Below are 72089 nucleotides of genomic sequence, written 5' to 3'. Positions count from 1 at the left end.
AAATAGAATAAAATGCATAGGAATACAGCTAACCAGGGAGATGAAAGAGCTCCACAACGATAATTACAAAACACTGCTCAAAGAAATCAGAGATGACACAAATGAAAAAACTTTCCATGCTCATGGATAGGAAGAATCATTATTGTTAAAATCCAAAGCAATGTACAGATTCAATGCTATTCTTATCAAACTACCAATGATGCTTTTCACATAATTAGAAAAAAAATTCTAAAATTCATGTGGAACCAAAAAATAGCCCAAATAGCTAAAGCATGCCTAAGCAAAAAGGACAAAGCTGGAGGCATCAATCACATCACCCAACTTCAAACTACACTACAAGGTTATAGTAACCAAAACACCATGGTACTGGCACAAAAACAAAACACATAAGCCAATAGAACAGAATAGAGAACTCTGAAATAAAGCCACACACCTAACCCATCTGATCTTTGACAAAGCCAACAATAACAAACAATGAGGAAAAGACTCCCTATTCAATAAATGGTGCTGGGATAACAGGCCAGTCATATGCAGAAGATTGAAACTGGACCCCTTCCTTACACCATATACAAAAATCAACTCAAGATGGACTAAAGACTTCAATGTAAAACCAAAACCTACAAAAACTCTGGAAGAAAACCTAGGAACCTAGGAAATACTATAGCCTAGATATCGGCCCTGGCAAAGATTTCATGACAAAGACTCCAAAGCAATTGCAACAAGACCAAAAATTGACAAGGGGGAGGTAATTAAACAAAAGAGCTTCTACACAGCAAAAGAAACTATCAACAGAGTAAATGGACAACCTACATAATGGCAGAAACATATTTGCAACTATGCATGTGACAAAGGTCTAATATCCAGAATCCGTAAGGAACTTAAATCAACAAGCAAAAAACAAAACAAAACAAAATAAAAACCATTAAAAAATGGGCAAATGACATAAACAGGTACTTCTCAAAAGAAAACACATAGGTGGCCAACAAGCATATGAAAAAATGCGTAATACCACTAATCATTAGAGAAATGCAAATAAAAACCATAATGAGATACCGTCTCACACACAGATTTTCCCAATAACTCAGGGCTGTCATTGACCACACTTTCACCCTCTCAAGAATATATGTTATCAACAGCTATCATTTATTGAGTGCTTACTGTATCCATGCTTTTAAAATGTATTATCTCCTGTGAGTTGAATGTTATCAGCTCCATTTTACAGACAAGGACACTGAAGCTCAGAAGTCACACTTTTAGTAAATTGTACATTTGAAATTTAAGCCCATGTCTGACTTTGAGACTGAACCACATCAGAGCCCTATCAGCAATGCCATCTGCCTCTTTTCTTACATTCAGTCAGTGGCCAAATCCTAGAGGCTCTTTATCGAGAATGCATCTGCATTCTTTTACTCCTATTGTCACGGCAAGGTCCTCATTATGGTTCATGATGACTATTTGAGTATTGGGTTCCCCTGTTCACTGCAGCTCTTCCCCTTACTTTCCATCGTTCACCTCACGGCTCTAATTACATGGCTCTCCTGCTCACACATCCTCAGGAGCTCCCCCTTCCTCTCCCTCCTGAAATGAGGCCACATGCTTCAGCTGGTATCCAGGGACCTCTGTGCTCTGATCCCACCAGGCTTACCTCCCACGTTTTTCTACAAAACCTTAAATGAGACAGTGTAAATACCTGTCCAATGCCTGGCACATCCACAAGAGACCCTCAGGGGGCTGTTGGTTCCATATGTTGTTCTTTTGCACACTGAAGGCCCAGTTAAAATAACCGCTTTCTCCATTCTTTGTTCCTCCAGGTTGAACATTTTCCTTCTGAACCCTTCTGAGGGTATTTCGTGTTTATCTTACTTTAGACAATTAAAGTCCTCTTTGGCTAGAGTTGCTTCAGTTTTTCCTATGAGTTGTAAATTCTATAAAGACAAAGACCTTCCTTGTTTTGTATTCATATTCTACATAGTACTTGGCATAGCTTCCTGTGCATAGTAGGGAGCTCAACAAATATGCCTGTTGAGTTATATTAATATTTGTGTAAAGACACTCAGGAGCTTTCTTACAGCAGATGGTTCCAAATGACTTGACATTTCCGTATTGTCTTTCTTTTTTTCCTTCACCTCCCAGTTAATTGAGTTACAATGTATTTGTATAAGCAAAAATATCTGCCAGACCTTGAATTCAGTGATAACATTCCTGTAAACAAGTCTACATGTAAGAATGGCAAAGAATGCAAACTTCCCTCCAGCTGGTATACAAAGTTTAGGATATTCAAGGTTGCCCGTGGGCTGTCAAGGAGCCAGGTTCAAGCCTAGCTGAAATAGCAAACAATGATAGAAACCCACTGTATAGAGAAGGGGTAGTGTCGTGGGTGGTTTATGGGAGGTGAGTAGAATTGATGGGGGCTGCTACAAAGGCTGTTGTCATTTGGAAGTTTATAAAATCTTTGTGAAAACCTCTCTCTGAATCAGGGCTAGCCTAGGACAAGGTGTTGGCAAACCACAGTCTGCTGGCCAAATTTTGTCCTCTGTCTGTTTTTGTAAACAGTTTTATTGGACCAGACATACACCCTTTGTTTACATATGGGACCGTGGTGGTTTCTCTGACACTACAATAGCAGAGTTGAGTCGTTGCAACACAGGCCATATGGCCTGCAAAGTCAAAAAGCCTAAAATATGTACTATCTGGCCTGTTTCCGAAAATGTTTGCTTACCCATGGCCTAGGACTTTGCTTGATTGCCACGGCCTAAAGATTTCCCTGTCTTAATTTATTATCCTCACATGAGTCCTAGTGACACAAGAATGAGGAGAGTGGGTTCATGAATAAATGATACCTTGCCATCACTTTTATTCTCGTTTTTTAATTCAGTGGATGGTAGACATTGTCTGATCTTTTTATTTGTTTGTAAGGTAATTTGAAAATCCTTATTATTAATCTGGATTATTAAGAAGTCCCAAACTATTTCACTTTTCTATAAGCAGGAACATCAGAATAAATCTGGCTGGGATAAACACTTATGGGTAAATAAAAACCATTATGAATACCTGAATGGACAAGCCTTGTCCTCAAGTGTTGTTATCTTGTTCATGAAGTGTCCTAAAACAGTTTAGCGTATACTATGTGACACGTGCATGTTAACTTAGTTTTAATTTATGCCCTAAGTGTGGATGGATGACATCTGAAGTGCCTTATTCAGGAATATGCTATCCAGGGGTCTTTAGTAAGCCCTTAAAAATCTGTAATGAGGTGTCCACCTCTTTTTAGAGGGTTCAACTACCGTCTTCTCTGATGGGCACCCCAGGGTATGCTAATTAACATAAAGGATATGAGAAATAATTTTTCACCGGTGACATGAAAGATGCCTCAGATATTGTGGATTGGCAAGAAATAGCGTATAGGTGCCTTCTCTGCTTCTACAGCCAAGATATGAGATTGCACTGAATCCAGCAGCTGGAGCTGGGCCTCTAGCTGAATGCAGGACTCCAAAGCCTGAAGGTGACTAGAAGCTTAGCTGAGTCCTGCCTCTAGAACACAGGCCTAAAAGGACAGTGAGCTAGGATTTCCTTGAGCTTATAAGAACAGACTGGTTAACTAAGCCTGTTTGCTAATACATGTGTGGGTTTATGGCAGAATTCCATCAGTGAACTTGGATTCCTGGTAATTTAGCTCTTGGTAGGGAAGTTGCAGAGGAGGAAATCTATAGCCCTTACCTATCTCTGATGGCCAAATTGCCTTAGGTGAGTTTATCCCAAATGTAGAAAAAGTGCTGCAATAAAACTCTTCTCTGTGGCTGCTCTCCATTCAACCAACACAAACCATCCTTTCAGAAACACCGCAGAAACTCATCTGTAAGATGTTAAACAGGCATTGTTAAAAAATATTTATGGATTCTTTAAAATATTTATGGATTATTGTTTAAAATATTTATGGATAATTTATAAATTTTAGAAATTCTAGATCTTTACATCTGTTAAATTTAAAAATGGTCATCGGTCAGGCACAGTGGCTCACATCCCAGCACTTTGGGAGGCCAAGGCAAGCGGATCACTTGAGGCCAGAGCTCCAGACCAGCCTGGCCAGCAGAGTGAAATTCTGTCTCTATTAAAAATACAAAAAAATTAGCTGGGCTTGGTGCCATGTGCCTATAATCCCAGCTACTCTGCAGGCTGAGGCATAAGAATTGCTTGAACCTGGGGGGCAGGAGCTGCAGTGAGCCAAGATCATGCCACTGTACTCCAGCCTGGGTGACACAGTAAGACCCTGACTCAAAAAAAAAAAAAAAAAAAAAGCCCTGATTCAATTTCTAATTGTAAAAAAAAAAAAAAAGGGGTCATGCAAGATCAGCCCTATTTCAATTTCTAATTGTGTGTATCTCTAATCTATATTTATCTCTCCTTGTTACAGGTCTAATTTTCCCCAAATCAAAACAAAAACAAATTTATTTTTTGTTTGGTTGTTCTGGTAGACCTTTATCGACTGTGGATGCTATCATGATGGGGGAAATGTAATCATTTTTCAGACTGTACCCTTTTGTGTGAAACCACTAGAAACTGTGTGTTTGAAACACACAACTGTTTCTGAGCAGGGGCTGCTGGAGTCCACCAGGATTACAGTCGTGACAAGCACTGTGTTTCCTGGGACACCTTCCATCTCCATCTGGGTGTTCCATAAGCCAGACTTAGAAACCTTTCCTGATTTATGGTTAGGAAGATTGATCACTGTAGCCATGTCTCGTGGTCTGGAGGCTAAGGAGACTCAACCCACAGCAACAAGGAGGCTGCTTCAGGAAACTCTAAGGAGAGGAAGGGTGGCATATAAAGAAGCCTTTGTGGGCTGGGAATAAGTTAGTTTTTCATGAGTAAATTCATTCATCACTGAAAATGCTCCCAGTACTATGCGAGGTATTGAAGCAGCAACATCCCAGCTCCAAAAATAAGTATAAAAAAAAGTATGGTCACTATCCTTCAGAAATGAATCATCTGTTTGAGGAGCTAACACAAAACAGTTAAAAAGTGATGCAAAACAGCACAGCAAATCAAGGACAGATGTGCCTGAACTCGACTGACCCTGTGCAAAGGAGAACCTTGAAAGTGTCTTTGATGTGGGTAATTCAAGCCTGGTGGAATGAGAGCATGTGCAAATGTCCAAGCATCAGGGATGGACTCTAGCGATTCAGGACAGGTGTCTGAGAGGCCAGGACACGAGGCTGCATGGAGAATAATGAGAGGTGGGAGCAATGGTATTCAGAGGTGGAAAGAGTTGTGCCCTGTAGGCGTCAAGAGATGTGGCCTGTGGTCCCAGCATTCCTTTGTGGGCACACAACTTGCTCATCCTCACTGCGCTTACACCTGCTCCTCTGTAAAGCTAGGATGGACAAACTGATTTGGATGGTTTTTTTCCAAACCCCACCTGCAGGACTGGGGCAAGTCTGTGATGATAGAGAAAAATGAGGACAAGATCGCAAGTTTTTCATAAATCTAAATTTATTAAATGTAAAAGACTGCCTTCATCTTGCAAGTTTAGCCTTTGTGCTTTTTCTTGGTATTAAAATGCCTTTCATTTTATGAAATAGTGGTGACAGTAGATGGATTTTTTTAAAAAATGGCCTCAGTTGGCAGCATAAAAATTTGGTTAGCATGATATCCTGTGTGAGGTCATCTCCCCCAGTTTAAAAAAAAAAAAGTGTTGGTCAGCGAAGGACCAGGAATAAAATCTCTGTATGAGAGGCTCTTAATCAGGTTGTAACAGTTTGTGTGAGTTTGTATAAGGCTTGACAAGTCTATGTACCCAGGCTTCAGCCTATTCTCTGTGTGACTGCCAGGCATTTTTGGACCTACTTCCTCTCCTGTTTAAAAACAATTAGGTGTAAATATCTTCGCACTTCCCATCATAATCCAGCTCCAATCTCTCTCCACCTGTTGCAACTCTCAGTGCCCTCCACTCCTGCCTCACCAGTCTTTTCTCCATTCCCCATAACTCTTCACATCTCCCTGCCTTTGCTTACGTTGGTTCCTCTGCCCCGGTGCTGCCCTTTCTCCAGCTGCCTGGCAAACTCCTATTCCTCTAGATACCCAATGTCTAATGTTCTCTTTCATTGCAAATTTTTCCTTAATCTGCCCCACTCCTTCCAGTGAAATAACTGCTCCCTCTTCTACGTTTTTGGCACTTTGCACAGATTTCTATTGCATGTATTTATGGAGTATTTACTTCTGCCATTCTGTCCTCCAAGACTATGACCAACAGCACCTAGGTTCGTTTCTGTCCCTCAGATATTTACTGGATTGAAATATATTGTGTTTGATATTAATAAAAGAGAAACCAAGTTTGAGATAAGCCTGGTCAAATAAAGAAAGACAAGTTTACTTTTATGGTCTGAATTGCTCAGATTCAAGAAGGCCCCCTCCCACCCTCAAATTCCTTCTGCATTGGCTCACTTGTGCCTCAAATCCATCCCTAAAGTCTCATTCCTTCACTTAAAGGTTACAATGTAAGAAGTTTATCAGATTATTTCCCAAGCTCAGGCTTGATGGAAGAAAGGAGGGAGGGGACACAGGCATATGAGTGAGGTAGAGAAGGAGCCACTGGGCTGCAGAGAGGGCAAAAAGAGGCTCTGAGGATACAGCCTGTCTCATTCTCAGTTGTCACAGGTTGGCTGAGGTCACAGGGAGTTCAGAGGACACTGATTTAAAAAGCCACCTGCCTGTGTCCTTCAAGATGTTTAGGACGGGAACGGATGGGATCAGTAGGGCAAAGCTAATGCTCTCACAGCCCATAGAGCGATGTCTTCCTACTTAGGAAAAGGCAGTGACGTTCAGGCGCCTGGTCCGAGGTGCCTGGAAATACTCACCGGATGGCAGGGGCGAGGGCTAGCCGACTGGGTGGAGGGGGCCTGGGGAGCTGGGGTAGGGAGTGAGACTCATCCCGGGGGCTGCGAATGGAGGCGGTGCCTGCTTAGAGTGTTGACTGGACTGGAAGAGCAGGCAGGGCGTGGGTCGGCTGCTGGAGAAGGGGTAAGGCGAGGGAGCGGGGAGGTCAAGGCCTGAGCTCCCTGTGCCAAGGCCGAGGGCAGGCGCACCATGGGAAGAGGCCTCTGTCTTACAGGGACCTGCTCCCTCCGTGCCCGGGCTGGGGGACCCTGCAGCCCGCCTCTGACTTGGCCCCGAGCCACTGGGGCACTTTTCCAGACTTGCTTGGTGCCAGGACTGGATAGTTTGGGAGATCCTGGCAGGCTCCGCGGAGGTTCACGCCGGCCGAGGGAGCAGACCCTGAGTGTGGGCGTGTGGGTGTGTGCATGAGCGTGGACCCGGAGCGACACACACTCACACACACACACTCACACGCCCGCACCCACGCAGGGCCCTCGACCGCGCCACCCTGGACCCTCACCCCAGAGCCAGGTCCTCCCTGACCGCGGCTCCTCACTAACGCAGAGGGCAGGATTCGTGGGTCCCAGACGAGGTGCCACGGTATGGTGTTCCCACTACCCCGGGGCGGCCGCCCCCGCGCTCGCCCGCCCCCCGGGGAAGGGCATGGGGACAGGTTGCCCGGGGCTCTTACCGCTCAGGCGGCCGAGTACGCGCAGGAGTGCCCGGCGGGTCCCGCCCCGCCACGTCTGCAGGGCCGGCGGGGAGCGGGCAGGGGGCGGGCGGCTGGAGAGGGGGCCCCGCCCCGCCTGCGCCCCGCCCCACGGGGAGCGCCGCTGGGACGCCCGGCCACCCCCACGCTGCGAGGGGCAGGGCCCGCGCTGGGCGAGCCTCCTGGAAATTTGGTTTGTCCCACCCCTGTGCCAGCGCGGAGAGCCAGAGCGCGCCCCCTGTCCAACCGAGGGCAGGTGGGTCTCGGGGTTCGCCAGATCCCTTTCCTTTCCTTAAAAGCGCTTGGAAAACCGCCGCCGTGTCACTGGGAAGAGGTCGCCCAAGTTCAGCTAAAGTTTGAGCTCCTGATTCTGCGTTAAGCAGCACTCCCTTGCCCTGTCGGTGGGAGTGTGATAGATTTAAAACAAACAAGCAAACGAACCCCAAACAAACAGCGAAAACCCACTTTCCAGAAGGCCAGTTTGGAGCTGTGGGTCAAAGTTCCAATGTATTAGCTTTGGCCTAGGAATTCCACATTTGCTAATTTGTCCTAAGTAGGCAGTCAAATGGGCAAACATGTATGTACAAGGATGTTTGCTGTAGTTGCTTCTGCGGGGGGAAGCTGGAGACAATCTAAATGTCCCCCGGTAAGACTGGTGAAGTAAGCTACAGTAGCTTCAGACATGGAATATGTCGTAGCCCTTAAAAATGAGAATTCGTTGACATGGAAGGAAGGCCATATATTAAGGCCTTCCTCAAATATGGCTTAATATGAACTCAGATGCAGAGGAAGTGCAATGTTTACAGTATTAACTAGTTTTGTAAACAATTTTGTGTTTTATATAAAAGTCGGGGGAAATACAATTAAAAAACAGTGATTCTTTGTGAGCGGTGTGTTTAAGGCAGATTTTCTCTTCTTTCTCCCACTCCATACCCTCTTGTTTTTAAAAAATTATGAATTCAAAGTTAAAGAAAATATAGCCTCACCCTCTCCCCTTCAATATCACTACCATTTTTTATAGTGTGTGGATCCTACCATAGCTTTTCTAAGCGTATATAAATACAAGTGTGCATAAACAGCTTTTGTTTGCTTTTTTATAAAAATGGTGAGATGTTGACATATTTTGTAAATTTTCCCCATTACATTTTTTTTTTTTTTTTTTTTTTGAGACGGAGTCTCACTGTGTCGCCCAGGCTAGAGTGCAGTGGCGCGATCTCGGCTCACTGCAAGCTCCGCCTCCCGTGTTCCAGCCATTCTCCCGCCTCAGCCTCCGAGTAGCTGGGACTACAGGCGCCCGCCACCGCGCCCGGCTAGTTTTTTTTTTTTGTTTTTTTGTTTTTTTTTGTATTTTTAGTAGAGACGGGGTTTCACCGTGTTAGCCAGGATGGTCTCGATGTCCTGAACTCGTGATCCGCCCGCCTCGGCCTCCCAAAGTGCTGGGATTACAGGCTTAAGCCACCGCGCCCGGCAGCCACCGCGCCCGGCTATTACATATTATACACATTGTAATCATCTTTCTTGGTCAATACATATCAACCAAAACCACTCTTCTAAGACTTGTCTTACATATTGCTATAAGTTTGTAATTATATTTCATTCAATCATTCTCTTTTTGACAGACAATTAAGTTGTTACTTATATTCCAGTCTCTTCCATATATATTAATTAATTTATTAATTTATTTTTTTTGAGATGGAATCTTGCTCTGTCGTCCAGGCGGGAACGCAGTGGCATGATCTCAGTTCAGTGCAGCCTCTGCCTCCCGGGTTCAAGCAATTCTCCTGCCTCAGCCTCCCCAGTAGCTGGGATTACAGGTGTGTGCAACCACACCCGGCTAATTTTTGTATTTTTTAGTAGAAACGGGGTTTTACCATGTTGGCCAGGCTGGTCTCGAACTCCTAACCTCAGGTGATCCACCCACCTCAGCCTCCCAAAGTGCTGGGATTACAGGCATGAGCCATCGTGCCCAATTATATTTTTTCTTTAATTTTTTATTAAATATTTTCATATTAATAATTTTTTAAGCTACTGAATATTTATTTTGTTATGTTTTTTAGGGTGACAGAGTCTTGATTTGTGGCCTAGGCTGCAGTTCAGAGGCACCATCTCCATCTCTTCGGTTCAAGCGATTCTTCTGCCTCCCGAGTAGCTGGGATTACAGGCACCCGCTACCATGCCTGGCTAATGTTCATGTTTTTAGTAGAGACGGGGTTTTGCCATGTTGGCAAGGCTGGTCTCGAGCTCCTGACCTCAAGTGATCTGCCCACCTCGGCCTCCCAAAGTGTTGAGATTACAGGCATGAGCCACCACGCCCAGCCTGTTATTTTTAAATTCACAGAAAAACTGGAAAGTTGTCTTAATGTGAGAATGGGTGGAAACTGCTTTAATTGAGATCAATAGCCTTTTTGAATTGAGCAAGACTTTGAACGTTAACTAACACTTGGCTTCTGTAACTCAGTTTTTCCACCTCTAAAATCAATAGCATTGCTCTACACCATCCCTTCCAGTTCTGGCTTTGTGAGTGTTATCAAATTACGTTCCACTTGCAACAGGTGTGTTTTGGTGTAGCATATACACAAACGTCTGTGACTGGCACTTCTGCTCCTGCCCAGAGACAGCAAGCACCTTTGCTAACTTGCCTTCCCCGCCCTGCTGAGCTGTAACAGCCCAATCAGATGTTCTCCTTTTAGAGGGCTGAGTTCGTCTTCTCCTTTGACCCAAACCACACCTATCCAATGAAGAAAATAAACCAAACTATCCTGGCAACAAGTTTGTTTTTTGTTTTACCAACTGCAAATTTCGCCCTTTTACTCATGTAGCTGCTTCCAGGACTACCAGATTTTATTTCAGATATTTTATTTGTATTGTAAAACATTTTAAGTTCATTTAAAAATTTTCTGGACATATAGAAAAGAAAATAATAATATGACAGTGCAAAAAATGTAGGGAATACTATAACATCTAGATTTAACAAATTTTTTGCAGTATTTTAGAATTTTCTTTGCAAAGAAAAAAATGCTAGATATGTTTGAAACCCTATCCATTGCATCTCTGCAGGTAGCCATATACCTCTCCCACTCATATTTCTTTCTTTTTTAGGGATAAGTTCTTACTCTGTCACCCAGGCTGGAGTGCAGTGGTATGATCCCGGCTCAGTGTGGCCTCAAACTCCTGGACTCCAGCAATACTTCTGCCTCAGCCTCACGATGAGCTAAGGACCACAGGATGCCACTGCACCCTGCTAATTTATAAATTTTTTGCAGTGTCGTAGTCTTGCTGTATTGCCCCCACTGGTTTCAAACTCCTGACTTCAAGCAATCCTCCTGCCTCAAACCCAAAGGGCTAGGACTACACGTGTGAGCCACCATGCACAGATCCCCTTCCACTCATGTTTCTAAACATTTGCTGCATACGTCCTCGCCCTTAAATGCATATATAATTGTTTTTCAGTGTTTTAGAATATTAAGGACATCCTGTACACTTGTTAACTTGCATTACATTTTTGAGAATCACTCATATTCACACATGTAGCTCTAGCATATTTATTTCAAAGTCTTAACAGTGTGTCCAAAATTGGTTCCTTCTGGTGGGTTCTTAGTCTCACTGACTTCAAGAATGAAGCCGCAGACCCTTGCGATGAGTGTTACAGGTCTTAAAGATTGTGTGTCCAGAGTTTGTTCCTTCCAACGTTCAGATGTGTCCAGAGTTTCCTCCTTCCGGTGGGCTCATGGTCTCTCTGACTTCAGGAGTGATGATGCATACCTCCCAAGTGAGTGTTACACCTCTTAAAGGTGGTGCCTCAGGAGTTGTTTGCTCCTCTCAGTGGGGTTCCTGGTCTCAAACTCCAGGAATGCAGCCGCAGACCCTTGTGATGTCACAGCTTATAAAGGTAGTAGGGACTCAAACAGCCAGCAGCAGCAAAATTTATTGTGAACAGCAAAAGAACCAACGTTTCCATACCCTGGAAGGGCACCCTGGATGGTGGCTGTTGGCGGGTGGCCTGCTTTTATTTCCTTGTTTAGTCCCACCCACATCCTGCTGATTGGTCCATTTTACAGAGAGCTGATTGGTCCATTTTACAGAGAACCAATTGGTCCATTTTACAGAGTGCTAATTGGTCCGTTTTTACAGAGTGCTGATTGGTTCATTTACAAACCTTTAGCTAGACACAGAGCACTGATTGGTGCATTTACTATCCCTTAGGTAGAAAAGTTCTCCAAGTGCCCACCTGACCCAGAAGCCCAGCTAGCTTCACGTGTCAATAGGAGGGTATGAATATGCCACAATTTATTTCCCGATTGATCTACTTTAATGTGTTTCATATTTCACTCAATTACATATAATGCTACTATTGCCATTTTTGAATGTATTTTCTAGTATCCTAGGCAAGAAATGGAACAGCTGGTTCCCCTTTACCAGACATTGCTGAATTGCCCTTCATTATGGGTCAACCATTTATTCAACACAACTTTTCTGAAAGCATGCACTGTGTACCAAATACTGCTGTAGGTGCACGGAATACATAAGAAGCAAAGCAAACTCCTGGTATTCAAGAACTTAGACTCCACAGAAAGGGAAATAGATCCTAACTAGAGGGTCTATATGAGGTGGTGGAGTAAAGCAGGCTATAGAATCTACAGGGTTTAGGGAATGATGGGTAGGACCAACTGTGGTCAAGGAAGTCTTTACAGATAAAGTGACATTGCAATGTAGACTTTAAGGAAGTAAGGAAAGGAACAGTGGCCATATCTGTAGACAGTCTCAGGCAGAGGGGATTACATGAGCAGTTTGGGAGCATGGAGGATGCATTCACAGAAAGGTAAGGTGACCAGTGTGGCTGGAGCAGAGGGAGGATGGGGGAGAGTAGAAGAAAATGAGGCCATAGAGGTAGTGGAGCCTGAGAGATGGGCAGAGGGATTTTGATTTATACTTTGAGTGAGACGGGGGCATCCTTATGGCTTTGAGTATGATTCTAGTATCTGACTCTAGTCATATTGGGATCGGGTGAAGGTGGGAGGGGAGAGAAGGATGGAGGCTGGGATACTAGTTAGGAGGCCATTGCAGTTATCCGGGTGAGAGATGATGATGCCTTTGACCACCATGGGAGTAGTGGGGGACATGAGAGGTGTTTGCTTATGGACATATTTCAGAGAAAAATCCAACAAAATTTGCCTATGGATTGAATGTAGAGTTTGAGCAAAGGAGAAAGTAATCATTGATCACTCTAAGGATTTTAGTCTGCACTACTAGAAGAGTAGAAATATCATTTATTGATATGAGGAAGGATGCAAGAGGGAGCAGTTTGGGAGTTAGAGGCTGTAAAGATTCAGGCATTTGGCTTGCAACAATAATGGTTTAGCAAGCATTTATCAGGCTATTGAATGTGAAAGTCTGAAGTTCAGGGAAGTCTAGGCTGGAGATAGTAAGCGAGGAGATACCAGCAAACAGATGGTTTTGAAGGACCAGGATAAGAGTGCATGGAGTTAGAGAACTGGTCCAAGACTATCTTGGGTATTCCATGCCAGAGATATAAAGAGGACCCAGAAGGAGACTGGGAAGGAATGCCAGTGAGCTAGCAGGAAATTCAGGGAATGGAGACTGGGGAGTGGGAGTATGGGGTCTAAGAAGTCAGGCAAGAAAACATTTCAGGATCTTTCAACTATGTTAAATGCTGCTAATAGTTCAATCAAGCTAAAAATTGAGAATTGACCATGGATTTGGGAATGTGGTGATCATTGGTGACCTTGAAAAGAGCTATTTCTCCTGACTGGTGGGGAAGGAAACCTGATTGAAGTAGAATTGAGAGAATGAGAGGAGAACAATTAGAGACAGTCAGTAAACAGCTCTTGCAAGGAGTTCTGGTATATAGAGGAGCAAGGAGGGGAAGGTTGTGGATTCAAAGGGAGAGTTTTTGTTTTGTTTTGTTTTGTTTTTTTAGATGGGAGAAATTATTGCTTTAAAAGGTGATTGGGGGCTGGGTGCGGTGGCTCATGCCTGTAATCCTAGCACTTTGGGAGACCGAGAACGGCAGATCACGAGGTCAGGAAATCGAGACCATCCTGGTTAACAAGGTGAAATCCTGTCTCTACTAAAAATACAAAAAATTAACCAGGCATGGTGGCACGTGCCTGTAGTCACAGCTACTTGGGAGGCTGAGGCAGGAGAATCGCTTGAACCTGGGAGGCGGAGGTTGCAGTGAGCCGAGATTGCACCACTGCCTGAACTCCAGCCTGGGCGACAGAGCGAAATTCCGTCTCAAAAAAAAAAAAAAAGTGATTGGGGCCAGGCGTGGTGGCACAAGTCTGTAATCCTAGCACTTTGGGAGGCTAAGGCGCACAGATCACTTGAGGCCAGGAGTTCAAAACCAGCCTGGCCAACGTGGCAAAATCCCGTCTGTATTAAAATTACAAACATTAGCTGGGAGTGTGGCATACACCTGTAATCCAGGCTACTCAGAAGGCTGAGGCATGAGAATCCCTTGAACCTGGGAGGTGAAGGTTGCAGGTTGCAGTGAGCCAAAGATCGTGCCACTGCACTCCAGCCTGGGTGATGGAAGTGAAACCTTACCTAAAAGAAAAGAAAAAAAAGATGATTGGAATAATATATCAGAGCAGAAAAATGTTGATGCAATGGAGAGAAGATCATTGAAAGAGTTACTTCCTTGAGTAGATGAGCAGGAAGGGGACCCAGTGCTCAGTGGGAAGGGGATCTTGGCACAGAGTTCATTCCGAAGGCCAGGGAGAGTTCATGTAGAACTCGTGCAGGGGAGGCTTGTAGAATTTCAGGGGAAGATGTGGAAATGCTCCTCTGCTAACATCTATTTTCATTGTGAAAATGAAGAGTCATTGCATGAGAATGTTGGTTTTCAACAAGAATGTTTTAGCAACTATTTAGTAGGCTGTTGAATGTGAGAGTCTGGAGTTCAGGGAAGTCTGGGCCGGAGCTGGTAATTGAGGACACATCAGTAAGCAGATGGTTTTGAAGCCATGGACCCGGATGAGAATGCATGGATTTAGAAGAGAAGTGGTCCAAAACTGAGCCTTGGGTATTCCATACCAGGGAGATAAAGAGGACCTAGACACAAGAAGGAGATTTTGGAAGTGTAAGAGACAAGAGGAGGTGTGAAAGAGGAGAGTAGGAGAGTGAAGGGGCTAGGGAAGGGTAGTAAGGAGGGTAGGAGGATTGCTGCTCTCTCTTGAGGCTGAGACCTAGTCATAAATTTCAAGTAAGCCAGTCAGTATGGGTGTGTATATTCTCCAACTGTATTCAGCCACTCAAGCTCAGTGTAGTCCAATGGAGAGTTGGATTTAAACTGGGTTGAGGAAAGAGGAGTAGGTAGCTACAGAAGAATAATGAAGAGGATGGAGCATGATCTTTCAATCCAGTGCAGTGGGGCTGGGGAATCATTGGCATCAGAGGAAGAGTTGGAGGTGACAGATGGAAAGTGGGATTCAGGCAGCTGAGATTATGGAGGGGGTGCAGCCACTGCTAATGATGATATCTAGGATATCATAAGGGAATGCATGACTGAAGTAGGGTGCAGGACAAGATTATTAGAAGAGAGAATTTCCAAGAACTCAGAGGCCAGGTGAATGGAAGAGTCTCTATGTCGCTATGGAAATCACTAAAATTATGAAAAGGGTGGTATCGGACTGAAACAGTGAGTAGTGCTAGAATACTTGATGAAGCGATGGGGCTCAGTAGATGACTGCAACGAGAAGGGGTGGGTTTGGAGGAAGAAAAGTAATCTGGAAGTAGCAGTGAGGGCCTGCGCCACCTCCCAAGCCCTGGGATGTGAAGGGTGCGCCCGAGAAAATATAGACCACTAGAGGGCGTTGTGCTCAGGCCAGCGTGTAGGTCTCAGTCCCCTGATCTTCATGGGGTTAGAACGAAACCGACTCACCTAAAGAGCTTTCAAAATGAAACGTATGCCTGGCTCCTCCCAGACCACTTACATCAGAATCTCTGGACATGTACGTGTGCTCCTGTTTCTTCATGTTCTGGCCACCATTTGGTATTACGAGATGTTTTAAATTTTGTCCACTTAGGGGTGTGCAGTAGTGTCTCCTGGTTGTCTTAATTTGTATTTTCCCATGTTCTAATGAGGATGCATACCTTTCTATGTGTTTGAGCTACTTCTGTTTCCTTTTCTGTTATCCATCTGCTGATCTCCTTTGCTCATTTCCGCCCATTGGGGTCGTTAGTCATTTTAAAATTGATTTGTAGGAAATCTTTATATATTTTGTATATTAACCCTTTTGTGATTACACATGTTGCAGATACCTTCTCCCAGTCTGTGGTTTGTCTTTTTTTTTTTTTTTTAATTCAGCAGAGAAGTTTAGGTTTATTACCAATACTTAATATATAAATTATCAATTTTCTTTGTGTGTGTGTGTGGGGACGGAGTCTCGTTCTATTGCCCAGGCTGGAGTGCAGTGGCGTGATCTCAGCTTGCTGCAACCTCCCCCTCCTGGGTTCAAGTGATTCTCGTGCCTCAGGCTCCTGAGTAGCTGGAACTACAGGCGCCAGCCACCACATCCAGCTAATTTTTGTATTTTTAGTAGAGACAGGGTTTCATCGTGTTGACCAGGCTGGTTTTGAACTCTTGACCTCAGGTGATCTGCCTGCCTCGGTCTGCCAAAGTGCTGAGATTACAGGTGTGAGCCACTGCACCCAGCCAAAATTATCAATCTTATCTCTGTCATATGTGTATCTTCTGATATTGATAACTGTCACATAACTTACTTTAAAGCTGTTGGTAGACACTAATATTTATTTATTAATTATCTGGAGAAAGGCAAAGAACATTTTTTAAAAAGTAAAAATCATCAAAATAATGTTTTGCCTGTGTCTGTATTAGGACAGTATATTTGGTGGCCTTAGATTACATATTTATAATACTTATCCCAGTGTGACACTATTTTTTAAAAAATTAAGATATATATACATATATATAGTGAAGAATCCAAACAGGACAAAAAGCATAAAATGGTGAAGAGGCCAGGTGGGGTGGCTCAAGCCTGTAATTCCAGCACTTTAGGAGACTGAGGTGGGTGGATTGTTTGAGTCCAGGAATTCCAGACCAGCCTGAGCAGCATGGCAAAACCCTGTCTCTGCAAAAAAATATAAAAATTAGCCGTGCATGGTGGTGGATGCCTGTGGTCTCAAATCCTTGGGAGACTGAGGTGGGAAGATTACCTGAGCAGAGAAAGTCAAGGCTGCAATGAGCTGTGATCATACCACTCTATTCCACACCCTAGGCAATAGAGTGAGACCCTGTCTCAAAAAAAAAAAAAAAAAAAAGGCCAATAATCTATTTCTCTTAGTTCTTCTGCTCAAAGGTGAACATTTCTTATGTATCCTTTGAGAGAAAAATATTCATATGCCTCTATCAACATATGTATGTAGACCCTTGTATTAAGTTTCCTGTGGCGACCATGACAAATCACCACAGACTGTGTGGCTTAAAACAACAAAAATTTATTCTCTCAGCGTTCTGGAGGCCAGAAGTTCAAAATCAAGGTGTTCATAGGGTGATGCTCTCTCTGGCCTCTGGCGACTCCAGGCATCCCTTGCCTTGCGACTGCAATACCGCAGTCTCTGCCTCTGTTTGCAAATGCTCCGCTTCTCTGTGTCTCTCTTCTCTGTGTGTCTTATGAAGACACAGGGTGTCTTATAAGGCAGTGTGCATGGTGTGATGCTGAAGTGCATAGGCACTGGGGCCAAACTGCTTGGGTTCGAACCCCAGTCCCACCACCGACCAGCAGTGCAAGCTGGAACCATTACCCAGCTGCTCCTGCCCAGGTGCTAAGTGGAGATGATGTAACAGTACTTATCTCACAGCACCTTAATACGTTCATACTTGGAAAGTAGTCACAGCAATGCCTGGCAAGAAGATAACCTGTGTAAATGTATAATAGGCTAGATTTTGTATAATTGATGTCATACTCTTCTTACAGTTCTGCACCTTGATTTTCTTTCTTTCTTTTTTTTTCTTTTGAGCCAGAGTCTCACTCTTTTGCCCAGGCTGGAGTGCAGTGAGGCAATCTTGGCTCACTGCAACCTGCGCCTTCTAGGTTCCAGTGATTCTTCTGCCTCATCTTCCTGAGTAGCTGGGAGTACAGGTACCTGCCACTACACTCAGCTAATTTTTGTGATTTTAGTAGAGATGGGGTTTCGCCATGTTGGCCAAGCCAGTCTCGAACTCCTGGCCTCTGGCAATCTACTCACCTCAGCCTCCCAAAGTGCTGAGATTACAGGCATGAGCCACTGTGCCCAGCCTGCACCTTGATTTTCTTCACTTCATAGTATATCCTGAAATCTTTACCCCTCAGCGTACAAAAAACCATATGATTTACACCAGACTCCTTACTATTATGACTTCTCTTCTATGTCAGTCACTATTCCAGCCACTTTAAATTCAGTATCTTTCCTAAAAGTACTCCCGTTTTGTGGATGAATAAATGGAGGTTAAGGAACTTGTCCCAAGCCTCACAGTAAGTGGCCAAGTGGGGAGTTCGGCCCAGTACTGTCTGTTTGTTTGTTTGCTTAACTGTCATTGCTGTCTTCGCTATTACTTGATTTTTGTGTTTTTTGTCATCCCCTTGCAGACGTTTCTGAGTTATGACAGCCTCGACAAGAATAGTCTCCTTGTTCCTGGACGTTGGTGTTGTGATGCAGTCTCCTAATGAGACATGTCAATGTGCCCAGATCTGCAGTGATGGTTGTGTGTTTTCTTAAGACGTTAGTCCACGGTTACTTGAAATTCCCTCAAAGCCACAGCCAGCCTTTTCTTTGGCTTGTTTCACAAATCTGGTTTCCCAGGGTCACAGATACCTGCTGCTTTTCTGGCTGTCTCCTTTTGTCAGTGGAGCAGAGATCCATCCACTTCCTACTGAGCCTCCCCAGAGACTTCCTGTTATGTTTGATGAGTAAGGATGAATCGTAAGAAGTCAGCCTTTCTCTTCCTCCTGAAAGCAGAAGTGATTCTTACCGAGATGTCCAACTTTGTCGTTGGCCGAATTGTAAGGTCTTACCTTGTTGTCTTTTTTTTTTTTTTAAATAAAGATGAGATCGTGCCAGACAGTGAGATAAATTATGGAATGATTGTTTTACTCATGCCTTCTGTTCTTTTCAGAACTCAGTTAAGTGAGAAGTCTGGGGAAAAGGGTTTACAGTCCACCGGAAGTCTCTGCTTAACCAGAGACGTCTGGTAATCAGCCTTTGTTGATGTCATTCTGAAATTCTTCTAAATGGTCTTTAGAAAATTGCTTTTTAAATGAGTCCTGTAGGATTTCAGTGTTATTTATTATTCCTAAATTAAAATCTAAACCATTTAATAACACCAAATGTTGATCAGAATGTGGGTATGAGTCCTTCTAGATATGGCTAAATATGTCATCATAAATGTGTATCAACCAGTAAATGGTCCTTAGAAGTTGATTTTTAAAAACCCCAAATTGTGGAACTATACTTATTTTATTTTATAATATCTCAACCAGCTAAAATAATGCTCAAAATCACTTGGTAAGGGAAACTGCAATTGTTCTTGAAATGTTAAATATGGTGATAATAGAAAACAGGCTGTTTTAAAATAACTTTCCACTCGGGTGACAAATGTAATATCCAGGCTGCAAACTCTTACAGAGAAATATTACCTTAGAAAAATATTTTTCTTCACATTGAAATGTTTGTAAGTTGCTTCCTCACACGAATTAGAAAATTTGATCACTGGTTTATTCTGTAGCCCAGAAAAGGCTGCTAACTCACATACCTTCTGACCTTTCAAAGGGAAATACATACGTAGGAGTAATTCCAGTATGCGCCAATAGATGGCACCAACCTGTTTCTAAGGTATTGCTTCACTCAATTTTAAACTAAGAACTTGTGTTTGTCAAGCATTTGCAATTGTATTTCTGTTCATTTGCAAGTTATTTTCTCTTCTTCTGAAAAAGAGAACTTGGTAAGTAAAAAGACTTATGTGACTTTTTCACATTATGGCACAGGTGCTTCAAGTAAGCAAGTTTGCTAACCATTCATTATATAGGAAATAGGTCGTTTCCTTAAAATTTTTGCAAAATGATTTGAAGTGTTTTTTTTGTAAATGTTGCAGATGTCCTTTCAATTTCACAAGCAGGATAAAGAGCAGTGTCTTTACAGCTGTCTTAAAAAGATGGAAAACAACTAGCGCTTGCGGTGATAAGGAAAAAACTAATGTTATTTCTTTCTTCTGCTTTGACCTAGTGAATTTTCTCTTTTCATCTTTCTCTAGTTTATTGTTTTCAGTAACATTTAACAGTAATTTATATATACCACTGATATGGCACCTATGTATTATATGCTTTTACAGAAGAAGTGTGTTTGATCTCCCTTGTCGTTTGGTACTATAATAGTTTGCTAGTCTGTGTCTGTCCCTGATTCATAAGCTTTTTGAAAGCAGAAATTATGTCAGTCCGATTCATATTTATATCCCTGGTGCCTAGTGCGTAGCATGGCACTGGCAGAAAAATAGACTCTGAATAAACATTTATTAAATGGAGGAAGTGGCCAGGACCAAGCCCTTCACAACCTTGAATCTGGCACAGTCTAGCAATTGCCTTCCTCCAGGTCCCTCCACCTTCAGTTTGACAAATGAAACAATGTTTTTCTTGCCTATTTGTTGACTTGATTATGTGATCTTTCCTCCTCTTATCTCACTTATTTTTTTTTTTTCTGGTGTCTTCTTCCTTGTAGTTTTAATTTTCATAGGTCTTGTCTACCCTTTTTTTCTGAAATATAGCTTATTTCATCTATTTCCTCACCCTTCTTATTTGATGCATTTAAAAAATCAAGAGCTTTTACCTGTTTATTTATTTTTACTTTCTTTAAAAAAAACTGTGAACTCTCTAATCTTCCACTCTCATCTTCCCATTTTCCCCTCCTTTTTTCCCAATAAATATAAAAGTTACTATCTTGTTCGTTTAGTGTATACCCTAGGAACTGCCTCAGGGTATGAATGCCTCTGGAGGAGTATTGCGTTTTTGTGGCAGGATACTATAGGGACAGCTGACCAGCTTTCCCATCCGGTGGCTGATTTTCAGTCTCGGGAACCCAGACACCATGGGTCTGGTTGCCAGGGACCTGTAGGGTGGGTCCTCATCTACGAATGTCAGTTGTCTACTATTATCTGAAAGTTCTCCATCTTTATATTTTAATATCGCAAATAAAACAAGCATGTTTCTTTAAATATAAAACATTTTTACACAACTATAAAGACAACTCTTAAATTGTCTTATGATAACTTTTTTGGTTTATAAAGGGTGTTCAAAATGAGACATTTTAGGGATATCTGAAAGTATCAGAAAGAAAATTAAATTCATCTATAATTCAGAGATTCAGAGAACCATTATTATTAGTACTTGGTATATTTCATCACGTTTTTTGTCCTCTAGCTTTTATGTATATGTCAGGTTTTAATCATATTTTCCAAAATTAGAGTCCTACTACACACATTTTTTTTTATTTTTTTATTTTTTGAGACGGAGTCTCACTCTGTCACCCAGGCTGGAGTGCGGTGGCGCGATCTCAGCTCACTGCAAGCTCTGCCTCCCGGGTTTACGCCATTCTCCTGCCTCAGCCTCCCGAGCAGCTGGGACTGCAGGCGCCTGCCACCACGTCCAGCTAATTGTTTTTTGTATTTTTTAGTAGAGACGGGATTTCACCGTGTTAGCCAGGATGATCTCAATCTCCTGACCTCGTGTCCACCCGCCTCAGTCTCCCAAAGTGCTGGGATTATAAGCGTGAGCCACCATGCCTAGCCATAATTTTCTATTACTGTATTCATTTAACATTATCATTTTTTCAAAGTACAGTATTTGAGGCTGCATGTTATTTAATTATATATAACTGATTTAACCATTTTCTACATTAGACATTTTGATTTTTTCAGTATTTCATTATGTCATGAGTATCCTTATAGTCATATCTTTTGTGTGTTATTTTTGACTATTTCTTTAGAAAATTCCTTGTAGTGGAATTGCTAAAATAAAGGGAGGTATATTTTTAAGAAATTTATATAAATTACTAAATTGCCCTTTAGAAAGATTGTACTAATTTTTCATTCCTGTCTAAGTGGTGAATGAGGGTTCTTATTTTAGTTCCCACCTACCAACCCAGATATTGTATTTTTAAATTTTCCCTATTTGATAGGTGAAAAAAAATCTTGCCTTTTAAAAAATCTTTTAAGAAACAAGAATCCTTCTTTGACCCCCTTTATCTTTTTATGCTTAAATATCTTATAGTAAAAATAACAGGCATTCTGGTAACCTATTTCTAAATGCTTTATTGTCTATCTCTAAAAAATTACATTTTCCTAAAATAGCCAAATAACATTATAAAAAATTAAAATTTATTTCTTAATAGCATCTAATAGCTGGTCCATCATAGAACCTGCCCCTCCTCTTGTTACTGAATATGTTTTGTAGCAAGTCTGTCTTAACTGAGATCTAATTCAAGATCATGAGTTTCATCTAGATGTTATGTGCTTTTTTGATTTAATATGCAGTTTTATTTTTTGTGAGATTGGACGTTGTTCATATTATTGGCAATTGATTTTTGGCAAATTATTCAGTAAATAGTACAGTAAACTTATTTTTGAATGTTAAAAGTTTGAAAAATATAGATAAAATTAAGAGGAAAATAAAATTCCATTATAATCTTACTGTGCAAAGATAATCACTGTTCATATCTTGATATGTATCTTATTAATTTTTTACTTGCATAGGTACATATTTACTTTGGTACTTTTTAAATAAACTGCTTTTTGTCACATATAGTGAAAATATTTTCATGCAATTTGATTTTTATTATTTGTAAAGGGTACATAGTACTATTTAATTATACAGAGATACTAAAATTTATTTGACAACCTGCTATTTTTGGATAATTGAGGGTTTTTTTCAAAATATAATTTATTTTTGCCAGGAGGAGTGGCTTGTACCTGTAACTCCAGCTCTGTGGGAGGCTGAGGTGAGAGGATGGCATAAGCCCAGGATCTTAAGCTATGATTGTGCCACTGCACTCCAGCCTGGGCAGTGGAACAAAACCCTATCTCTTAAAAAGAAAGTATTTAAGAAAATAGTAATGCTAATAATTTATTTTGTGCCGGGCACTTTATTGTATTCTTTTATTGGTGCTAACATTTTTTTCAATGACTTCTCTTTGGTTTTCCACATTGACAGTCTTATAATCTAAAAATAATAATGATTTTCTTTCTTCATTTCAGTATTTCTTCCTGTCATTTTTTTCCTTTATTACAGTGGTTAAAACTTCCAGAAAGAACAATGTGTGCACTCTTGATGTTGACTTTAACAGGAAGGCCTTGGGGTGGGATATTGTTTGAAGTTAGATATTTGAGGTATTCTTTATCAAGTTTTCAAAGTATCTTTTAAATGTCTAAAGTTGTATTTTTAATCAAAGATGAGAACTGAATTTTATCAAGTGAATTTTTCACCTTTATAGAGATGCTCACCTGTTTTTGTTGTTTGACCTATTCATGTGAATTATTGTTACAGACTTGTTAATGATAGACCATTTCTACAATCCCAGAAACATCCTAATTACTCATTGTGTTATTTCTTCAGGACACAGCTAGATTGATTGGGGTTTCTTCATTCTGAGCTCTATCCCTTCCCCACAAATGACTGAAATGTATCCCTTTCATGTGTATTTTCTCATAATTACTCTTAATTTTATAATATATATACTTACAAATATTTTTCTAACAACATCAGGAGTTAATTGGAATCTATAGCTTCCTTTCAATCAGACAAGTATCTTACATGGTTTTAGTGCACTCTCTCCCTTCCTACCCCACCTTCAGCCAACTCCCTTCTTATCATTGGCAGTTTTTAGCTTGAGATTTTCATTAAGATTTTTGTCATCAATGCTTTTTGGTACTTAGCACTCAATTTTACTACTTTTCTTTGCTAAATAATCCTTCTTGTATTTTATTATTTTGGAGTCAATTTCTTTTTAAACTCTCCATCCTCTGTGAATTCAGATATGGATCTGTCTTCCATGTCTTTTAGCATTTTAGTATGTTTTCTATCTCTTTAGCCTCCTGTGCTGAGGTTTGGAAAAATTCTCCTTGGTCTTCTCTATCATTAATTTTCTCATTAGAGGTGCTATTTGCAACTCAACTCATCCAATGAGTTTTTCGTTTCAATAGTTGTCTTTGGTTTCCATGGTTCTTACTCTGTTTTTAAAAGAATCTTGCCTCTTTCTGAGGATATCTATTATAAATGCCTATTCTGCTCTTTTATTTCTGTTTTGTTGGATATTAACTTCTTTCATATCTTGAGTTCGGCTCCTTTCTATTATGGTGTTTGCTTTCTGCAGTATCATGCTTCTTGATTGTGCAACTGTATTTAGGGCTTCTTGCGAAAGTGCTTGTTGATCTATTTTCATAGCCTGCTTGCTGGGATGCTGGATCAAACCAGTCTCTACTAATTCTCTCTCTCTCTCTCTCTCTCTCTCTCTCTCTGTCTCTCTCTCCTGAGACATCTCGCTCTGTGGCCCAGCCTGGAGTACAGTGGCACAATCTCAGCTCACTGCAACCTCTACCTCCCGGGTTCAAGTGATTTTCCTGCCTCAGCCTCCTGAGTAGCTGGGACTACAGGCATCCACCACCATGCCGGGCTAATTTTTGTATTTTTGGTGGAGACAGGGTTTCGCCATGTTGGCCGGGCTGGTCTTGAACTCCTGACCTAAGGTGATCCATCCACCTCGGCCTTCCAAAGTGCTGGGATTACAGAGGTGAGCCACCATGCCCGGCCCCCGTCTCTAGTAATTTTCCACTGTTGCTGTAACAAATTACCACAAGCTTTGTGTCTTAAAACAATATACATGTATTATCTTACCGTTCTGTAGGATAGGAGTATGACACAGGTCTTTTTGGGCTAAAATCAAGGGACTGGCAAGGCTGCATTCTTTTTGGAGGCTCTAGGAGAGAATCCAGGTACTTGCCTTTTCAAACTTCTAGAGGCTGCTGACATTTCTTGACTCATGGTCCCCTTCCTTTATCTTCAGAGCCAGCAAGGTTGGGCTAAGTTCTTCTCATATCACATCACCCTGGCATCCTCTCTGCCTTCCTCTTCCACTTTTAAGGATGCTGGTGATTACACTGGGGCCACCAAATAATTCAGGATAATCTTCCTATTTTAAGATCAGCTGATTAGCAACTATAATTTCATCCGCAACATTAATTTTCCTTTGCCATGTGACATACCATATTCACCCATCTGAGGATGAGAAGTAGACATCTTTGGGAGGCCAATATTCTATCATAGGTGAGTCCCTTTCCGGAAACAGGATGTGTGTGGTGAGGGCTGGGCTCTTAAAAGAGCCTTATGCTGAAGCTGTTCGGGTCTCAGGGTATGGGGTATGTGGGACCCAATGTGAAGTCCCATTGTGGAACAATGCCACTGCATAGGTTCCAGAGAGCCTCAGGGCATGTGAGGGCCAAGGAGCTAGCTCATGGCTAGGATTACAGGAGTCCATAGTGGAAATGTGGACCTCTGAAGATCTCTCAGTTATCCTTTCCCTGGAATGGGAAGTTCCTCCTGGTTCTGAGCTAGTCCCAGCTGGGCTGGCTGCTTCACTTCCCTCTTCTCCCATGCCTCAGAGGTGCACTGTCACTTCTCTGCTGAATTCCAGTGTTCTCTCTTAGATGCTCATTCAGTGTGTGATTATCTGCTCACTGTTTTGGTCCTTCTTTGCAGAGGGGGTGAGTGCTAGGTGCCTCTATTCAACCATTTTAATGCTTCTCCAGCTCATTTTTTTAATTGTTGAATAGTATTTTATTGTGTGAATGTACCAGTTTGTTAATCTTTTTACCTATTGAGGGATATCTTGTTGCTTCCAATGTTTGGCAGTTATGAATAATGCTTCTATAAACATCCACATGGAGTCTTTTATGTGGACATAAATTTTAGGTTCTTTTGGTTAAATACCCAGGAATGTGATTTGCTGGATCATATAAGACTATGTTTAGTTATATAAGAAACTGCCCTCCATAGTGGCTGCACCATTTTGCATTCCCATCAACAGTGAAAGAGAGTTCTTGTTGCTCCACATCCTTACCAACATTTGATGTTGTTTTTGGATTTTACCCATTCTCATAAGTGTAGTGTAATTTCATTGCTGTATTCATCTGCAAAACCATGATGAAATATGATGTCGGATAGCTATTTGTATGTGTATTTGCTCTTTATATATCTTCTTTGGTGAGGTGTCTGTTTAGATTTTTGTGCCCATTTAAAAACTAGGTTGCTTGTTTTCTTATTGTGGAGCTTAAGAGTTCTTTGCATATTTTGGATACAAGTCCCTATCATATATGAGTTCTGCAAATATCTTCTCTCAATCTATGGTTTGTCTTTTTCACTCTCTTGTAGTGTCTTTTGCAAAGCAAAAATTTTAATTTTAATGAGGTCCAACTTAACAGTGTTTTCTTTCTTGGATTATGTTTTTGATGTAGTATCTAAAAAATCATCAACAAATCCAAAGTCACCTAGATTATTTTCTCCTGTGTTATCTTCTGGAAGTTTTATAGTTTTGCATTATACATTTAGGTCTATGGTTAATTTTGAGCTAATTTTTGTGAAAACTGTAAGGTCTGTGTCTAACTTCTTTCTTCTTCTTCTTCTTCTTCTTCTTCTTCTTCTTCTTCTTCTTCTTCTTCTTCTTTTCTTCTTCTTCTTCTTCTTCTGCATGTGGAGGTCTAATTGTTCCACCACCATTTGTTGAAAAGACTATCCATTCTCCACTGAGTTGCCTTTGCTCCTTTGTCAAACAGCAGTTGATTATTTTTGTGTGGGGCTATTTCTAAGCTCTGTATTCTGGCCATTTGATCTATTTGTCTATTCTTTCACCAAAACCACAGTGCCTTGATTGCTGTAGCTTTGTAGCAAGCCTCAGTGTTAGGTGGTGTCAGTTATCTGACTTTGTTCTTTTAATTTCTTTTCCTGTGAATAAACAATACTTTCTTGTTTCTTTGCATGGCTAATTTTTTTAAACAAATAAATTAGAGATTCCTTTAAGGCCAAGTTGCACAATCAAAAAGACAACAATCTCTTTCCACTTGCTTTTTGCAAGGCTTGTGTTATTTCAGGGCAAAACCCAGAGCAAGTCCACTGGCAAATCTGGGGGCTACTGATTATTTTGTTTTGATTTTGATTTTTTAAAATCAGACATTTAAAACACTGTAATGAGGTAACTCTAAAAATCAAATTCTGTCCCCCTTTCCCAGAGCTACTTTTTTTTTTTTTTTTTTTTTTTTTTTACCAGGGTCTCATTCTGTCACCCAGGCTGGAGTGCAGGCTTATTGGAGCCTCAACTTCCCCAGGCCCAAACAGTCCTGCCACCTCAGCCTCCCAAGTAGCTGGGACTATAGGCACATGCCACCATGCCCAGCTAATTCTTGTATTTTTTGTAGAGATGGAGTTTCACCATGTTGCGCAGGCTGGCTTTGAACTCCTGGACTCAAGCGATCCCCCTGCTTTGCCCTCCCCAAGTTCTGGGATTACAGGCTTGAGCCACTGTGGCTGGCCTCCCTTTCCCAGAGTGTGTTGCTGCTTTTTGTGGCTTCTAGTTGCTTTTTTATTGACTTTTCTAAATATTTTTTATAAAGACTATTCTTTATCATGTGTGGCTATTACATTTTCTGTCCAATTAGCTTAGTGGTCAGCCAGTGACGTGAGATTTCTTTAAACATCTGGAACTAAAACAAAAACAAAACAAAATACCAGGAGCAAAAACAAAAACTCCCCTGATCTTTGCAGATTGGCTGTGTTGGATCACTTTCTCAATGCTTAGCCAGCTTATTCACAGCTCTGCCTTGGCCTTCACTTTCTGCATGCATGGAAGCTGAAGATGAGCCAGAGGTGAAGTTTAGGATTTTCTCAGGTCTCCTCTGAACATGTGTCCAGCCTTGGGCACGTGAGTGGACTTCTAGACTACTTGGTACATACAGAGATTTCCAAAGCCTTTTTTCTCCCAAGTATCTTTTTCTGTATATCTTTGCGTATTTCCCAGGCTTTTTGATGTGTCTGCTGCTTGCCCCCTCTGTTAGCCCTTGCTCAGGTGGCTGCAGCTAGTATATTTGCCTTTTTAAGTGTTTACAGTAACCACCACCCAGAAGGCTGCTCCAGCCCTGAGAAAGTTCTAAGGTGTACAAAACAAAGGCAAGCCCCTGAGTGTGAATCCCTTAGGCAGCAACCAGACAGGTCAAAACACACAACCACAATTCTTTGATAACAAGACCTATATTGCCTCTTCTGGTGTGAGCAAGCTATATAACTGGTTATAAAAAGTATCGTATTAAATTATGGGAACAGAAACGACTCTACTAGTGAATGAAGAAATCGTTTAGATTTTATGGTTAGTAAGTGGAGGTTTGAGAGTAACCATCCGATCTTTATTAATCTTAGCGTATATTACATTTCTAGAATTTGGACTCATATCAAGATGCTCTGAAGAACAACAACTCTTTAGGATAGCCACTGCAACATCATGACCAAAGACAAAGAACCTATTGTTAAAAGCTTCCATTTTGTTTGCCTTATGATCATAATAGTTGGAACCAGAATCCAGTTCTCCGACGGAAGTGAATTTGCAGTAGACAAGTCAAAAACAGGTCTTACTCATGTTCCAAAAGACCTACCGCCAAAAACCAAAGTCTTAGATATGTCTCACAACTACATAGCTGAGCTTCAGGTCTCTGACATGAGCTTTCTGTCAGAGTTGAAAGTTTTGAGACTTTCCCATAACAAAATCCAGCTACTTGATTTAAGTGTTTTCAAGTTCAACCAGGACTTGGAATATTTGGATTTATCTCATAATCAGTTGCAAAAGATATCCTGCCATCCTATTATGAGTTTCAGGCATTTAGATCTCTCATTCAATGACTTCAAGGCCCTGCCTATCTGTAAGCAATTTGGCAACTTGTCACAACTGAATTTCTTGGGGTTGAGTGCTATGAAGTTACAAAAATTAGATTTGCTGCCAATTGCTCACTTGCATCTAAGTTACATCCTTCTGGATTTAAGAAATTATTATATAAAAGAAAATGAGACAGAAAGTCTACAAATTCTGAATACAAAAACACTTCACCTTATTTTTCACCCCGCTAGTTTATTCTCTATCCAAGTGAACATATCAGTTAATACTTTAGGGTGCTTACAACTGACTAATATTAAATTGAATGATGACAACTGTCAAGTTTTCATTAAATTTTTATTAGAACTCACCAGAGGTCCAACCTTACTGAATTTTACCCTCAATCACATAGAAACAACTTGGAAATGCCTGGTGAGAGTCTTTCAATTTCTTTGGCCCAAACCTGTGGAATATCTCAATATTTACAATTTAACAATAATTGAAAGCATTCGTGAAGAAGATTTTACTTATTCTAAAACGACATTGAAAGCATTGAAAATAGAACATATCACGAACCAAGTTTTTATCTTTTCACAGACAGCATTTTACACCGTGTTTTCTGAGATGAACATTATGATGTTAACCATTTCAGATACACCTTTTATACACATGCTGTGTCCTCATGCACCAAGCACATTCAAGTTTTTGAACTTTACCCAGAATGTTTTCACAGATAGTATTTTTGAAAAATGTTCCACGTTAGTTAAGTTGGAGACACTTATCTTACAAAAGAATGGATTAAAAGACATTTTCAAAGTAAGTCTCATGACTAAGGATATGCCATCTTTGGAAATACTGGATGTTAGCTGGAATTCTTTGGAATCTGGTAGACATAAGGAAAACTGCACTTGGGTTGAGAGTATAGTGGTGTTAAATTTGTCTTCAAATATACTTACTGACTCTGTTTTCAGATGTTTACCTCCCAGGATCAAGGTACTTGATCTTCACAACAATAAAATAAAGAGCATTCCTAAACAAGTCGTAAAACTGGAAGCTTTGCAAGAACTCAATGTTGCTTTCAATTCTTTAACCGACCTTCCTGGATGTGGCAGCTTTAGCAGCCTTTCTGTGTTGATCATTGATCACAATTCAGTTTCCCACCCATCAGCTGATTTCTTCCAGAGCTGCCAGAAGATGAGGTCAATAAAAGCAGGGAACAATCCATTCCAGTGTACCTGTGAGCTAAGAGAATTTGTCAGAAATATAGAGCAAGTATCAAGTGAAGTGGTAGAGGGCTGGCCTGATTCTTATAAGTGTGACTACCCAGAAAGTTATAGAGGAACCCCACTAAAGGACTTTCACATGTCTGAATTATCCTGCAACATAACTCTGCTGATCGTCACCATCGGTGCCACCATGCTGGTGTTGGCTGTGACTGTGACCTTCCTCTGCATCTACTTGGATCTGCCCTGGTATCTCAGGATGGTGTGCCAGTGGACCCAGACCCGGCGCAGGGCCAGGAACGTACCCTTAGAAGAACTCCAAAGACATCTCCAGTTTCATGCATTTATTTCATATAGTGAACATGATTCTGCCTGGGTGAAAAATGAATTGGTACCTTACCTAGAGAAAGAAGGTATGCAGATTTGCCTTCATGAGAGAAACTTTGTTCCTGGCAAGAGCATTGTGGAAAATATCATCAACTGCATTGAGAAGAGTTACAAGTCCATCTTTGTTTTGTCTCCCAACTTTGTCCAGAGTGAGTGGTGCCATTATGAGCTCTACTTTGCCCACCACAATCTGTTTCATGAAGGATCTAATAACCTAATCCTCATCTTACTGGAACCCATTCCACAGAACAGCATTCCCAACAAATACCACAAGCTGAGGGCTCTGATGACGCAGAGGACTTATTTGCAATGGCCCAAGGAGAAAAGCAAACGTGGGCTCTTTTGGGCTAACATTAGAGCCACTTTTAATGTGAAATTAACACTAGTCACTGAAAACGATGTGAAATCTTAAAAAAAATTAGAAAACTCAACTTAAGAAACCATATTTACTTGGATGATGGTGAACAGTACAGTTCTAAGTAACCTCCATTATCCTCATGCCTTCAGGAAAGACTTAACAAAAACAACGTTTCATCTGGGGAGTTGGGCTAGGTGGTGAGGTGGTACTCAACTTGCCAATTAGAGACAGCCCGGTCTCTTCTGGTTTAGTCATTATGTCTCAAATTGAAACAGTCTCTTTTGAGTAAATTCTCAGTTTTTCAGCTCCTCTCCACTCTGCTTTCCCAAATGGATTCTGTGTGAGCAAGAGTTTATATGGCTTCATGGCAGTAAGGAAACAGTCAACTTCAGTGTCATATGCACTGGTCCTCAGAGTGCCCTGTGAATCCTATTGGTTTCTGGGTCAGCATCATCATTCTCTTCAAGTTTGGGCTTGGGGAAAAAATTAGATCAGCTACGACATATAAAAAAGTCTTTTGTTTCACATATGTGTAATAACTTATTTATTTTTTTATCCTGCTACACAAATATGTAATTAACCAATGAGGACTCATGATGTAATAGTGTATGTATGTAAAGGGAAATATGGACTTAGTCATAAGCTGTTCAGGTGAAAGACGTGGATTTACCTGCTTTCCAAGAAAACTCAGGGCCAAATTTATTTGTAACTGGGTATTGAATGGGACTTTTCTGGTTGTCTTAGAATTCTGGCTAAAGTCTCAAAGCTAACAAGACAGTAACTGCACCCACATGATACTAGACACAGCCAGCCTGGAAGAGCAGAAAGAGACCAGTGACTCCCAGTCTGTATTATCCATCTCTAGGAGACTAGAGTCAAAAGCATGATTAAAGAGTCATTAAGCGGAGGCTCTAGACCATAGGGAGGTTGCTTTGAATTTCTTGCAGACAAGTGTGAGGGACTCTAAGCACAGTAGAAGGTAGCCTGGCATCCCATTCCAAGACTGAAAGCTTGCAGAGTAACAGGAGCACACGGGTTCAGTGCAGCAAATGTGGTGTGGTTTGAGAACTCTTGGAAGAGCTTGATGAGTGTTTGCTGGAGTTTGGGATGAGGGTGGGCACTGGGAACACAGAGACTGGTAAATAGTGCTTAGCAAATACAAGTGCTTGATAAATATTTGTTGAATGAATAGATGAGTTATTCCCACCTGGGGAATTCAGAAGGTGAAAGGTTGGCTTGAGCAACCCAAAATGGCAGGATGAGGGAAGAGAAGTAGTGATAGCAACCTGTCCTTCCATTATTGGCATGGTAAAAGGATATGAATTTCTTCACATGGCTTTGACTATGGAAGAGTAGCTGGGCTTGTGTTGTCATGATGGGATATCAGTCAATAGGGTAGCCTGTTGTGCAAAGAGACGATAGCAGTAAGAGGACATGGGGTTAGGCAGAAGAGGGATTTGGGGTGGAGGTTGCTGCAAGAGGTCAGCCAGATAATGTGCCCCTGCATCATGGAACTGTGCAATGTGGGGTACACTGAAGACCCTCCAATAACTCACAGACGTACCCTGTGAAAAAACCAGCATTTGGACTCTGCCATAGTAGCTGGCAGGAGCATGTTGGCCTGTTTGCCTTATTCAATAGTTAACTACAGGAAGATCTGCTCCTCTTTGTGTAATGCCCTCTTCCCTTGCAATGACATGGGGTCATCTAGAATATAGAGAAGACAGAGACAATAGAGGAAGAGTAAACTGACTGTATTCCTTCTTCATTTCACTGCAAGGAAGGCTAAGCAGAATTTTGAATGAGGTGTGAGATTGCTGTTAAATTGGACTGGCCTGGACATTTTAATCCCTTATATAGAGGTGCAAGGACTAAAATAAGATTTGTCACTAAAATTTATGGTATCTGCCCAAGATTCAGGAGTGATGATTGAAGGAGATCCAACAGAACTTTGTTGTAAGGCAGTGGTTAGAGAAAAATGAAGCCCTTGCTTTCTGGACTTAGCTCATTCAATAAACTGGTTTCAGCCAGGCATGGTAGCTCACATCTATAATCCCAGTACTGTGGGAGGATGAGGCAGGTGGATCACTTGAGGTCAGGAGTTCGAGACCAGCCTGGCCAATGTGGTGAAACCCCGTCTGTACTAAAAATACAAAAATTAGCCGGGTGTGGTGGTGCACACCTGTAGTCTCAGCTACTCGGGAGGCTGAGGCAGGAGAATCACTTGAACCTGGGAGACAGAGGCTGTAGTGAGCTGAGCAACACAGTGAGACTCCATCTCAAAAAAATTAAAAGAGAGAAACTGTTTTCATAATAGCTGTAACAAAATAAGCCTTAATGACATTTTATTAGCATCATCTGTCTGCATAAGCCCTTCCTTTCTCTTCAGGAAAACAACATTTATTTTCCTCCCTAGGCTCTATCCCAAACGGCACATTCTTCCACAACCCCTGTTGAACAGATTTGTTGAACTGTTGCCTAAAAACATTAAAAACAATAAACAACCACCACCACCACCACAACAACAACAACAAAAATTGCCACAGATTCTAAATAATCAAGTATTTTTAAATGGTATCAATGTTCCCACAAAATATTGTTGACATTGAAAATACAGAATTTTAGCATTAATTTTTTTTTTTAAACATACACCCCCTCAGTGGAGGGGCGTCCCTTCATCCTAGTGGAAAGTAGGGTCCTCACAGTCTTTCTCCGTCACATTCCTCCCGTTTCTTTTCTTCACAGCACACATAACTGTCTAAAATTATCCTGTTTGCTTAGTTGTTTACTCATTTTCTCTTTCTCTCCTCTAAAGTATAAGCTCCAGGAGAACGGGAGCCTTCTCCATCTGTTCCCTGCCCCTCCCCAGTGCCCAGGGGACCCTGCGCACCCCATTGTAGATGCGCAGTAAAAACTCGTGGGATGAGCAAATGAAACGGTCCCATGCAGGAAATGTCCATGAAGTCCTGGATTTTATCCAAAAATCCCAGGCAGGCGGGGACAGGGGTGGCGGGGCTACAGTTCCACGCTGAGCTGCCCTCTGGCCGCTCGTCCCCGCCGCAGTGCCTGGGCTGCCCGAGTGCCTGAGGTTGGCCATGGACACCTTCGCGGTGTCCTTCCCATCCGCCACTGGAAGACGCTGGCGCGACGTGGCTCCAGGTTTAGCAGGACACTGAGAGAAGGGAACGACTGCCTTTCCGAGGCTGGGTGAGCCCTTCCCTGTTCCTCACCTGCCCGCCCCACAGCGGCCCTGCAGCTCGCCCCACGGGACCCATTGCCCGGTAGGACGCGCGCTTTTGTTTTGAGGGTCATGCATCTTCCCTGCCATCGTTTTTGGGAGGTTGAAAAATTGATCCAGAAATACCTAAAACAAAATACAAAACAAAACAAAAAACAAAAGCAAAAAGGAGACAAAACAAAACAAAAATCCATACATATAAAGTATCTCCTCCATCTATGTTTGCGCTGTTCCTTCTCATTCCCCCATCCAATGCCACAATTTGGTAAGTTTGCCTCAGTACATTTTCAGTTCTTAACACTGGGATAAGAATAAACAGTAGATCCCGTAGTAAGATGACCTGTTAAAAGGAATGGGGCGTGGCAAAGACGGGCTTGGATGAGGAAAGGTGTCAGTCCGTTTGGGCTGCACTACTACCTGTGTTCTGAGATGTGTGTTGTTAGGTAATTTTGCTTTTGGTTGAACATCATAGAGTGCACTCACACAGACATAGATGGCATAGCTTACTACCCACCTAGGCTTATTGTTTAGCCTGTTGCTTCTAGGTGATTGTAACACAATGCTAAGTATTTGTGTATCCAAACATATCTAAACATAGGAAGGGTACGGTAAAAATATGGTAAAAAAGATAAAAATTGGTACACCTGTAAAGGGCACTGATGTGGGTTGGCTGTGTCCCCACTCAAATCTCATTTTGAATCTCCACGTGTTGGGGAGGGACCCAGTGGGAGGTGATTGAATCATGGGGGCAGATCTTTTCCTGTGCTGTTCTCCTGATAGCCAATGGGTCTCATGAGATCTGATGGTTCTTTAACGGGGAGTTTTCCTGCACAAGTTCTCTCTCTTCCCTGCTGCCATGTAAGATGTGACTTGCTCCTCCTTGCCTTCTGCCATGGTTGTGAGGCTTCCTCAACTCCATGGGAACTGTAAGTCCAATAAATCTCTTTCTTTTGTAAATTGCCCAGTCTCAGATACGTCTTTATCAGCAGTGTGAAAATGAACGAATACAGGCACTTATCATGAATAGAGCTTGCAGGACTGGAAGCTGCTTTGGGTGAGTCAGTGAGGGAGTGGTGAGTGATTGTGAAGGTCAAGGACATTACCATATCCCACTGTGGACTTTATAAACACTGTACATATAGGCCACACAAAATTTATTAAAATTTTTTTCTTTCTTTAGTAAGAAGTTAACCTTAGCTTATTGTAATGTTTTTACTTTATCAACTTTTTGCTTTAAATTTTTTTCTGGCTCTTTAGTAATAACACTTAGCTTAAAACACAAACACATTCTACAGCTATATAAAAATATTTTACTTCTTTATATCTTTATTTTCTGTTTTTACTATTTTAAATTTTTTTTTTTTATTTTTCACTTTTTAAACTTTTCTGTTAAAAACTGAGACACACACACACACAGACACACACTAGCCCAGGTCTACATAGGGTCAATATCAATATCATTGTCTTCTACCTCTACCTCTTGTTCCTTTGGAAGGTCTTCAGGGGCAATAACATGCATGGAGTCATCATCTCTGATAACAACAATGCCTTCTTTTGGAAAATCTCCTGAAGGACCTGCTTCAGGCTTTTTTATAGTTAGCTTTTAAAAAACAAGTAGGAGTACACTCTAAAATAATGATTAAAATTAATAGTCTACTAGATACAGAAACCAATAACATAGTTGCTTATTATCATTATCAAGTATTATGAGCTGTATGTAATTGTATGTGCTATGCTTTTATATGACTGTCAGTGTAGTATGTTTGTTTACAGCAACATCACCACAAACATGTGAGTAATACATTGCACTACAATGTTACTAGGGCATAGGAATTTTTTATCTTCATTATTATCTTATAGGGCCATGGCTGCTGAGTGAAATATTGTTATGCAGTGCATGACTGTACCACAAATTGAGTAGCTTATAAACAATGGAAATATATGGCTTATAGTTCTGGAGCTGCAAAGTCCAAGGTCAAGCTGCTGACAGATTTGGTGCCTGGAGAGGGCCCACTTCCTGGTTCATAGATGGCTTGTCTTTTCACTGTATCCTCACATGCGGGAGGGCACTCATCCCATTCATGAAGGCTCCACATTCATGACCTAATTGTCTCCCAACATCCCCAACTCTTAATACAGCTGTTCCTCCATATCCACAGGTGATTGGTTCCAGGAGCCCTGTAGATCCCAAAGTCTGTGAATGCTCAAGTCCATATATAAAATGGCATACTTTCAGCCTGGGCATCATAGTGAGACTCCACCTCCTCAAAAAAAAAAAAAAATACAAAAATTAGATGGGTGTGGTGGCACATGCCTGTAGTCCCAACTACTCAGGAGGCTGAGGTGGGAGGATTTCTTGAGCCCAGGAATTCCAGGCTGCAATGAGCTATGATCATGCCATTGCACTGTAGCCTGGGCAACAGAGCAAGACATTGACTCGGAAAAAAAAAGTGTACTATTTACGTAAAACCTATGTACATCCCTCCATATGCTTAAATCATTTCTAGATTTCTTATAATACATAATACAATGTATATAAATGTTATGTAGTTGTTATACTATATGGTCTTTTATTTTTATTATTTTGTATTATTGTACTGTTATTATTTATTTATTCATTTATTGAATATTTTCAATCCATGATTGTTTGAATCTATGGATGTGGAACCCATGGATATGAAGGGCTGACTACATTATCCCTTTGGGGGCTAGGATTTCACCATATGAATTTTTGGGGAACACAAACATCCAGACCATAGCAAAAGGGAAGAGAAACCTAGGTTAGTGACCAGGGAGGACTACTAGGATGAGCCTTGATGAAAGGTCTTTCATCAGGGAGGTCCTGGGCATGTGACTGGAAAGGGTCCTGGGCATGTGGCTGGGAAGACCCTTCAAAGGGGAGGGCACAGCGGGTGCAAAGTTGGAAGTGAAAGAACACCATAAGCAAAGAAAGCATCAAATTGGCAGTGTTGTTGGATGCATTAGTTTCCTGTGGCTACCAAAAAAATGACCATGAACAGGGTGGCTTAAAACAACAGAAATGTATTTCTCCCATTTCAGGAAGGCAGAAGTCAGAAATCAAGGTTGGCAGGGTTGGTTCCTTCCAGAGGCTGTCAGGGAGAAATCATTCCTTTCCTGTCTCCTAGCTTCTGGTAGTTGCTGCAAACCTTGGCGTCCCTTGGTTTGCAGATGTATCAGCTGCTTGTTAGAATGCCCCAGTTGTTAGCAGCTTTCTATAGAATGTGGCACGTAATACTTCTTTGTCTTTAGTTTTGGACCCAAGTCATAAGAAAAGTTCCAGTCAACACCCTATTATGTAATCAGTAGAACCAACAGATGAGAAGAGAAACAAAAAATATTGGTAGGCTATTGAATTACATGGCAGATATGCAATCTGAAAAAAAAAAGCATCCTAAATTTGGGTTAAATAATCAATAATTTGTGCCTGTGTCTTCACATGGTGTTCTCCTCCGAGCCTCTTTTTTTTTTTTCTGTCTCTTACAAGGACACTCTAGTTGGATTTAGGGGCCTTCTTAATCCGATGCCATCACATCTTGGTCCTTAACTTAATTAGATCTACGAAGACTCTTTTTTCAATGAGGTCACATTCTGAGATTTCTTTTTTTTTTTTTTTTGAGACGGAGTCTTGTTCTGTCGACCAGGCTGGAGTGCAGTGGCCGGATCTCAGCTCACTGCAAGCTCCGCCTCCCGGGTTCACGCCATTCTCCTGCCTCAGCCTCCCGAGTAGCTGGGACTACAGGCGCCCGCCACCTCGCCCGGCTAGTTTTTTTGTATGTTTCAGTAGAGACGGGGTTTCACGGTGTTAGCCAGGATGGTCTCGATCTCCTGACCTCGTGATCCGCCCGTCTTGGCCTCCCAAAGTGCTGGGATTACAGGCTTGAGCCACCGCGCCTGGCCCATTCTGAGATTTCAGAATAAATCTGAAATAAATGGACATAAATGCTTGGAGGGTGGGTGGAGGACACTATTCAACCCAGTCCTCTGGGGTTGGCATGACCGTCTCTGATGCCCTGGAGACTCAGTTCTGAGTGTGGTAGCAGAAAAGAAATGCTATCCTGGAAAGAGTGAAGACTCTGAAAGAAGCTGCTTGGAAAGTCAGAGGTACAAAGTAAGGAGTAATAGGCAAAGAGAATAGAGTGGATGGATGTAAGAGCATAGGAAAGAGACAGTGGATAGAGACCTGGGATAGAAATGGTGAGAGTATGTGAGTTTTAAAGAGAATGAGGCCACAAATATGGGGAAAGGAGGAAGTATTTCTGCCTAGGTTTCTGGAGACTGATTTGAGTAGAAAGGAATGAGACTAAACTACAGGGAGTAAAAGACCTGAGGGGATTTCTAAAACCACAGGGACTTTCTGAGAGTTTCAATTACAGTTAGTTTATGAGGAATCTCAACATCATCTAGTCCAAATATGGAGTAGTTTTTATTTTTCTCAGTCATTCCATCAACTGGATTCTGAAATTCTCCCTTTGTCACTTCTCCAGTCCTTTTGAGATATTGATACTGCAATCTAGTTTAAAATTCTAAATCTCCATCTCCATCTAAAGCTCAACTTCTTTCTGCATATCACAGGCTAGGTCTGTAGCTCAACCTTGGCATGTATTTTGGAGGTAGGCATGGTTTATCTGAGAGACACTCTTCTTGCCCCTCCCTCTCCCAGATCTAGCTTTTCTGATGTGGAGACCAGGGATCAGTGGTAAGAAGGAGGATATCCTTTTCTGTAATTGTGTCGATTAAGGTACAGGCTGAGCTGCAGGACAGGGAGACCTCAAATACAGAGGCTTAAATAAGATTGAGGTTTATTTCTTCCTCATATAATAGAAAAAGTATAGCTAAAAGGTCTAGAATAGGTAAGCTGTCTCTATGCCACAAAGTCATTCAAGGGCTCGGGATGATCAGATGGCTGTGTTTCCTATAGCTCTGGTCTTATCCTATGGCCTCCATTCTCCCTTGCATGGAGCCACAGGAGCAGATGAAGCCTTCCTGTGCCTTTTTGTGTGTGTGTGGCCCAAGGGGTGCTGAGATGGAGATACACCCCCTTTCCCAGGTACCTGATACCACAGTCTCTAATTGCCAGTTGGCAAGGGTTGGTCCAATGGAAATCTCCAACAGAGTAGACACCAGTCCCTCTACTAACTTACACTCCTGAACCCCCAGGGGGCATGTGTAATGTTCTCTGAGACTGCTCAGAGGGGCAGGGGGATCCGCCTCAGAGGGTGATCCTGCACATTGCTGCATCAAAACAAGCATCCTCTTGAGTAAAGAAATGCCTGATTTGCCTGTTCGGTGTCTGTGAGTAATTTTACTGTTATTCCCCCTTCACTTGGCTTGAGAAAGAGATGTCATCTCTTGCACAGGGAGAAGAGCTTGCCGGCTTACATCATAAACACTCATCTCCTGGTGCTGCTGACTCTCCTGCCACCCTCCCCAGCGTTCTCAGGTGAATGAGGGAAGGTAGGGTGAGGCAATGCTGTGGACAGTGCTATCTGGTTCAACTGCTTCTTAGAATGCCCTGGGGGACGTGCTCCAGTTGTTAGCAGCTTTTATAGAATGTGGTACATAATACTTCTTTGTCTTCAGTTTCGGACCCAAGTCATAGGAAAAGTTCCAGTCAACACCTTATTGTGTAATCAGTATGACCAACAGATGAGAAGAGAAACCAAAATTGTCAGTAGGCTATTGAATTATATGGCAGATGAGCAATCTAAAAAAAGTATCTTAAATTTGGGTTAAATAATTAATAAAAAAGACATTTCATGTGTAGTAATAGAAAAAAAGGCAAAGAATAATGGTATTGGTTTATGTCTATTGGTTCAAAAAGTCCACTTTATAAAATATATATTTAAAAAAATTGTTCAACCGGGTGCAGTGGCTCATGCCTGTAATCTCAGCACTTTGGGAGGCCAAAGTGGGTGGATCACCTGAAGTTGGGAGTTCGAGACCAGCCCGACCCACATGGAGAAACCCTGTCTCTACTAAAAATACAAAATAAGCCGGGCGTGGTGGTGCATGCCTGTAATCCCAGCTATTCAGGAGGCTGAGGCAGGAGAATCGCTTGAACCCAGGAGGTGGAGGTTGTGGTGAGCCGAGATCGTGCCATTGCACTCCAGCCTGGGCAGCAAGAGCAAAACTCTGTCTCAAAAAAAAAAAAAAAAAAGAAAGAAAAGCAAAGAAAATAATTGTTCCTACACATCCAAAGGAAATATTGCTGCTTATTGCAAAATTATTTCTAATTGTGAAAATTGGAAGCAATTTAAATATCCAACAACAGAAGATTGGTAAAATACATTATAAACTAAAATATTAAAAATTGCATTATAAATAAAATGTTATATTATCCAGCCAATAATCATGAAATTGTAGATGGATAATTACTGGCATGAAAAAATATTTATGATAGATTATTATTACAGACAGTATACATAGTATGATGCTATGTGTGTGTGCATGCACTTGGGCATGTGTAAGTAGATAAATTGTTATAAACTTTCTGAACCACAATTTGCAGTAGGAGCCAAGAATCTAAAGTATGTTAATATAGAGAGAAAAATGACCGCATGGTTGCTCTAAAAATGATATTGGTATGATCCTATTTGGTGAGATTACTATTTATTTAAATATTTTAACATTTATTTATATTTCCTGATTTTTCTTCAGTAAACATTTATCACTTGGATAACTGAAAATTAAAATAACTAAAAAAATACATTTGAGAAGAACACATACACATATATCTATCTTATCTTGTTATGGAGAAAAACTTTCTAAATCTAAAAGCTGGGTAGCCATGGTGTGCTGGAGCTTACTTGTACAGATTTGTTAAATCTGATTCTAAAGTATTCAGGGCCAGGCACGGTGGCTTACGCTTGTAATCCCAGCACTTTGGGAGGCTAAGGCGGGTGGATCACTTGAGGTCAAGAGTTTGAGACTAGCCTGACCAACATGGTGAAACCCCATCTCTTCTAAAAATACAAAATTAGCCAGGTGTGGGGGCACATGCCTGTAATCCCAGCTACTAGGGAGGTTGAGGCAGGAAAATCACTTGAACCTGGGAGGCAGAGGTTGTGGTAAACCGCGATCATGACATTGCACTCCAGCCTGGGCAACAAGAGCGAAACTCCGTTTCAAAAAATAAAATCAAATATAAATAAGTACATAAATAAAAATAAAATATTCAGGAATTTTGCCAAAAAATTAGTGGGTAGCTAGCCCTCAGCAATAGTGGGAATACTGATACTGCTGATATCAGCAAATGCTACAGATCAGACTTTTCTTTTGAACCTGCTTTACCAGCACACATCTGAATGACAGTAATAGCAAAGAAAAGGGGAACTTACTTGTTTATATAAAAATGAAATGTGGGGCCTAGTGGGAAGTGATTAGATCATGGGGGAGGAGTTCTCATGAATGGGTTGACATCATTGCCTTAGTGCTGTTCTTGTGATAGTGAGTGAGTTATTGTAAGATCTAGTTGTTTAAAAGTATGTAGCACCTTCCCACACTCGCTCTTGTTCCTGTTCCTGCTATGGAAGACACCTTGCTCCCCCTTTGCCTTCCACCATGATTGAAAGCTCTGTGAGGCCTCCCCAGAAACAGAAGCCACTATGCTTTCTGTACAGCCTGTGGAACTGTGAACCAATTAAATCCCTTTTCTTTATAAATTAGTTAGTCTCAGGTATTTTTTTATAACAGTGCAAGAACGGACTAAAACAGAAAATTGGTACCGAGGAGTGGGGCATTGCTATAAAAATGCCTGAAAATGTGGAAGCAGCTTTGGAATTGGGTAACAGGCAGAGGATAGAAGAGTGTGGAGGACTCAGAAATAGACAGGAAGATGAGGGAAAATTTGGAAATTCCTGGAGACTTGTTAAATTGTTTTGACCAAAATGTTGATAGTGATAGGGACAAGGAAGTCCAGGCTGAGGAGGTCTTATACAGAAATGAGGAACTTATTAGGAACTGGAACAAAGGTCACTTTTGTTAAGTGTTAGCAAAGAACTCAGAAACATTGTGTCCCTACCCTAGGAATCTGTGGAACTTGGAACTTGAGAGAGATCATTTAGGTATCTGGCAGAATAAATTTCTAAGTATTAAAGTGTTCAACGTGTGGTCTGGCAACTTCTAACAACCTATGCTCATATGTGTGAGCAAAGAAATGACCTGAAACTTGAACTCATATTTAAAAGGAAAGCAGTGTGTAAAGGTTTGGAAAATTTGCATCCTGGCCATATGGTAGAAAAGAAAAGCCCACTTTCAGGAGAGGAATTAAGCACGTTGCAGAAATTTTCATAACTAAAAGAAAGGCAAATGCTGATAGCCAAGACAATGGGGAGGTGGCTTTGAAGGCATTTCAGAGACCTTAGAGGCAGCCACTTCCATCACAAGCCTAAGAAGGCTTAGGAAGGAAGAATGGTTTCCTGGGCCAGACCCAGGGACACTGCTCCTCACATCCCAGCCACTCTAGCTCCAACAATGGCTCAAAGTGGCCCAGGTACAGGTCAGGCCACTGCTTCAGAGAGTGTAAGCTATAAGCCTTGGCAGCTTCCATGTGGTGTTAAGCCTGCAGGTGTGCAGAGTGCAAGAGTTGAGGCTTGGAAACCTCCACCTAGATTTCAGAAGAAGTATGTAAAAGCCTGGATGTCCAGGCAGAAGCCTGCTGTAGGGCTGGAGCCTTCATGGAGAACCTCTACTAGAGCAGTGTGGAGGGGAAAGGTGGGGTTGGAGCCCCAACACAGAGTCCCCACTGGGGTACTGCCTAGAGAGCTGTGAGAAGAAGGCCACTGTCCTCCAGACCCCAGAATGGTAGATCCACTGGCAACTTGCACCTTGTGCCTGGAAAAGCTTCAGGCAGTCAACTCCAGCTTGTGAGAGAAACTGTGGAGACTGAACTCTGGAAAGCCACGGAGGAGGAGACGCCCAATGCTTTGGGAGCCCACCTCTTGCACCACTGTACCCTGGATGTGAGGCATGGAGTCAAGGGAGATTATTTTGGAGCTTTAAGATGCAATGACTGCCCTGCTGGGTTTCAGACTAGCATGGGGCCTGTAGCCCCTTTCTTTTGGCTGGTTTCTCCCTTTTGGAACAGTTGTATTTACCCAGTGCCTGTACCCTCACCTTTTGAGAGTAACTAACTTGCTTATGGTTTTACAGGCTCATAGGTGGAAGGGACTTACCTTGTCTCAGATGAGACTTTGGACTTCTTCTGAGTTAATGCTTGAATGAGATAAGACTTTGGGGGACTGTTGAGAAGGGATGATTGTATTTTGCAATATGATAAGAACATGAAATTTGGAGAGGCTGGGGGTGGAATGATATAATTGGGATCTCTGTCCCCACTAAATTTCATGTCCAGTTGTAATCCCCCATGTTGGAGGTGGGTCCAAGTGGGAGGTGATTGGATGGGGGTAGAGTTCTCATGAATCTGTTAGTATCACCTTCTTGGTGCTGTTCTCATGATAGTGAGTAAGTGAGTTATCATATTATGAGATCTGGTTGTTTAAAAGCATGTAGCACTTCCTCTCTCTCTCTCTCTCTTGTTCCTGCTCTGGCTGTGTTCCTGCTCTCTTGTCCACTTTTCACCATGATTGTAAGCTTCCTGAGACCTCTCCAGAATCAGAAGCCACTGTGTCTCCTGTACAGCCTGCAGAACTGTGAGCCAATTAAACCTCATTCCTTTATAAATTACCTAGTCTCAGGTAATTTTTTCAGCAGTGCAAAAATGGACTATTACAATTAAATAGTAAAAAACAGAACCCTGAAAGAAAAATACATAAATGACATGAACAGGTATTCACTAAAAAGATACATATTGCCAATAAAAGAAGAAAATAAAAATAAAACAATAATGAGATGTCACTCTACATGTATCCAATTAACAGATCTCTAAAGTGTTATTTTTATGGAGGATGCATAGAATGTCTACCCCAGCACACTCTTGGAGGGCAGGTAAAGTGGAACAAACTTTATGGAGGGCATTTGGTGGTATGTAGCATAACAATGCTCATGTTCTTCAACCTAGTTATTCTTTCCCAGAAATTTATCCTAAAGCAATAGTAAAAGATTCAGACCAAGATTGTGTACAAAGGTGCTTATAACATTTTGTGAAATGGAAAGGGCAAATCTCCCCTCAGACAGAGCTGAGGATGACTGGTCGTGATCTAAGATTTACTCAGATACTGATATATCAGTGGCAATTTCAAACATTTGGCTGGAAAACTTTAGGTCATTAAGGGAGAATTTATTAAAAGGTAAATGTCCAAGTGATGACATTTCTCATTCCCAACACGTTTACAGGGTGCAATTTTGAAGTTCTAGGATCAGGTGGATAAGAGAAACTATAGGATTGTGTAGGGGCAGTAGGGAGGAAAAGAGGGAAAGGAAGATCACTATTCTGCACATTGATGTGAGTGCTAACCTCACTGCGAGAAGCACCTCACAAATTATGACACTGTGCCCATAGCATTTGTTTCCTTCCTTACTGATTAATAAACCATACTATCTACTCCTTCATGAGAAAAATATCTAACAAGCTAGGAATAAAAGAGGATTTTCTCAACTGATAAAAAGCATCTATGGAAAAACTCAGTTAACATTATACTTAATGGTAAAAGATATACTTAAAGCTTTTACCCTAACATCGGGAACAAGATAAGGATGTCTGCTCCCACTACTTTTTTTGAGACTAGATCTCATTCTGTTACCCAGGCTGGAGAGCAGTAGTGTGATTATAACTCACTGCAGCCTCGACCTCCAGGCTCAAGCAATCCCCCGACCTCAGCCTCCCAGGTAACTGGGAGTTTAGGCACACATCACTTTGCCTGGCTAATTTTTTTTTTTTTGTAGAGATAGAGTCTCCCTATGTTGCATATGCTGATCTTGAACTCCTGGCCTCAAGTGATCCTTCTGCCACAGCCTCCCACAGTTCTGGGATTACAGGTGTGACCCACTGTGCCTGGCCCTGCTCTCACCACTTCTATTCAACATTTTACTGGAGGTGCTAACCAGGGCAATTAGGAGTTAAGAATCCATATTGGAAAGGAAGAAGTAAAACTGCCTCTATTTGCAGATGATGCTGAGACCAGCTTGGTCAAGAAGACCCTCACCCAGTGGCGCTAGAGGAATTAAAGACACACATACAGAAATATAGAGGTGTGAAGTGGGAAATCAGGGGTCTCACAGCCTTCAGAGCTGAGAGCCCCAAACAGAAATTTACCTACATATTTGTTAATAGCAAACCAGTCATTAACATTGTTTCTATAGATATTAAATTAACTAAAAGTGTCCCTTATGGGAAATGAAGGGATGGGCGGAATTAAAGGAATAGATTGGGCTAGGTAACTGCAGCAGGAACACGCCTTTAAGGCATAAATCGCTCATGCTATTGTTTGTGGCTAAAGAATGTCTTTAAGCAGTTTTCCACCCTGCCCAGGGCGGGCCAGGTGTTCCTTGTCCTCATTCCCATAAATCCCCAACCTTTCAGCTTGGGCATTAGGGCCATTATGAACATGTCACAGTGCTGCAGAGATTTTGTTTATGGCCAGTTTTGAGGCCAGTTTATGGCCATATTTTGGGAGGCCTGCTCCCAACAGATGACATTATTTTCTTTATAGAAAATACTTAGAAATCTACTTGTCTTAGTCAATTTGGGCTGCTGTAAAAAGTGCTAGAAACTGAGTGGCTTATAAACAACATAAATTTATTTCTTATTGTTCTGGAGCCTGGAAGTCTGAGGTCAGAGTGTCAGCATGGTTGGCTTCTGGTGAGGGCCCTTTTCTGGGTTATAGACTGCTGTCTTTTATTGTACCCTCACGTGGCAGAAAAAGGACTAGCAAGCTCTTTGGGTCTTTTTTTATAAGGGCACTAATCCCATTCATGAGGGCTCCACTCTCAAGACTTGATTACCTCCCAAATGTCCCACCTCCTGATATTATCATATTGAGGGTTACGATTTCAACATATAAATTTTGGGGCAGTACACACATTTAAGTCTATAACACCACTAAAAGACCATTAGAACCAATAAACAAGTTCAGAAAGATTGCAAGATACACATCCCTATATAAAAATCAATGATACTTCTATACAGCAGCAATGAACAAATAAAAAATTTGAAGAACAGTGTATCAAAAAATACTTAGAAATAAGTTGAACAAAAGAAATACAAAACATATACTCTGAAACTATAAAAGACCATTGAAAAAAATTAAAGACCAAAATCAATAAAAGACATCCCATGCCTGTGAATCAGAAGACTTTTTTTTTTTTTTTTTTTTGAGACAGAGTCTTGTTCTGCTGCCCTGGCTGGAGTGCAGTGGTGCAATCTCGGCTGACTGCAACCTCCACCTCCTGGGTTCAAGCGGTTCTCCTGCCTCAGCCTCCCAAGTTAGCAAGGATGTAGAGAAATTAGAGCTCTTAACTATTGCTGATGGGAATATAAAATGATATCAAGAAAAAAGTGGCTCCATCTTGGGTGCTAATCCACCATGTTGACTTCTGATTAGCCTCAGTCCCATGAATGTCTCCTGATTCCTACTTTATTTACTATCCTTAATGTTCTCACTATGGACAGTAGGAAGGGGTCTAAGCTGTTGATCAAGAATCAGGTCTTTCAAAGGCCCACTATTCTGGCATTGGGTTGCTCATCTATTTTTTCTTTGCCTAATGCAGCTGAGATCAGATCACACCACATTTGTTTCCTGGTAATTCTAACTGGGCCTTTCAGGCCTCCCTTTTTAAGTTCAGCAGAATTGGCTTCTCCCTTTTTCCAGGAAAGAATTCAAGCCGGAGGTAGAAGAAAACAGTTTTATTGAACAGGCAGTGTTATATCTCTGGTGGTGTTACAGTTCCATGACTGCTCCCACAGAACAGGGCTACCCCATAGGCAGAGTAGCAACTTAGGGCAATTTTGCAGTCATATTTATACCCACTTTTAATTGCATGCAGATTAAAGGGCAGTTTCTGCAGAAATTTCTAGGGAAGGGTTAGTAATCATTGGGTCATTGCCATGGAAACGGGTGGTAATGTCTGACTGTTGCCATGGCAATGGTAAATTGACATGGCACACTGGCGGGTGTGTCTGATTGAAAACTGCTTTCACCCCATCCCTGTTTTAGCGAGTCCTCAGTCTGGTCCAGTGTCTGAGCCCCGCCCCTGGAGTCGAGTCCTGCCTTCTACCTCAAAGCCATTAAAAACTTTAATTCAGTTGAGACAAATATAGGACTGGTACCACACCAACAACTCAGGACTATCGTCGAGGATGGTCCATTAACCATAGTGGCAAACAAAGTCCAGCCAGACAAATTTCTACTGGAGCTGGTAAAAGACCAACAGCAAATATTATCTGGGACTCCTCAAGACCTTGAGGCAGAGGAGGGAACACTTGAATGGAAGTTTGACTGGCAATCTTCCCCAGGTTGGATAAGGTTTTTTTTGTTTTGTTTTGTTTTGTTTTTTTGCTAGAGAATGGGGAATTCCTTGGCAACTACAGAGGTCTTCATTGATCCTGCTGGAGTCTGGACCAAGATGCTCCACATAGCCATACACTGAACATGGCCCTTTTTAAAGGACACTCTTGGTGGCCGCTTGGTATAGTCCTTTGCTGCCCCTGTGACCTTACCCTTGCCTCTCAGGCAACACGTTTGGTGTGTACCCTCAGCCCATAGTCCTCGGGCTGCCTGTGTCATAACTAAAAGAGATGAAGCTACCATAGCCATTTTGCTTGATGGGGAAGAACTGCCCTGCCAAGTATCTACTCGACACTCATATTTCCTCCCATAGTCTTCTGTTCCTGCTGCTGCTCTGCCCTGCAAAATGCCTCTTGGTTTGGATTCTGGAAAATACGGTGTCAAAGGCATGATTAATTCTGTGTCTCATACTTGGCACAGGTATCATTGCCTGTTGTTTGTATTGTTGCTGCAGCCTCTGCTTACAAGTAGAAAATAAACTGATGCAATGTGTCACCTACATCACCAAAATGACTGCAGCAACTGCTTTCCCCCAGAGGCTCAGGACCCACCATGGAAGAGATGGGCACTTGAGGTTGTAAGAGCTGTATTAGAGGGGTGGAGTGTGGAGGCAAAAGTGGCTCCATCTTGGATGCTAATCTGCCATGCTGACTTCTGATTAGCTCCAGTCTCCTGAATGCCTCCTGATTCCTACTTTATTTACTATCCTTAGTGTAAGAACATGAACTCACTATAGATCCTGACTTTAGATCAAAGCAACATTGATGTTATCACACATGTTATAGGCTATAGTGCACATAGCAGTCTTGCCTGTTCTGGAAGGTGGCCTTTAGCTGTCTCTATAGAGCATGTACTTCCTTTCTCTACATAAGGTGTCGGTAAGTCCTGGGCCTCGACGGGAATGCTGCAGAGATCTACCTGTATTGCTCCTGTTTTGGCCATGCTTCTGTGGGTAAGTTCCCCAAGTAAATCACCCTTTACTGACACACTGGATTTGTCTGCTTAGTTCTTTGATTTCTCAGCTCCTAGGGCATTTGGGGGCTGCTTTGCCTATATGGCTGTTTCATAGAACAAATGGTATAGCTGCTTTCAAACAGTCTGGCAGTTCCTCAAAAGGCCAAATGCAGAGTTACCATATGATGCAGCAGCAATTCCACTCCTAGGTATTTACGCAAGAGAAAATATGTCTACGCAAAAGCTCGTATGTGAATGTCAATGGCAGCATTATTCATAAGAGCCATAATATCCATCAACTGATAAATGGATAAATAAAATGTACACATATACACTTGAAAATCATTTGGCAATAAAAAAATGAAATATTGAATGGATGAACCATGGAAACATTATACTAAGTGAACAAAGCCAGTAACAACAGGCCACTTTTTATATGATTGCATTTGTGTGAAATACCCATAATAGACAAATCTATAGAGATCAGTATGATCTATAGAGTAGATTGGTGGTTGCCTAGGGCTGGGATGCATGGAGAAGTGGAGGTGATGACTAAGGAGTATAGTGTTTCTTTTCAGTGTAATGAAAATGTTCTAAATTGATTTGGGGATGATTGCACCACTCTGTGAATATGCCTAAAGTCATTGAATTACACATTTTAAATGGGTGAAATTTTTTTATGGTTTGTGAATTATAACTCAATAAAGCTTTGTTAAAAAAAAAACAAACAACAACTAATTACAGGTCACATCTAATTGACAACATATTTTTACTGCCCTGAATCCAAAAAGAAGTGCCTAGGTATGGGATGGGGTGGGCAGAGAAACTGCTATGAAGAGATGTACGGGGTTGCTTAGAGTACAAAGTATGAAGTCTTTATTTTGAATTAACTTCATGGGCTGCTGTGAACTGGAATTAGGCTTGTACTTATTTGCATGACTGTGATAATGCTATTCTAGACCCTCATTGTCCAAGGTGGCCTCTGGCCAAACGTGATTGAGTGCCTAAAATAGTATAGCCCAATTGAGATGTTCTGTAAGTATAGAACACACACTGGATTTTGAAGACTTAGAATGAAAAAATATAAAATATCTCATTAATAATCCTTTATAATCATTGCATGTCTGGATATATTAGACTAAATAAAATATTTTTAAAAATTTAGAAAGAAGCTGTATTCTCTGAGAATGGAAGTTCTCCCTGGGAGATGAGGCTGTGTCAATGCATGGGTGTACATGATTAGAAGTGTGTGTTTGTTGAGTGATGAGTGTACATGATTAGAAGTGTGTGTTTATTCAGTGATGGGTGTACATGACTAGAAGTGTTTGTTTGTTGAGTGATGGGTGTACATGATTAGAAGTGTGTGTTTGTTGAGTGATGCGTGTACAGGATTAGAAGTATGTGTTTATTGAGTGATGGGTGTGCACGATTAGAAGTGTGTGTTTGTTGAGTGATGGGTGTACGTGATTAGAAGTGTGTGTTTGTTGAGTGATGGGTGTACAGGATTAGAAGTATGTGTTGAGTGATGGGTATACATGATTACAAGTGTGTATCTGTTGAGTGATGGGTGTACATGATTACCAGTGTGTGTTTGTTGACTGATAGGTGTACATAATTACACCTATCACTGTGTTTGTTCCATGGTGACCCACTGGACAACAGGGGGAAAAAGAGGCAGGTGGGTGCCTCTGAATTAGACACTTTATTTTATTTATTTTATTTTTTATTTTTTGCGATGGAGTCTCGCTCTGTCACCCAGGCTAGAGTGCAGTGGTATGGATCTTGGCTCACTGCAACCTCCAACTCTTTGGTTCAAGCGATTCTCCCACCTCAGCCTCCTAAGTAGCTGAGATTACAGGCATGTGCCACCAAGTCTGACTAATTTTTTTTTATTTTTAGTAGAGACAGGGTTTCACCATGTTGGCCAGGCTGATCTCGAACTCCTGACCTCAGGTGATCTGCCTGCCTCAGCCTCCCAAAGTGTTGGGATTATAGACATGAGCTACTGCACCCGGCCTGAATTATACACTTTAAACGGGTGAGGGTGAACTTTTTTATGGTTTGTGAATCATATCTCAGTAAAGTTTTGTTAAAAACACACACACACACACAACTAACTACAGATCACATCTAATTGACAGCATATTTTTACTGCCCTGAATCCAGAAAGAAATGCCCACATGTGGGCTATTGGTAGGCAGAGACGCACACACTTGTAATCATGTACACAACTGCTAGTGGTGGAGATGAGTCTGTGGGGAAAAAAACAGGAATTCAGAGTGCTGAGGAGCTTCCCTTACTGCTCTGCCCACTTCCCTCCCCTGGGCATTGCTCCCTTGGCCTGGATTCACAAAGTTAACGCTTTTGGGAGCCAGGAACTAATTTCTTAGTCAAAGACACCTCCCTCCTGTCCAGTTAGGGGTCTCAAGGAGGAAATGGCAGGCAGGCAGTTTCATTCTTTCAGTTCCAGAAAATGTTTATAGCCATAACGTATTTCCTCAATTAAACAAATTCTGAGGTAAGGGGAAACAGAGACAATGAGAACATTACAAGTCAAAAAGAATCTCAGCGCTCTTAGTTGAGGGAAGTTGGCCTTGCTCGCTGTGTGGTAGAAAAGCTGATTATGGGAGAGAACTGTGGAGGGAAGGAAGGGAGGCAGTTTTGTCATCCCCACATCCGGTTTTGACTGGACACCATGCAGGCTGAGATCACCTTCAGAGGCAGTCAGCTGGAATCCCTTAACTTTATTTGCCCATTTATTGTGTTGTTATTTTGTTGTTGTTACTGGAAAACGCAAGAGTAGAGCTATCAGAATGGCTTCCTTGAACATGCTGTCCACAAATCCCAGGATTTTTATAAACCCTATGTGAAAAACATGCTAAGAATCTGTTTTCTTCTTAGCATGTTTTTCACTTAGGTTTACAAAAATATGTTTTGAAGAAAGCTTGAAAAGATCAGTGGAAAAAAATTCAGCATCAAATTTTCTCTGCAAATCAGCTTGTCAAAAAAGACATGGTTAACATCCATCCTGTAACTAGCACATGAATGATCTTCCCTCTTTACGAATGCGTTTTAGCACAACCTTAATCTTGATGCCTCCCTCTTTTAATAGTGGATAGATGAAAAGGCAAGAGGAAAAACAAAGCAGCTGAAACACACCCAGACGCACACTTCTGCCAGCATAGCCACGACGGTAAGCATTTTGAATTCAGCCAATTATGATCTGTGGATTATTACCACCACCTCATTTACTTCATCAGTGTAGACAATAGGAAACTGACTGTAGTGAAATTCGGAACCATAGAAACATGATTCTATTTTAATACAGGCCTATCGGTTAACCCACAGACTATGCTACATATGAATAAGAGAAAATAAGTTTATTCTTAATTATGTAATGTAATTCCCGTGGAATTCGGTAGGTGGCGGAAAAGAGCCTTTTTGTTTTGTTTTGTTTTCAACACTAAATGTGGTTAACAGTGAAATAAACCTTCAAGGAAGTGCTTGAATTTCTTATGGACTGCCAAACGGAACAGACAAGCAGGTTGTCTTGGTAAGCAACATATTATTTTATTTTGTAAAAGAAAATAATTGTATAGCTAGTTATTAAGTACAGAATTCTCAAAAATCTGTGTAAGTCCTGGGTGTTTTTCTAAGTGGGTTGTATTTCTGATATGTACATAGTTACTGTGTAGTTTGTACTGGCATTTGTGTATCAGTTCTGAGTCCTAAATCAGAGAAAGTCCCCCCGCTGCTCTGGGAATAACACCTCGTGTGTGATTTGCTTACAAGAAATATTTTTGAGTTGGGAAATAAATATCTGGGTCACACACGTCTTCTGATTTTCTTCCAGAGCAGCTGCTAGTTGTTGATTTTGACGGCATTTCTCTTCACCCCATCCAACCATTCGTATTCTCTTCGCAGTGTTAAGGAAAATGAGATATAAGTCAGTTACTCCCAGAGGTAATGCTGCTGTTCAGCTCTTCTGTTTTTGTGGGCAGGTTTTTTCAGTTTTTTTCTCTGGGCTTTCCCACTAGCTAGTCCTTCTGTTTCTCAGACCACTAACATGGTTCTGGGGAACTAGAAGTCAGGTGGAATTGCAGGTTTTGAAAATGTTTCCCAGGCTACACCCAATTTGGTCAAAAGACTTGAAAGCGAATGTGTTTTTATAACAAACAAAAAGTAAAGTTTCTCAAAACCGCATAGAAAACAAAGCAGAACAAACAGTTCTTGAACTGTCTCAAGTTCTTTTAACCTGTGGTTAATAGCTAGTAGGGTTGTGCAGAGAAGGCCCTTAGTAAATATTTACAGGACTCAACTTAATGGGCCAGATAGATTGCATGGGTATTGTCCATTAAGGCCAGTCAAAGCCTTGATTTGATGCCTCCAAAATCTCCAAACGAAGACAAATTAAATGTGTTGATTCATTGTGTCATATAATGTGAGGCTAAACCTATCATAATAATGAAAATTGACAGAAGCACACCTAGAGGCATTTTACACTTCCAAATTCAAGCATCCTTTACTGCTCAGCTTATTTTCTGGGTAGTAAAAGAGTTTTAAGGTTCTAAAATAGATGAGGCTCAGTCATGGTTGTTAAGACTTTGATCAAAAAATGCTTTGGTCTAGGAAACTGAGACATTGATTTTCATTGATTTAGCAAGTTTGGTACATAAAATTCAAAGATCCTGGAAATACTAAAAATCAGTTATTCCTGTGTATAACATTTTGATTTCTTAATTATAGAAATAAGAATGGTTTTGTAAACTGAGTACTTGAAATTAATGGCTTTAAACGAAAGGGCAAGATGGAGGTTGGGCAAATAGAAGATATGTGAATCAATTAATTTAACTCGACATAAAACTGAAGCTATGTTTTCATTAAATGCTTGCGTTAGTTGTGGCAAATCCATATGGGTCTGTTGGAACTTGATTCTTGCCTCCTCAGTGGAAAGAATTTGTCTGAGGGGCATAAGGCAGAGTGAGAGACTGAGGCAAGTTTTAGAGCCAGAGTGAGAGTGTCACGCCCAGGGCCAGGTTCCAGCCCATACTGAGGTCTGAGGGGAGTGGGTGGATGAGCAGATAGCTGAAAGAACACTTAGGGGGCCGTAGGCAGGTGAAAGGTGATTTTATTCAGCAGCAGCTCTCATCAGCAGCTTACTTACAGTAGTTCTCTCAGACTGTCCGCCTTGTCCTGGCTGCTTAGTTTGGCAGCTTCCACACACAGCTGTGCGTCCGGCTCTCCCTTGCCCTCAGGGTCAGCAGCTTAACTCTTTCTCTTGGCTGGGCACAAGCATGCCAAGCTGTGTCCTGGCTCCCCTCAGTCCGTCTACAAAGACAGACAGTGTTGGCTCTCTGTCTCTCTCTCTCTCTCTGGGTGCCAATGCACCTGTACAGTGTCAGCAGGGCAATTATACCATTTACAGACAAGAGTGGCTTAGAGCCAAGGGATGAACCTTACCTATGTTATGGCTATGGTGGTAAGCTTCTCTATGCTATGTCTACATGGCTATGATAAAAAGTGAGTTACACGGCTGGACCCTAAATTCGCTGAGTTACTCTGGATGTTTACCTCAGCCTGTCCTTGACCAAAGCACAGCCATATTCCTTACAGAGAGTTTATTAAAAAGTTTTAGATCAGGAATGAAAGGAAGTAAAGTATACTTGGAAGAGGACCAACTGGGCAACTTGAGAGATCCAAGTGCCCAGTTTAACCTTTGACTTGGGGCTTATTCGTTGGCAGGCTTCTGGAGTTTTGCATCTCTTCTTCCCTGATTCTTCCTTTGGGGTGGGCTATCTGCATGTGCAGTGGCCTGCCAGCCCTTGGGAGGGGCTGCATGAAGTTGTGCACATGCTCACTGGAGACATTTTTCCCTTGCCAGACAAGCTTTCTTAGAGGAAGGTCACATACCCATTGAAGTCTGCCATTTTGCCTCTTGGCATGCATGCTCGAGCCTGCTTGCCCAACTCCTGAGACTTTATCAGGAGGCTGCTAACCACCAGCTTCAGGCGTGTTTTCTATCTATTAGGAGATTGACTTTCCCTGGTGCTGGCTGCAACCAATTATTATTCTAGAGAGACTGTTTTTTTTTGTTTTTGTTTGTTTGTTTGTTTGTTTGTTTTTGAGACAGAGTCTCACCCTGCTGCCCAGGCTGGAGTGCAATGGCATGACCTCAGCTCCCTGTAACCTCTGCCTCCTGGATTCAAGCAATTCTCCTGCCTCAGCTTCCCCAGTAGCTGGGATTACAGGCGCCTGCCACCACACCTGGCTTTTTGTATTTTTAGTAGAGACAGGGTTTCACCATGCTGGCCAGGCTAGTCTCAAACTCCCAACCTCAGGTGATCCGCCTCTCTCGGCCTCCCAAAGTGCTGGGATTACAGCATGAGCCACGGCCCCCGGGTTAGAGAGACTGTTTAACAACTGCCTGATCATCACCTGATGGTCGCCTGATAATCCTGGTTGGGGGGCCCCTCTCCTGTCCTGCTCATGTCTGCCTAAGTACCTACTCTAACACTTGCGGACAGGCAGTTTTATAAATGTATGTATTTTTGTGATGATGGCTGTTGTTAAGGAAAAAAGGACAACTTTCGTCTTGCTTGTGGTAGGTTCTGTGAGCCAAGCACTTGCACCCATACATGGTGTCCTGTCTGCCCCTGTCTCTCTGATCACTTTTGCATACCACGCCTGACATGCTGATCACTGATTCCATGAACTCTGCAGTTGGCTAGGAGGTGGAAAGAGCCCTGATCTGGATTCAGGCATAGGAATAAGCAGGGAACCCCACTTGGGCCTTAAGGCCAGGCCACTTTTGTTTCGACCTATCTCGTAACAGATAGCTCTGTTTTGAGATATTAGGCACTGCCCCAGGGTATTATTTTTATTCCCATTATTTGAGTCCGTTTAAATTGCCATAACAAACTACCAGACTGGGTGGCTTATAGACAACAGACATTTGTTTCTCACAGTTCTTCAGGGTAGAAGTCTAAGATCAGGATGGTAGTGTTGTTGGGTTCAGGCGAAGGCCCTCTTCTGGTTTGCAGATGCCTCCTTCTTCTTGTATTTTCACATGGCAGAAAGACAGCCAGAGAGTTCTCTGGGGGCATTTTTATAAGGATACTATAAAGGCTCTGTTCTTATGACCTAATTACTTCCCAATTTTCTCCTGCTAATACCATCACATTGGGGGTTAGGATTTCATCATAAGAATTTCATAGGACACAAACATTGAAGCTATAACAGCCATTGAAGTATTGCTTCTTGTGTGAGTAGCTCTTTCAGGAAGCTGGAGAGGAAGAATTGGGAAATTTCTGGGTCTTTCAGCCAAATACAATCAATGTCATAAAAACACCACCTTGATTTTTAACATGAACGTTAATGTCTGCATCATCTTCCTTGCTCAGGGTCTTCATGAACACTAATGGGGGTATCAGGCCCTTTTCCATGTTAGAAGAAATCAGGATAACAAAGGCATATTGGACACCTCTACAAAAGGGTAAGTCCAAGGAAGGCTCAAAACACCCAGATAAGTTTGCATGTCTAAATTGGGGAACTTTTGTAACTGAAGATTGTTTCTAGAAGCTGAATTATTTAGGTTCTCTGTGCTCATTGAGATATGGGAGGGGATATGTGAAGAGGAATTTGGTGCTTAGCTGATACTGACGGCCTGCTTGTCTGATGGTTCTAGGGCATTTTGAATACGTTCCTTGTGAGAACTGGGTAGCTGTGTAATCGCAGCTGAAAGGGTCTCTGGAGGTGAGTAGTACACACTCTAGAGTTCATCCCAACACAGCTCCCTCTGTTCTCATATGCCACTGGAATGCTGACCATGAAATAGTGTCTGAGCTAGAGCAGTTTGAATACTGGTACAATAGGCATAACCTAGAACAATACCTGCCACTGCATAGAGAATAAATACATATTTGATGAATGAATGAAAAAAAGTATTCTGAATAAGAGAGAGGAGGAAACAACTCCCTTTCTCAAAACCTCCCAGTGTTCGCCACCCTCTCATCATTTTTGGGGTAGAATCCCAACTCCTCGCAATGATCAACAAAGCCTGAGTGATCTTGGCCCTAACTCCCCTCATCTTCCCTAACTCCATGCTAACATTGAACTTCCCATTCCTTCTCAGACAAGCCAAGCTCAATTCCATCTCAGGTCCTTTATACTTGCCTTTTCTTTTGCCAGAAATGCCATAGGTTACCCAGATCTTCCCATAGGTTACTCATTTGCTTCATTCTGATTTCTACTCTAGTGTCATCATCTCAAAAAGGCCTTCTCTAACTCATCACTCAAAAATAGCCACCCCCAAGCACTGTCTTATACCTACAATTTACCCTGATTTATTTTTCTCTGTAGAACTTATCACTACAGGAACTTGAGTTTAATCATTTGTTTATTTTCTGTCTCCCCACTAGACAAAAATTCCTTGAGAATTCAGACTTTATCTTGTTCACTGCTCTATCTCCAGTTCTTAAAACATGGCCAGTAGGTGATCAATAAATACTGGTTGAATAAATAAATGGATGAATAAATGGATCTTCTGAGAGACCTTTTATTATGATCTAATTACCTTTTGAATAAGACCAAAGTTAGACCCAAACCGTGTATAGGTCATAAAGGGTAATAGAAGAGCAGTCCCAAAAGCACCATTTGGGACACCTCTTGAGAAAGTCATGGGGAGACACATGTCGAAGAGTGAAAGTACACCAGTCAAGTCTTAGCTAGAGTTCTAAATAATTTTGGGAAGCTTGGGGCCCGAGAACTTTCTATGAACCCACCTGTATTAGCTTCCTGAGGCTGCTGTAACAGATGATCACAAACGTGGTGGCTTTGCCCTCAACGTTCTGGAGAGCAGAAGTCGAAACTCAAGGCATCAGCAGGGCTGCCCTCACTCCAGAGCCTCCTCTAGCTTCTGGCGGTCTGTTGCTGTTCCTTGCCTTGTAGCTGCTGCACTCCAGTCTCTGCCTCCACTGTCACGAGGCCTTCTCCTCTGTTTCTCAGTCGTCTCTTCTCTTGTCCCTCTGCCTTTCTCTTAGAAGAGCACTTGTCATTGGAATTATGGACCACCTGGATAATTTGGGATGATCTCTTCATCTCAAGATCCTTAACTTTATTATCTCTGCAAAGACCCCTTTTCTAAGGAAGGTAACGTTCATGGTTTCTGGGGATTAGGACATGGTTAAGATGTAGACATATCTTTTGGTGAGCCACCATTCAATCTATTACACCATCCATATTAAAACCTACTTGATTAGTTTTTATTTACCAGTATATATACTTCTCTAGTTTTAGGCTGTGTAACCCAAAAGAATGTATCTTCCATTTTATGAGTCTCTAATAAAAAAAAAGTTTAGTATCAGCCATGACTAATTTCATGTATTTAAAAAATGTATGTAATATATTTCATCATTTCATGTATTTTTTTTTCTCTAGAATCTGTATCTGTATCAAGATGATCTGAAGAACAGATTCTACTTTTAGGAATGTCTAGTGTTCCAGAATGACTAGCATCTTCCATTTTGCCATTATCTTCATGTTAACACTTCAGATCAGACTACAATTATCTGAAGAAAGTGAATTTTTAGTTGATAGGTCAAAAAACAGTCTCATCCATGTTCCTAAAGACCTATCCCAGAAAACAACAATCTTAAATATATCACAAAATTATATATCTGAGCTTTGGATTTCTGACATCTTATCACTGTCAAAGCTGAGGATTTTGATAATTTCTCATAATAGACTCCAGTATCTTGATATCAGTGTTTTCAAATTCAACCAGGAATTGGAATACTTGGATTTGTCCCACAACAAGTTGGCGAAAATTTCTTGCCACCCTACTGTGAACCTCAAGCACTTGGACCTGTCATTTAATGCATTTGATGCCCTGCCTATATGCAAAGAGTTTGGCAATATGTCTCAACTAAAATTTCTGGGGTTGAGCACTACACACTTAGAAAAATCTACTGTGCTGCCAATTGCTCATTTGAATATCAGCAAGGTCTTGCTGGTCTTAGGAGAGCATTATGGGGACAAAGAAGACCCTGAGGGCCTTCAAAACTTTAACACTGAGAGTCTGCACATTGTGTTCCCAACAAGCAAAGAATTCAATTTTATTTTGGATGTGTCAGTCAGGACTGTAGCAAATCTGGAACTATCTAATATCAAATGTGTGCTAGAAGATAACGAATGTTCTTACTTCCTAAATATTCTGGCAAAACTTCAAACAAATCCAAAGTTATCAAGTCTTACTTTAAACAACATTGAAACAACTTGGAATTCTTTCATTAGGATCCTCCAGCTGGTTTGGAATACAACTGTATGGTATTTCTCAATTTCAAACGTGAAGCTACAGGGTCAACTGGACTTCAGAGATTTTGATTATTCTGGCACTTCCCTGAAGGCCTTGTCTATACACCAAGTTGTCAGCGACGTGTTCAATTTTCCACAAAGGGATATCTATGAAATCTTTTCAAATATGAACATCAAAAATTTCACAGTGTCTGGTACACACATGATCCACATGCTTTGCCCATCCAAAATCAGCCCATTCCTGCATTTGGATTTTTCAAATAATCTCTTAACAGACACAGTTTTTGAAAATTGTGGGCACCTCACTGAGTTGGAGACACTTATTTTACAAATGAATCAATTAAAAGAACTTTCAAAAATAGCTGAAATGACTACACGGATGAAGTCTCTGCAACAATTGGATATTAGCCAGAATTCTGTAAGCTATGATGAAAAGAAAGGAGATTGCTCTTGGACTAAAAGTTTATTAAGTTTAAATATGTCTTCAAATATACTTACTGACACTATTTTCAGATGTTTACCTCCCAGGATCAAGGTACTTGATCTTCACAACAATAAAATAAAGAGCATTCCTAAACAAGTCGTAAAACTGGAAGCTTTGCAAGAACTCAATGTTGCTTTCAATTCTTTAACCGACCTTCCTGGATGTGGCAGCTTTAGCAGCCTTTCTGTGTTGATCATTGATCACAATTCAGTTTCCCACCCATCAGCTGATTTCTTCCAGAGCTGCCAGAAGATGAGGTCAATAAAAGCAGGGAGCAATCCATTCCAGTGTACCTGTGAGCTAAGAGAATTTGTCAGAAATATAGAGCAAGTATCAAGTGAAGTGGTAGAGGGCTGGCCTGATTCTTATAAGTGTGACTACCCAGAAAGTTATAGAGGAACCCCACTAAAGGACTTTCACATGTCTGAATTATCCTGCAACATAACTCTGCTGATCGTCACCATCGGTGCCACCATGCTGGTGTTGGCTGTGACTGTGACCTTCCTCTGCATCTACTTGGATCTGCCCTGGTATCTCAGGATGGTGTGCCAGTGGACCCAGACCCGGCGCAGGGCCAGGAACGTACCCTTAGAAGAACTCCAAAGACATCTCCAGTTTCATGCATTTATTTCATATAGTGGGCACGATTCTTTCTGGGTGAAAAATGAATTATTACCAAATCTAGAGAAAGAAGGTATGCAGATTTGCCTTCATGAGAGAAACTTTGTTCCTGGCAAGAGCATTGTGGAAAATATCATCAACTGCATTGAGAAGAGTTACAAGTCCATCTTTGTTTTGTCTCCCAACTTTGTCCAGAGTGAGTGGTGCCATTATGAGCTCTACTTTGCCCACCACAATCTGTTTCATGAAGGATATAATAACTTAATCCTGATCTTGCTGGAACCCATTCCGCAGTACTCCATTCCTAGCAGCTATCACAAGCTCAAAAATCTCATGGCCAGGAGGACTTATTTGGAATGGCCCAAGGAAAAGAGCAAACATGGGCTTTTTTGGGCTAACCTAAGGGCAGCCATTAATATTAAGCTGACAGAGCAAGCAAAAAAATAGATTACACATCAAGCGAAAAATATTCCTCCTGTTGATGTTGCTGCTTTTGGAAGTTCCAACAATGACTTTATTTTGCATCACCACAAATGTAAACACAATTGTGAGTGTATGATGTAGGTAAAAATATGTACCTTCGGGCCCCAGTTCACCATTTATATGTGGTATTAAAAATTAACGAATTATATAACTTTGATTTAAGCAGTTGATTTCTGACACATAAGGTATCCACTTGTTTCTTTGCTATAACTGAGTTCTGAATTTATCATGAAGTCAAGGGAAGCATTTCTCTTCAGTGATGTGTGTTCCGGGGTATCATGGTCAATATTGGAAAACGCCATGACTTTTATGAGTATAGCTGGGTTTGTATAGCAGATTTCTACAGCTTTTGATGCTTTCCTCAGTTCCATGGTGCATTCAACTCAACCAATTGATGGCTGCTCACTGATAATGCTGGAGACACTATGCCTGAAGGTTCCCCCCAACCCCCGACCATGATGCCCACACAAAGGGCAGTCCAGAAGTGCTGGAAGTTGTCCTTGGAAACAGCCCTCAACCAATGTCAGAAAGAGCCGAGGGATAAATACCCCAACTTTCTCACCCATTTTTTAAGATAAATCTTGGGTATACTTTGCTCTCTCCCTGAGTTCCCCAGTAAGATAAAATTCTGGTTGTCCACTGTCTTGATAAAGTATTCTCGATTGGCTTCCTTCCCATTTTTTTCTCACTTACTTATTCCTCTATGTGTATTCCATGGGATCACCTCTGTGATAAACTACTTGCCACTGAATATTTGTCTCAGGGTCTGCTTATGAGGGAGCCCATACCAAGAAACTGTTCCACCTCAGTCCAGTGGAAATTCTGAGTCTGGTTTTCTGTGGCTGGAGATCTCACTGAGATTCTGGTTGTATGAACTAACATGCACAAGAGCCTTTGGTCTTTTGATTAGAAGGAAGAATATAGTTGATGTATAGTGCTTCTATATACAGCATCTGTCTCTTTGGGGAACTATTAAAGTTGAGCATGAGCAGATGGGGCAGTGTAAAGAATGGACATATCTGATGCTTTTCATACCCATCAAACATCCTGTCAGTCTACCTTTTTACTCCAGGAGCCAGCTCTGGGCAGGTGTAGTCATGACAAGAACTTTGTCATGACTACACCATGTATCTTTCACTTTATGCCCCCCATGACTTCACTGATACCATTGCATGGGATGCTTGTAGAAGCCTGTTCAACCATTCTGATACATGCACAAACCTGGAAGCACCAGGGATATCACTATGGGATGGGAGGCATTATATACATGCTCCTTTCTTCTATTCTTGGGTTTAAAAATGAGGTATAATCAATACCTTTTCTCAAACAATCCCCAGTGGCTTTGTGGTTTACTTCCCCACAGGGTAACCAGCTCAGTAACTTGCTTTTGCATTGACTTTCCATTCTTCCTTGGTCACTCTTCCCATTCCCCTCACTCTTGAGCCCTGAGATTACTTCTCCAAACAAGCAACCTTCCCTTAACTCAAGGAGTCTAGAAGAAAATAAAATAAAATAGCAAATAAAATAAAATAAAAAACAACAAACAACAAAAAGCCTACAAATGACCAGCACACAAAGCTGTCGTCTCAGTCTCTACTTTTTTGAGTGGGAAGGAGCCCAAATAACACATACATATACTATTAGCTTCTTGGCCTAAAGAACTTGTAGTCAATCAGGGAACACTACACATATCCAAATAACTAAAATAAAATCAATGAAACAAAGCTATAAAATGGAAGTTCAGAGGTTGCTTAAATTTAGTGAAAAAAAAATCTTCTTAGAAATGATGAGTTTTGTTTTGTTTTGTTTTGTTTTTTTCCATTAGGTCTTGAAGGAAGACTTTAACTTTGAATTTTTCAATGTGTAATAATGAAGAATGAAAAGGCCATTCTAAACAGAAAGATAAAGAGAGCAAAGGCAGGAATACACAGGCCTATTCTTGGACTGGTGTCCCAGTTTGACTGGACCATGAGGTTCATGAAAAACAACAGTAGGATAGGAGTGTGGAAAGTTATATTAAGACTATATTGTCAAGGATCTTGAAAGTCAAACCATGGAGTTAGAGCTTGGGGATATGGGAAAGTCATTATTTAAACTTCTTTGAAGCATAATAGTGGGAGGCAAATTCAAACCACAAAATGTATGCTAAAAATAGGAAAACTACTGTTCTGTAACGGAATTGCAAAAATTGTAAGAACTGGATTTTCCCATTTTCTCTAGGATGATTGCACTTTCTGTATTGAACTTCAAGACTTCATAACCAAGTTTCAACTACTCAGCCAGCAGTTGTGTATTCATTTTTAAGGTCTATTTTAACAGTCTATTTTAACAAGCTGGGTGTTGTTAAACTGAAATTTATTTCCATAGTTCTGGAGGCTGAAAGTCCAAAATCAAGGTGTTGGCAGGATTGGCTTCTTTTGAGAAGAGAGAGAGGAAAGGATCCATTTCTACTGGGGACAACCCAGTCTCTTTTCTTAACTCAGAGATGGTTGTCTTCTCTCTGTCTCTTCACATCATCTTCCCTCTATGCCTGTCTGTCTGTCTCTTTGTCCACAATTCCTTTTTTTTTTTATAAGGACACCAAGTACATTGGATTAGGGTCTACTCTAATGACCTCGTTTTAACTAAGTACATCTCCCGACAACCTTATTTCCAAAGAAGGTCTAATTCTGAGGTTCTGGGGTTCAGGACTTCAACATATGAATTTTTGGAGACACAATTCAACTTATTACACCCTGTAAATCCAGAAAAGAATTCCCTGAAAGGAACATAAAGTCACTAAGAGTTTATTTAACAAATTCAAAATTTTTAGGCATTAGATCAGTCCTATACATAAATAGCTGATCTCAAAGGCGTTTTAAGGACGCTGGAGGGAGGTTGAAATTGTATTGGTGGAGTCTCCTGCCAAAGAATTCAAAGTTGGAAGATAAAGAATTCAGGACAAAGTATAGATAAATATCAACAATAATAAGAGCAATTTCACAGATAAATGAGAGGAAGTATTACAGAATGGGTAAACATGCAAGCCCTGAATCAAGTCTGGGTTTCAATTCTAGCTCCGTCATGTATTTGCGGATGATCTTGGACAAATTACTTAAACGTTCTAAGCATAGATTTCATTATTTGTAAAATATAGTCTTAGAGTATGTAGCTAAGACCTTTAGATTTCCAGCTATAAATTAAAAGACTGGTCAAATATGTCCCCCAAACTACATTTTTCACATAATGAGCTTTCCACGTGGTACTGTTGAAGCCCTTTCCCTAGAACCTAGGTCAGAGGGAGCACACCCCACCCATCCTTCTTGAGGGTAAATGAAACTCGTAATATACGAAAACCTCTCCAAAATCCTCTTGTAATGTATAACTCCTCTCAGTCTCTCCAATCCCCTTCTTTGGCTAGAGATGGGTAGTTAGCAAAGGTCACAAAACCAGTTGTCTAGTCTCACACTTCACTTGGGGGACCTCCACCAAAATTGAGACTAACCTAGTTCCATTTTATCAGCCTGCTGTACTAGCGAGACTGCAGTGGGATGGGCATTTCATATGGCAATAATAGGAGGGCAAAGTAATTTGGAGATACATATATATATATATATATATCATTTGAAAATACTCATGCTCTTTGATCTGTCAGTTCTACTTTTAGGAATGTATCCTAAGAAAATAAGTTTAAATGTGAACAAATATTTATTTGTAAGTACATTCACTGTAGGGTCATTAGCAACCATGGAAAATTTGAGACACTCCAAATTTCTAACAATGGAGGAATGTGTTTAATGACATATTGCACAACCATTTAATATAATGTATAAGATTAAGATGGTAATTTTTATGTTATGTCATTTTCACTACAATTTTTAAAAAATGTAGAGGGCCTGGTGTGGTGGCTCAGTTTCTGTAATCCCAGCAACTCAGGAGACTAAGGCAGAAGGATTGCTTGAGCCCAGGAGTTCGAGGCTGCAGTGACCTAGGCTTATGTTACAACATAAATAAAAAGCGTAGGATACAAAAAGTATATGTACACTATGATTTCAACTAGGTTAAAATATGCATAGAAAATGATCTAGATGAAATATAAAAAAATTATCACTGCTTGCCTACAACTGGTGTTTGTTTTTGTTTTTATACTTTTCGGCACCTAAAAAATTTACAACAAACAAATAAGGAAATGGGGCTTAGGAGACCAAAAATAGGTCTCTCCCAGTGGAACAGTAGAGAATAAAGGTTATAAAGCTGGGCTTTGTAAACCAGCATGCTGGGATTAAATCCTGGCTCAATTTCTCTGTAGAAGAGAAAAGAGAGGGCACAAATCCTCTGTCCATAGATAAATTCCTTAACTCTTCCTAACCTCCTTTTTCTCATCTGTAAAACGGGCATAATACTGGTACCTCTCTCATACAGTTGTTTTAGACATCAGTGGTACAATGTATGTAATTGACTTATCTTAGGGTCGTGGCTATTCACTCTAGATGTGGCAGACACAGTGGGGAGGAGGAGCTCTCAGATCTCCGCCTGAATTTGGCTTCTTCTACCTTCTTCTAGTGACTTTGGATGGTTATGTACTCCTTCTCTGCTTTATTATTGTGGAGATATAAAATGAGAGTAATGAAAATACCTGTCTCATACTATTGTTACAAGGATTAAATGAGTTAATACAGATAATGTCTATAGAACAGTTCCTGGCATTAAGCAAAAGCTCAATAAATGTTAGAGTTATTATTATGTCATTATCGTCATTCTTCTTGTCCTTATTTTCTTATACCACCAGATATGGAACTGGAGCTGAGGTGCTGATGATGTTTCATCCAGATTATCCTGGGCTTCCTAAGATGAAATAAAATCAGAAAAGAGACAAAAGTTACAGAAAAAAGGGGAACAGCTCCATGTTAAACAAGCAAATGAACAAATGAGGCAAACAAAACAACTAAAAATGGCAAATGGGGAAATAAGAAATTGGGAAGTAAACTGTTAGCAAATATCAGAGATAGAATTCATATATGTCAAGAACTAATAGAGTGAAATAGAAAAGCTCTAAGATCTCCATTGATATGTGGGCAATAAGCATGGTCAGCTCAAAACAGGATCCAGTTAGAAACAAACTTACGGAAAATTTCAGCCTCATTAATGCAGCCCAAGTGTCCCCAAGGTTTCTCATTTTTTGGGTTACCACTTCCTTTTCATTTTGAGTAAAATGACTCAAGTCCCCAACCCTTATGGTTACAGGAAAACAGTTCCTCCTGAGGATTTCAGAGAAGAGCTGGACTTCCTGGCTGACTCTCACATTCGCTCCTTCTGAACTGCTTCTTCTGGTAGCTCCCTGTCACTTTGGACCAGCTCGCACTGCCCTCCTTGACTGTTCTGGAACTGTGTGATGGACTTCATCCTACTAGGACCCAGTCGCTTCTTGAATTCCCCGAATAAACACCCACCCGTGTGAATGACAAGCCTTAATAAAAATTCATTATCAAAGTTAATCAATAAGGTCCCAAACAAGATTGAGAGCCAGGGGACAGAAGTACCACCAGTAACGATATAGTCACAGGCAGACCTACGAGAATGTTCATCTTTCCTCTAAGACAACTTGAAGTTACAGATACTTCTTAGAACTTAAAAAGTCTGGCCGGGCGCGGTGACTCAAGCCTGTAATCCCAGCACTTTGGGAGGCCGAGACGGGCGGATCACGAGGTCAGGAGATCGAGACCATCCTGGCTAACACGGTGAAACCCCGTCTCTACTAAAAATACAAAAACTAGCCGGGCGAGGTGGCGGGCGCCTGTAGTCCCAGCTACTCGGGAGGCTGAGGCAGGAGAATGGCGTAAACCCGGGAGGCGGAGCTTGCAGTGAGCTGAGATCCCGCCACTGCACTCCAGTCCGGGCGACAGAGCGAGACTCCGCCTCAAAAACAAACAAACAAACAAACAAAAAAACGTAAAAAGTTTGATAGCCCCTTACCCAAAGAAATAGAAACAGAAAATATGTTAAAGAAATTTCTATGATATTAGAACAAAATGACTAATTGCCAATGCAAGAGAAAAAATAAGTTAAAGCCTAAGTCTGATAAATCCACATCCATCTAATAGGTATTCCAGAATCAGAAAAAGAGATGAGGTGAAGACATTATAAAAAAATAAATAAGTAAAACAGAGAAATCCCACTGAAGGACATGAATCTCCTAAAAGTATCCAGTAAAACGAATAGTTCAAAGACCCAAACCAAAGCACTTTCTCTTGAAATTTTAGACCATTGGGGACAACAATAGTAAAAGCTTCCAGAGAGAGAGAAAGAAAAAAGAAAGCAGGTTACATACAAAGAATCAGAAATCAGAATGATCATGCATCTCTCAGCACAATGCTAGAAGCTAGAAAATAATAGAACAATACCTTCAAAATTATATAGAAAAATCATTTGCAACTTATAACTTTATATTCAGCAAAACAATCAATCAAATATGAGGCATGACATTTAAGTTCTGCCTCCAAATTAACCATCAATGCATTTTCGGGAGACTACTGGATGATGAATTCCACTATAACAGATGAAAACCAAGAAAGAAGATGCTGTGCATTCTAAGAAACAAGGGATCTAATGCAGCAGAGAGGAACAACGGCTTTCTAGGGGAGCAGCAACTCGAAGTCAGAGGATGTCAGCTCTGCAGAAATCTAATGCATACTGGAGCAAAATGACAGACAGTAATTTGAGAGAGGTGATTGTTTATTTGATAAATTTCATTATATTTCATTTTTTGACTTGAGAGCTATTTGAGAATGTGACAAAAATTATCATAGACACATTGAAAACTAACAAAACAAAATACAAGGCAATTATTAACTACAAGAAAACCAAAAAGTATAATCATAGATTGTAATCATAGTGTATAATGTAGCTTTTAGTGAGGCCCAATATTACGTAGGTCATAATAATGTAAACACTGAACATTAATTTAACCAAAAGTAAGAGTTCATATCTAAATCTCTGCCAAAATATTGCTCTTTTAAAAAGTAAACCATTGAGGCCTGGTGCAGCGGCTCGTGCCTGTATTCCCAGCACTTTGGGAGGCTGAGGCGGGTGGATCACCTAAGGACAAGAGTTCAAGACTAGCCTGGGCAACATGGTGAAACCCCGGCTGTACTAAAAATACAAAAATTAGCCAGGCATGGTGGTGCGCGCCTGTAATCCCAGCTACTTGGGAGGCTGAGGCATGAGAATTGCTTGAACCTGGGAGGCAAAGATCACATCATTGCACTCCAGCCTGGGCAGCAGAGCGAGACTCCAGCTCAAAAAAAAAAAAAAAAAGAAAAAGAAAAAAGAAAAAAAACCATTGAGTTAGATAAATGCTTTCTTTTTAAAATCAGATATAAATGATACCAGCTGCTGTAGTGTGCCAGTAAATGGTTAACAACAGATTCACAGAAAAAGAAAATGCTTTGACAAATTATTAACATTTTCTTCATTACTTTTGTAAGTCTAGAAAATTAACAAAACAATAACTAAAGTCCTAATTTATAGTGTTTGCCAATTTTATGGTGTAAATATTCCTACCTTGGTTGATTTCAAAGCACCAACTGAAAGCACCAACTTTTCAGCATCACTGAAAGTGGAATTGGAAAGAGAAGTGCAGTATACCATTCATTGTAAAGTGTTTCCACCATACAGATATGGTAGACATAAATAGCTCCCAGAACATAATGATGGTAAATATACAGTCAAATAATTAGGAAGTGATGAGTTCTGAGTATTTACTACTTTTGTTTTAAATATAGCTTTATTTATTTATTTATTTATTTATTTATTTTAGAGATGGAGTCTTGCTGTGTCACCTGTGCTGGAGTGCAGTGGCACAATCATAGCTCACTGTAACCTCAAACTCCTGGGCTCCAGAGATCCTCTTGCCTCAGCCTCCCAAGTAGCTAGGAATATGCGCATGCCACTACACATGGCTCATTTTTAAAAATTTTTTGTAGAGATGGGGTCTTGCTATCTTGCCCAGGCTGGCATTGAACGCCTGGCTTCAAAGAATCCTCCTGCCTTAGCCGCCCAAAGTACTGGGATTACACACATGAGTCACTGCACTTGACCCTAAATATAGTTTATTTAAATGCAGGTATATATAATTTCATTTTTAATAATGATTATTTTTAACAACTGACTCACAAAATTCTTGAAAATTAAAAATTGGCTCTTATGAGCTGGTATAAGCTGGCTCTAGGGGAGCCTTGGATGTATTGAAATATATCTTAGTAAGCATGATTCAGTGTATAATTTTTCATATTCAGTGCAAGCATCAGTGGCATGTGGCTTGGATGCAAATGAGGAAGTCCAGGGGAATTTCTCGTGCTGACATGTCTTTTTGGATATTTGTTACATGATTGAGTCTTGGAATTCTGCCTAAGAGCAATGCTAAGCAACTAATTAACAAACTTATAATAATACCTAGACCTGGAAGAGAAATCCAGACTTTCCTCTTTTTCTCTGTACTCTTTTCTCTTTACCGCTCCCTTGTTTGGCCTTGTATTTTATTTTCTTCCTTCCTTTTCTCTCCATTTCTCTCCGGTTCTTTGCCTTCCATCCCAATTTTCTCTATTTGTGTCTCCCCTGTTCTTTCTCTTTTTTGCTTTCTCCTTTTGATCCTCTCCTTCTGGCGCTTTTCTCTTCCATTTCTCTTTTGTTCTCTTTAAATTTTCTCTAATATTTATTTGTCCTCCTTTTCTCCCCCATGACACCTCTAACAGATACACATATTCCTTCCTAAAGCCTTTGGGAGAATTTCTGAGAACGCGGGTTCTGAGTGATGGCTCTTACAACAGGACGATTCCCAGAGTGAGTGGGTCAGTTGAGAGGGGAAGTGGGAGCGGGAGTCAGGGGGTAGCACACGGGGACATGAGAGAGGAGAAATATCAATATTTGGTGTCATTAGGAAAAGTTTTTTGGGTGCATTAGAGTTCAAGTTTGTAGGACTGTCATTTATTAACCTAAGGCTCTAGTCCTGTTTGTCCATTATGGTAGCCACTAGTCGTGTATGGCTATTGAATGCTTGAAATGTGACAAGCCTGAATTGAAATGTGCCGTAAGTGTAAAACACACACCAAATTTCAAAGACATTGTATAAAAAAAAGTCAAGTATCTTGCTAGTAATTTTTTATAGTGAGTACTTGTGAAATATTTTAATGTGGTAAATTATATAAAATATATTGTTAAAATTAATTTCACCTTTTTTTGTCTTTTTAGTGTGGTTACCAAATCTCTCCAAGGTCTTTCAGATGCCTAGCACATATCTAGGATCATTTTATTTTATTCTTTTTCTTTTCTTTTTTCTTTTTTGAGACGGAGCTTTGCTCATGTTGCCTAGGCTGGAGTGCAGTGGTGTGATCTCGGTTCACTGCAACCTCCGCCTCCCAGCTTCAAGCAATTCTGCTGCCTCAGATTCCCGCATAGCTGGGATTACAGATGCGTGCCACCATGACCGGCTAATTTTTTGTATTTTCAGTAGAGATAGGGTTTCACCATGTTGGTCAGGCTGGTCTCAAACTCCTGACCTCAGGTGATCCACCCACCTTGGTCTCCAAAGTGCTGGGATTATAGGCGTGAGCCACTGTGCCGGGCCAGGATCATTTTATTTGTTTGAACTAAAATGTTCTTCCCTCCATATACTCAAATGTAGTAAATGAATGACAAATGATTTAAATTTTCTAACCATGGGAGACTCTTACTACTTTTCATTTATTTTTCAGAAATAGGATTCAGAAAAAAAAAAAAAAATTGTCACTATTTTCATTTACTGATACCAGTAATTAAAGTAAAGGAACTTTCCCCAACTAACACATGCTCCACACTAGACCCTGAGCCACCTACAGTGCCCTTAGGGAGAATGCAAGCCCAGGCCCTTCCTTCTACACGGCAGCAGCTCTAGGTCATATGACTTTCCTACCTGCCTGGATCAGGGCCAAGGCCCTCTTAAAGGCAAGAACTATAAAAATAGGTCGGGCGTGGTGGCTCATGCCTGTGATCTCAGGACTTTGGGAGGCCGAGGTGGGTGGATCACCTGAGGTCAGGAGGTCAAGACCAGCCTGGCCAACATGACAAAACCCCGTCTCTACTAAAAATACAAAATTTAGTCGAGCATGGTGGTGCACGCCTGTAATCCTGGCTACTTGGGAGGCTGAGGCAGGAGAATCGCTTGAACCCAGGAGGAGAAGGTTGCAGTGAGCTGAGATCATGCCACTGCACTCCAGCCTGGGTGACAGAGCAAGACTCTGTCTCAAAATAATAATAAAAATAAAATAAGCTAGCCACCTGTAAGGTGGTCATGAATCCTCCGCCCAACAGTGACACTCCATCTTGCATAGTGAGGCAAAGATCTGAACAGATTTCCCATCGTGGGGGAGGTATTCTCAGAGTGAGCCTCAGCCCTGACTGTAAGCCATGAGCCTGGGAAAAGGCTGTAGGAAGACACATGCAGAAGCAAAAGCAGCGATAAAGAGAAGTGGGGAATAGATTGAGGAAGAGTCAAAGAGAATTCAAGTCACAGCTAAAGTGGAGAGCAGCCCAACAAGACAGCCTGACCACCACGGCTGCTCTGGGAGTCTCCAGAAGCCACTGCTCCAGATCTCTACAGGGCTGGGCTGTGCTGCTGTATTTCCTTACAGCCACTAGTGTCTTTAAAATAAAACTCCACCCCCTTGTGGTAACCCAAGGCTCTCTGTTCATTGCAACTTACGTGAAAGCAGACTCATAGAAGACCCACCTCTGGAATCAGAGGAAGACATAGGAGGGAAATGTGTGTGTGTGTTTGTGTTTGTGTGTGTGTGTGTGAGTGCGCACATGCATGTGTGTAGGGGCGGGGGAAGTTTTTTTTTAAAGGAATAAAAATATTACATCTCAAAGTTATCAGCACATATGGTTCTGAGCATACTATTCTTGGTTGCTAGTTGTGAATAAGGATTTAAACGTTTTAGAAATCTCAGGTGAAGGCAGAGAGAGTATTACATAACCTCTTGGGCACCTGGAGTCGTGAAAAAATTGTGGACTTTGGAACCAGACTTACTTACTTTTGAATCTTGGCTCCCTCCTCTGTTGGATGATGACCTTGTGGAAGTTTTTTGTTCTCTTTCAACCAGTTTCTTTATCTGACGAATGGGAATAAAGTATATGTTCTGTGTACTTTGTGATGATGGTTAGCCCATATCTTGTGTGCAATACTATCTACACTTACGAAGCAAATGCAAGCTTAATGATGATGATTAGATGACACAGATGACAACTCCTTACTTGGCTCAACTTGTTTTTGGTAAACAAATGTAAAAACACCTAAAGAAAACTTCTCTGTTTATTGACAATAAAGTATTCAAACATGTCCATCTCTGGGAAAAGGAAGAATATGTCTTTGGACAACAAAAACCCCAAGTCATTATTTTTCCTTGCGAGGGCAATATACAATGTGAGTGTGCTGAGCATAGTAGCTTGAGAATTTCTGAAATGAAAAAGATTTTAGAGCTTAGTTCATCCAACAAGCTGGGAATACCCTCTCCAACATTCCTGATGGGTGTACAGCCAGCACCTGTCTTCCTACATCTGTGTAATACAGATATGTTTGTATATATTTAGGTGAGCAGCAGAGCTGGTTTTGTTTTGCTGTTGTTTTTCTTTTTACATTTATTTATATTTTGTGTGATTTCCCCCTACAATACATGTGGAAATACATGGACTACATTTTAAATTTAGAAACCCCAACATGGTAGCCAAAAAAATGTATTTTAAGGCCGGGCACGGTGGCTCACGCCTGTAATCCCAGCACTTTGGGAGGCTGAGACGGGCAGATCACGAGGTCAGGAGATCAAGACCATCCTGGCCAACACTGTGAAACCCCGTCTCTACTAAAAATACAAAAAAAAAAAAAAAAATTAGCTGGGCGTAGTGGTGAGCGCCTATAGTCCCAGCTACTTGGGAGGCTGAGGCAGGAGAATGGCGTGAATCCGGGAGGCGGAGCTTGCAGTAAGCCGAGATCGCGCCACTGCACTCCAGCCTGGGCGACTGAGCGAGACTCTGTCTCAAAAA

At 41.2% G+C, this 72089-nt stretch overlaps 2 protein-coding genes across 15 annotated transcripts; both read left to right on the top strand.

The window, feature by feature from the left end:
• The first annotated feature begins 18585 nt into the window (after nt 1–18585).
• Nucleotides 18586–34316, top strand: TLR6 (toll like receptor 6). Of its 2 annotated transcripts, none has more exons than XM_033213981.1 (2): nt 18586–18606; nt 28066–34316. In XM_033213981.1, exon 2 carries the CDS (start codon nt 28130–28132, stop codon nt 30515–30517), a length of 2388 nt encoding a protein of 795 aa, XP_033069872.1. In that variant the 5' UTR covers nt 18586–18606; nt 28066–28129; the 3' UTR covers nt 30518–34316. The 2 variants fall into 2 exon arrangements, with proteins under 2 accessions (XP_033069872.1, XP_033069871.1); XM_033213980.1 differs by lacking the exon at nt 18586–18606 and adding an exon at nt 19413–19544.
• Nucleotides 34317–37654: 3338 nt separating this feature from the next.
• On the top strand, nt 37655–60195 carry TLR1 (toll like receptor 1). Of its 13 annotated transcripts, none has more exons than XM_033213983.1 (7): nt 37655–39162; nt 51252–51332; nt 51620–51692; nt 51993–52102; nt 55540–55631; nt 55824–55891; nt 57575–60195. In XM_033213983.1, exon 7 carries the CDS (start codon nt 57642–57644, stop codon nt 60000–60002), a length of 2361 nt encoding a protein of 786 aa, XP_033069874.1. In that variant the 5' UTR covers nt 37655–39162; nt 51252–51332; nt 51620–51692; nt 51993–52102; nt 55540–55631; nt 55824–55891; nt 57575–57641; the 3' UTR covers nt 60003–60195. The 13 variants fall into 13 exon arrangements, with proteins under 13 accessions (XP_033069874.1, XP_033069878.1, XP_033069881.1 ...); XM_033213987.1 differs by having other exon boundaries at nt 51993–52140; XM_033213990.1 differs by lacking the exon at nt 51620–51692.
• Nucleotides 60196–72089: the final 11894 nt, after the last annotated feature.

Source organism: Trachypithecus francoisi, unplaced genomic scaffold, assembly GCF_009764315.1.
Source record: "Trachypithecus francoisi isolate TF-2019V2 unplaced genomic scaffold, Tfra_2.0 Lachesis_group1, whole genome shotgun sequence".
NCBI lineage: Eukaryota > Metazoa > Chordata > Mammalia > Primates > Cercopithecidae > Trachypithecus > Trachypithecus francoisi.
Note: the sequence above shows the minus strand (reverse complement) of the source record. Positions and strands in the feature narration are given on the sequence as shown.

Excerpts from the sequence above, each read along its gene's own strand:
- TLR6 (XM_033213981.1), top strand. The coding sequence starts at position 28,130 with ATGACCAAAGACAAAGAACCTATTGTTAAAAGCTTCCATTTTGTTTGC.
- TLR1 (XM_033213994.1), top strand. The coding sequence starts at position 57,642 with ATGACTAGCATCTTCCATTTTGCCATTATCTTCATGTTAACACTTCAG.